General features: G+C 46.3%; 1 protein-coding gene and 1 long non-coding RNA gene across 7 annotated transcripts; both read left to right on the forward strand.

Annotated features, from left to right (window-relative positions):
- Nucleotides 1-6,288: 6,288 nt before the first annotated feature.
- LOC109746117 (protein STICHEL-like 4) lies at nt 6,289-11,529 on the forward strand. Its single transcript, XM_020305231.4, has 6 exons — nt 6,289-8,189; nt 8,577-8,796; nt 8,949-9,467; nt 9,928-10,540; nt 10,708-10,768; nt 11,274-11,529. Exons 1-6 carry the CDS (start codon nt 6,501-6,503, stop codon nt 11,364-11,366), a joined length of 3,195 nt encoding a protein of 1,064 aa, XP_020160820.1. The 5' UTR covers nt 6,289-6,500; the 3' UTR covers nt 11,367-11,529.
- A 4,922-nt stretch (nt 11,530-16,451) lies between these two features.
- On the forward strand, nt 16,452-51,058 carry LOC120964921 (uncharacterized). Of its 6 annotated transcripts, none has more exons than XR_006664094.2 (8): nt 16,452-16,736; nt 16,812-17,012; nt 17,779-17,841; nt 18,089-18,197; nt 18,850-19,241; nt 20,506-20,585; nt 20,689-20,746; nt 20,832-21,266. It is a non-coding gene; the product is annotated as an uncharacterized lncRNA (long non-coding RNA). The 6 variants fall into 6 exon arrangements; XR_012186874.1 differs by having other exon boundaries at nt 18,850-19,039; nt 19,119-20,585; XR_012186873.1 differs by lacking the exons at nt 20,506-20,585; nt 20,689-20,746; nt 20,832-21,266 and adding exons at nt 48,526-49,699; nt 50,276-51,058.
- The last annotated feature ends 21,031 nt before the right edge of the window (nt 51,059-72,089 follow it).

A 72,089-nucleotide genomic window follows, 5' to 3' on the forward strand; every position in this document is an offset into this window, starting at 1 on the left:
TGGTTACCGAATGTTGTTCGAAGTCCCGGATGAGATCCCGGACGTCACGAGGAGTTCCGGAATGGTCCGGAGGTAAAGATTTATATATGGGAAGTCCTGTTTTGGTCATCGGAAAAGTTTCGGGTGCTATCGGTAACGTACCGGGACCACCGGGAGGGTCCCGGGGGTCCACCAGGTGGAGCCACCGGCCCCAGAGGGCTGCGTGGGCCAAGTGTGGGAAGGGACCAGCCCCTAGGTGGGCTGGTGCGCCTCCCACAAGGGTCCCAGGGCGCAGGAAAGGGGGGAAGGGGAAACCCTAGGCTCAGATGGGCCTAAGGCCCACCTAGTGGTGCGCCCCCTCTCTCTTCCCTTGGCCGCCCCCCTAGATGGATCTAGGGCTGGCCGCACCCCTTGGGGGGGGGGGGGAACCCTAGATGGGGGCGCAGCCCCTCCCCCTCCCCTCTCCCTCCTCGTCTCTTGCGGTGCTTGGCGAAGCCCTGCAGGAGTGCCACGCTCCTCCATCACCACCATGTCGTTGTGCTACTGCTGGACGGAGTCTTCCCCAACCTCTCCCTCTCTTCTTGCTGGATCAAGGCGTGGGAGACGTCACCGGGCTGCACGTGTGTTGAACGCGGAGGCGCCGTGGTTCGGCGCTTAGTACGACTCCTTCATCCGCGTTCTTGCAACGCTTCCGCATCGCGATCTACAAGGGTATGTAGATGCACTCCCCTTTCCCTCGTTGCTAGATTACTCCATAGATTGATCTTGGTGATGCGTAGAAAATTTTGAATTTCTGCTACGTTCCCCAACATAACCTGTAAGCAATGAACTCGGACGTGAGTTGTCTGTGTTGTTGGTACACAAGCTCGCCATCCGCATTCTTATGCCGGCACATGTGAGTTGGTAGACAACTCACTATGCGCCAAGTGGGACGTCCTTTCCATGGCCTCGCACGCACAATCCATGGACATCTTGGCACTTCACATTTGACCGTATAACGCACATTGATGTCCGAGTTGGACACTTTATGTGGACGATAATGTGTAACCGAATAGTTGTCAAGCCACATCTTCAATTCCAAGAAGGATTCAAACTCACAACCGGGATATATCCCGTTCTTGCCGTCTTCCAAATCACGGTGAGAACTTGGCCTAGCTCCAAGAGATATGCATTTGCCACCATCCACAACGGCTTCATCCGCGAGACTAAGATCCTTGAACAATGGTGTCTTGTGATCCTTCCCGAATACCTTCTTGAATGCTTGGGCCTCCTTCGGCGTGAACCCCTCCTCATCAACTTCTTCATCGGGACCATCGTCATCCAAGTCCGATGCATATGCACGGGAAAAATGGATGGATTGGTCCATTGTCTCTTGCACATGATATTGGTCGAGATCACCCACATTGTTGTTATGGAGATAAACTTCGTTGTCATCCTCCTCGTACTCATCATTCTCCTCTTCAAAAGCTTCATTTTGGTTGTTTGGAGTCGGGCTCAATGTTGGCCAATCTTGTTGCATGAAATGAGGTTCACTCATTTGATCTTGGTTAATGGGTGGGGGAGTGCTAGCAACCAACGGGGAGGGGTTCCGGTTCAAGTCCAAATTCAAAGTAGACTCAACCTTCTTGGAGGCAAATAACTCAAGAGCCTTGTCTAGAGATTCGGCAACCGTCTCCTTGTATGCAACCCAACGTTGCTCGGAGTTCACACGCATTGTCTTCCAACGGATGTGCATTCCAAAACCAACATTATGCCTTCCCTCGAACTCAACAACGTCACTTGGGTCCATCCAATTCAAATCCTTTCTCACTTGGTCCAAGAGCTCCGCATAGCTAGGACTACTCTCAAACACCATGTCAAGCTCATCCGGGTCCGGCTCAACATTGCCTTTCAAAAAGGCCTCTTTATCCACATGATGAACATAAACACATGTTCTCCCCATCCCTACAATAATCAAAAACACACATATATCAAGTAAGTACTTAACAAAAATATTTGCACAAAATACATATGCCATAACATATATATGAATTAATAACCATAACCCCCACTTAACAATAACCACAATCCTAACCATAGGATAACCCTAACACCAACATCAAACACACATAACCCTAACCCTAGCATACTATGAAAGCCTAAGCATACCAAATTAGCAAAGAAACATAACATCATTCAACACAAATTTGCAAATCCAAGCCAAAGCTAGGGTTTCCCCAAAGTAGCAAGATTTGAGCAAATGTGACAAATCCTATGGATGAAAACGAGTGGATCGGAGGAGATTACCTTAAGGGAGGGGTTGGCTTCGAAATCCACGGTCAAATACTCCGGATTTGCAAGATTTGAGAAGGATTTGAGAGGGGGAGGGGAAGAAAGGAGGGGCGCAAGTCTAAGGGTTGGGTGGGGTAGGGGTGGGAGGGGAGAGAGGGTGGGGCCAGCCTAAGTGGAACACAGACTATGCAGCGCCCACATTACAAGAGTGCTGTCTGTGGGGCCGCAACTGGACCAGGGCTGCCACGCTGGCAGAAGGTGCGGTGCCTAGCTATCGGACGTCACACGAAAGGGTCAGCCGAGTGAATTTTTTCGAAAGCATGTCAGTTTATGATTTGATTTCGCCCTCAGGTCAAATACGTGATTTCTGCCGTTCAGAGTAGCCAAGATCCAGCGATTATCAGTCCAATCAAAGGCTTGCTTGTCTTGTCTCTCCGGGCGGGCGGGTGGGTCAAGCGTACAGGCCGTTGGGCTCCGCGTCGCCCCACGACACGTGGGCTGCCTCTGGTCCGGTCGCGATCCGAGCTCGTCCGGCGCGGCGCGCCAGACCAAATCATTTTGCCACAAGATAGAACGCGGGGCCACTTGGCAGAACAGTGCAGCACGGGAGCAGAGCGCGCGCTGGTTCCACACGCTCGTGTCCGCCCTAGACGTAGGCGGGGAACAAACCTGTGGATGTGGCGCTTCGTGTCGTGTCGCCCGCACGAGGTGACGGTGGTAGGGGCAGCTAATCAGTGGAGCGTAGTGTTTACTTGTACACTTGTACTAGTAGTACAAAGAGAGAGTGCAGGCAGTGCTGTCACCAACATTTGGAAAGAACTCTTGGGTCGGAAAACACATGAGCTCTCGCACCAAGTTTCCGTGCTAAGACCGTGGACCGAAAACCTCCGAGCAAGCCATGATGCTTATTCATTTGGAGACGTCTAAAAATATACGTATCGCCTAATTCTCTCTCTCGCAAAAAAAAACAAAAAAACAAATCGCCTGAATATCACATCACAGTTTCAGTAAACCACACTTTCAACCATCCCTATCTATCATGCGAGGGGGAGTAAGTAATAAATGGGTAAAGGCTACGGAAAAGCGCAGCATGGCCGCATGGGACAAAAAATTCAAGTAGGCAAAGACAAGCAGAGGTGTAGGCCGTGTTTGTAGGTGCAGCATTAATTAGCAAGCACCTCCTTTCTGGGCTGCGTCGAATCCGCTACATGCTTCTTTTTTTTTCGTTTTCAGTGACAAAAAGACAGCGGATGGAAGCAATTTCTGCAAAAAAAAAGGATAAAAGCAATTTCCGCAAGGTGCATGATACAAGAAGAAATGGACGGACACTCAAAAAAAAAAAAAAGGAAATGGACGCGCATGGCATTTGGCATGTCACCTGGAAAGCGAGAGAGGGTTCAAAACCATTGTAATTTGAAATTCCAGTATACTGGTGCATAGGCAATGAATACTTATATTTTCTTACTTCTGATAGGAGTACTGTATAACTTTTTGAATCAAACTGTACTAGTATTCCGTGCACAAAATGATTCCTGGCTACGTGCTGGTGTTGGTAGCTGTAAGCTTGTGTCAGCGCGAGATTAGGCCGGAGGAGACTCGTACTGGTACTACTTGTCTGTAGATCGAATCTAGCAAGTGCAGCAGAACCTAGTATCACACCGTCACTCGTGCCCATATTATTAGACGCCGGGGCGCGAGAAGTCCAAATGAGACAGACGGGTACGAACCACGTAACTATCGATGCCAGGCGCTGCTCCTCATCGCTGACAGCGATTAGCGTGGGGAATTCGCAGAGTGCAGAGCCGGTAACTCTTGTTAGGTTAGGTTTACGCAGGTGTTCACTCCTTGGGCCTTCGCCGCGCAGCTGGTTTTGAGTCACGCGCACGCTTGGAGAGGCTCGACTCCCGGATAACTGACGATACGTGCTGCTGTTCTCTGTCTCTGCACTTTGCACAGTAGTACAGTACGTGCTGTGCTCTAGTACTAGCATGTCTCCCACGTGGATCTCCTCTCCTCTCCTCTCCTGGGCTTTCCGTTTCGAACCGCGGTGGAGGGAGGGAGAACGCACTCTGGCTTCACAGGCGCGCGCGCAGACCGTTCATGCATCTTCGTGATTGCCCGTGACTTCAAATTGCAGCGCTGCTACTGGCACCCAGAGTGCTCTACCCACGAGGAATGCTTCCATGAGCTTTCGGTCGACGAGACACAGTCACGTAGCACTAGGATTATCAATCGGTCCAATCAAAGGTTTCTCTGGGCCACATCGCGCGCGTGTGTGGGTCTAGCGATGTTGGGCGCCAAATAGCCGTTCGGGCCCGTGCCGCCCCCCGACACGTGGGCTTTGCTCTCCGGTCCGGTCGCGATCTCCGGGGCCACGGCCATGGGCAACTAATCAAAACATCAACCAACAGTTAGTTAGTTAAGTTGTGGAGTGTAGTGATCACAAGAGAGCGCGGCAAACCTGTCCGTCACCAAAAAGTGTCTTGTTTCTTTCTTCCCATAAAAAAGAAGAAGTGCCTTCTTTTTCTCTGAATGAAACATCATTATCTCCCCTGCTCTTGCAGGCTTCGAGTAATAAACTAGCATTATATCGGCTGATAAATCGCATCCCGGTTTCAGTAAGCCACGATTTCGACCATCCCTATCATATCATGTCATGCGAGGCGAGTGGTAACGAAGTCTGGCATGGAAAAGTGCCGCATGAGACAGAGTAGAATTGAAGTAGGCGGGGCAAACCATGGTGTAGGCCGTGTTCGTTCGTAGGCTTTGAGGGTTAGCAAGCGCGCGCCACTCCTTTTTGAGGCTGCCTTTGATCAGCACTACAATCCGTTACATGCTTTTTATTTCCGTTTTCATTTCATTGACAACAAGACAAAAAAAAAAGTCACGGATAGAAGCTGGTTCCGCAGGGTCCATGACGCCCTAAATGGAAACGCATGGCATGTCACCTGAAAAGCGAGAGGGGAAAGCACTGTCGACTTGTATGGTAGATATTTTTCACACACACACACAAAAAAAAAACTTGTATGGCAGATCATGCATGCCCCTTGTTAGATCAACTGAGATGGAGGATCTTTGTAGAGCGGATTGTGCCCTGGTTGATTGATGAGTAATACAAAATCTTCCACACACACAAAAAAAAACCCCGATGTTTTACACTTGAAATATCAGGTTTTCCGAACACCATAAAAATAACTAAACATAAGAGTGGAGCCATTTATTATGTCAGGAGGTTGGGCGCCCCTCGATTGTCGATGGCGACAACGACAGAACCTTGGGGCGCAAGCACTTCCCTTGGATGCATTGTCGTGGATCCAAACCTCGTCCTCTTTTGGCCCTCAGTGAAAACCCTAGGTCTGGCTTTGCCAGACTTGAGTGTGGCGCGGTGCTTTCGCTTCATTTCCTTCTTCGAAGCGTCGTCTTTTCAACCTTAGGCCCATGTGGACAGGTCAAGGGCGTGTGCTGGTGGGTGGACGATAATGGTATTCATCAAGGTCTGGTTTTGGCTCCGGTTCAGTTCTCTAACTTGATGTCTCTTTCCATGTAAGGTGTGCAGCGAGGTTTCTATCCGAGCTCTCGTGTTAGCTTTTCCATCGGTCGACAACACGACACCTTTAGACCTACAGTGAGAAGACGACGCGCGGGGGGGGGGGGGGGGGGATGGATGGGACAACATCGTTGTCAACCCTACTGAAGTAGAGAAGAGGTTGATCTAACTCTAGGCCTACGGCCATGTTTCTATGCATCGGAATATTGAAGTTTCAATTTACATCGCATGCTCGCATTATTCTTGAATTTTTTTTAGGTTTCCGAATATGTTCGCTCTAATATTGAAGTCTCAGTGGGATCTGGGGGAGGCGGCTAGGGTTCTTGCGCCCGGGCCGCCCGCGGGGGGACGACACGGGGCCAGGGCACTAGTCTATCGTTTAGCCGCTAGTTTAAGTTGTTGCTATTTCTGTCAATAAAAGTAAATCATGTGGAAATGAGACACGCGAAGGTAGTTGTAGAAAAGAAGTGTCACCGTGCAGCCTGCGCCGATGGCATCACAGTCACAGCCAGTTCCCGCACGCGGCCCGGTGGACGCCGCCTCGCACCAGGCCACACCACCCTCCCCCTCCCGCTCCCAGTCTCCCACGACTCCAGTCAACAGCCGCGAGGCACGAGCCAGCCAGCACCCGAATCTCCCGGGCGGCCGGCCCCGATGATTTAGCCGGAGAGCCCGCCGCGGCCGGATCAGCGCAGCCAGCGCAATGCCGGCCCCGCCGGAAAGCGCGGCGGGCGGCAGCAGCGGGGAGCACCTCCGCGCCCACGCGCACCTCACCAACTGCATCCACCTCCGCCACCACCACGCGCACGGCCACGGCAGCGCGTCCGGCCGGCGGCGCAGCCCCCCCGAGTCCTCCGCGTCGCTCATGCGGGACCTCCTCGCGATGCAGCGCTCCCGCTCGCTCCGGGACCCCTCCACCCGCCGCTCCGTCGACTCCTCCTCCCGCGTCGCCGCCGAGCCCCCCGAGCCGGAGGACCCCCCCGCCCCCGGCCTCAAGACCCTCCTCGACCAGCTCGCGGAGGACCCGCGGCCCAGCCGGCCCGCCTCCCGCCGCCCGCGCCGCCGGTTCAGGCGCGGGGCCGGCCGCCGGGCCCCGCCCGCTGCTGCGGACGCCGGCGGTCCGGATCGCGCCGGCGCCTTCTCCGCCAACTCCAGCTCCCAGGAGGCCGTCTGCGGCAACAGGTACTTCTTCGGCGCCGGCGCGGGCGGCGACGATAGCGGCGGCAGCGAGGGGCTGCAGCAGCGCCCGCGGCCCCAGGCGTCGCAGGACTCGCGCAACGTCTGCGGCATCCCCTGGAACTGGTCGCGCCTCCACCACCGCAGCAAGTCCATCCTCGACATGGCCGGCCGGAGCCTCTCCTGCGGCCTGTCGGACCCCAAGTCGGCGGCCGCGGCGCGGAGGTCCTTGGCCGCCGCCTCCGCGGCCTCCTGCGGCGCCTACGCGGACGGGTCGCGCTCGCACCCGCACTTCCCGGTGACGGCGCGGCTGACGTCCTCCACCAGCTCCGACTCCGACTCACTGCCGCTGCTCGCCGAGGGCGCGCGAAATGGCGGCATCCGTGCCATTTCCAGGAGCTTCTCTGGGGAGCTCGGGATTTTCTCCAACCAGAGCAGCGAGCTGGATTCCGACCTCATGTCCGAGGCGCGCTCGGGGCAGAAGTCCCGGGGCTCGCAGCGTGGCCGGCACCGGAGCCTCACTCAGAAGTATGCACCCAGGACTTTCAAGGACGTTGTTGGGCAGAGCTTGGTTGTGCAGGCGCTGTCCAATGCCATTCTCAAGAGGAAGATCGGCTCCGTTTATGTCTTCTATGGGCCGCACGGCACAGGCAAAACATCGTGTGCTCGGGTGTTCGCCAAGGCGCTGAATTGCCATTCTCCTGAACACCCCAAGCCTTGCGACACATGCGCGTCCTGTATTGCGCACAATCTGGGGAAGAGTAGAAGTTTGGTGGAGATTGGGCCTGTTGGCAACATTGACCTGGACAGCATCGTGGATATCCTTGACAATGTGATGCTTTCGCCGCTGCCGGCGCACCACAGGGTGTTCATCGTGGATGATTGCAACACACTGCCGCCTGACACGTGGAGTGTCATATCGAAGGTTGTCGAGCGTGCGCCTCGGCGTGTGGTTTTTGTTCTCATCAGCCCAAATCTCGATCTCCCACATATAATTATGTCAAGGTGCCAAAAGTTCTTTTTCCCCAAACTGAAGGAATGCGACATTGTCAACACTTTGCAGTGGATTTGTACTAGTGATGGCCTAGATGTCGATAGAGATGCCTTGAAGCTTATTGCTTCCCGGTCAGATGGGTCATTGAGGGATGCAGAGATGACCTTGGATCAATTGAGTTTGCTTGGGCAGAGAATTACAATGCCACTTGTTCAAGAACTTGTAAGTTTTCCAGCAATGAGTCATAAGAATTACTTCTATATTAGGTAATATAGATAATTGAATAATTTTAGGCTAAATAAAAATGGTAAAGAATTCTGTAGCTGGGGAAGTTATTTCTTATATAACTCTGGAATATGTTGTGAAGCTGAATTAACGATATCATTGTCATACACTTCAAATTTCTCTTCCAATGTGTGTTCCCATTTTGGCATACTGCACAGAAGAGTTCAGCAAGTCAAAGTCACAACTGGAAGCACCAAACACCTTTTTAGTAAAATACTTGTGTTTATCTCTCTAAATAACACATTCTTGCATTCTAAGTGTACTGATATGATTGTCGTTTCTTTTTAGGTTGGTTGTCGTTTCTAATACTTTGTTACCTGACAGGCTGGCTTGGTTTCTGATGATAAATTGGTAAATCTGCTTGATTTGGCACTATCTGCTGACACTGCAAACACGGTGAAAGCTTTGCGTGATATTACTGAAACAGGTGTTGAGCCTTTGTCCCTAATGTCTCAACTCGCCACAATAATAACTGACATCCTTGCTGGCACCTACACATTCGCACAGGAAAGAATTCGAAGAAAATTCTTCAAACGTCCAACCTGTAAGCAACAATATTCGTTTTTATCTATTTATTTATTACTTTGAAAGGATTTTACCGTAGGGGATAATTCGCCCTGAACCATGTATTACATGGAAGTCTACTACTGTAAATATTCTGTTTTCACATTGTAATTTTTGTTGCATTGATTACAGTATCAAAGGAGGATATGGAAAAACTGCGCCAGGCCTTGAAAACACTCTCTGAAGCTGAAAAACAGTTGAGGGTCTCTAATGATAAGATGACCTGGCTTACAGCTGCTCTGCTCCAGCTTGCTCCTGATAAACAATATGTACTGCCAAGTTCATCGACAAGTACAAGTTTTAACCAGGGTTTGCCTACATACCCTGATGGGGATATAGCAAGGAACTCTGGTCCACATGGGTTATCAAGAGCATGTGACCAGGAAAATCTGCAATACAGAAATGCTAATCTGGGGATTTGTTCTAGCCATGTCACGGCAAACAATTACCATGGTGGAAGGAGACTCAGGGAACATACACCAGATGGCCATATGCTGTCAACAAGTGCTACCAGAATGAATGAAGGATCTAAATGTAGCAAAACTGATAACGAGATGATTTGGCAAGCTGTTCTAGAAAATGTTCAGTCAGATTCGTTGAGAAAAATGATGGCTAAAGAGGGACGGGTGATCTCTGTTAGCCTTGGCACAGGCAAGATTCTCTCTTATTCCATTTCTGCCTGTATTATTTGTATACTTTGTCAAGATTTTCATTGCAGAATATGCCTATGGAAAACTTTGTTCTTATCATTGTTAATGTGCTAAATAACTATTAGTGTAGAAGTGCAAGCAGTGCTGCATATATAGATAATAATATATTAGAAGTGGTTTGCGTTTATATGTTAGTATTTGGTGACCATGTAATTTAGTGGAATTTGTTATCTTGGTTATGGTCAGATGTATACATTGCTTCTATGCACTGTTAATCTTCCCTAGGCATGGAATATATCATGCTAGTTCTTCAAGATTGCTAACAAGTTTAAAACCGTGTTGAAGTAACTCTGAAATACATATTTTTTTTATAACTAACCAAGCAAACATTAAATTGTGCCATTGTAATGATATTGTTTCAATAATCTTTGTTCTTACATTTTGTTCTTTTCTTCCTGCAGCACCAACTGTGCAGTTAATGTTCAGTTCTCGAGTGAACAAGTCCAAAGCTGAAAAGTCAAGGGGTCAAATTTTGCAAGCATTTGAGTCTGTTCTTTCTTCTGCTATAATACTTGAAATCCGATATGAATCGAAGGATGGCGGAGAAGGTGTTGAGGATGCCTATTCCAACATTGCTTTAACGAGGTCTTTTACGAAACATAGTTCAGTTTCTTCTGGAGGTGAAAATTTAGTTAGCAGGCTCCAGAAAGGCAGAGTTGCCCAGGGTACTAGCTCAAATCAGACAAGATGGATGCAATCTGATCCACACATATTGACTGAAGGTGAGATTATTGAAGTGGGCCCTTCTGAAATGGAATGGTACGGGGAACCAGATACTGGTGCTGTTGCCTCAGATAAAAGAAGAAGTGTATGGGAAGCAGCTTTGTCATCACATGACCAAGAAAATATACGTCCTCCGGGAGGAACAAATGAACATGATCGACAAAAAAATATAGTAAGAGGTAAGGTATCTCTTGCTCATGTTATGAACAAGGCGGAAGCTTGTTCTCAGCAAGGAGGCTGGTCAAGACAAAAAGGGATGTCAATAACAGAAAAGTTAGAGCAAGAGAATTTGTAAGTAATCCCATACTACAACCAATTAAATCTGTTCATACAAATTACTTTAAACTTTAGCATGCAATATTATAACGGAGCCTGGGTTAGATCTTGTAATTTGGTTCAACATGGAGTTCCCTTCTTTGATCCTAGAATATGATTATGGACTGTTTATCTATTTGCAGGAGATTAGAGCCTAGGTCGAGTCTGCTTTGTTGGAAAGCTTCGAGCACTACTAGACGGAAGGTAATAATGACCTGGGATCACACCAACCCAAAACTTCAGTCCTAGAGTAGTTTATATATTTTTCATTCCCCTAAGTAACTTAAGCTTGGGCTCCATATAAGACGCATGGCATGATAGTTATCTGTTGAAAAGTAGTCATTTATGTAAAATATAAGAAACAATTGCCAGTAACCAAGATCACCATTCTTAGTTTCATACCGTTGACTCACTGAAAATAGCAGAATGTATGCTTCCAAAAGACAAAATAAGCGAACTGTGGCTTCAAAGGGAGTATTAAATAGAAACGGTAGAGTTCTTCGCAAAACGATCATCGTCAGCATGAGATCTTAGTTTAATACTGTCCGGAAAGTGGCTGTATGTCACGGGATACATGCCTTTCTCGTTGATCAAAAGGTGATAGAAATTTTTTTTTGAGGGAAGGTGATAGAGTATTTCCACTTCATGTTTATCCTGTCAGCTATACTTTCTCATCCTCGCTGAGCGACATTGTGTCATTTCGCTGCAGCTCTCAGCATTGAAGATAAGGACTCGAAGATCGCGAGCCCTATCAAGACTCGTCTTGTGCGGAAGGTGCATTTCAGTGAAATCTCCAAGATAACATGCCGCTGCCTAGGTCCACCAGATTTTTCATGGAGCTAAATTGATCTCTGTGGTTGATTCTCTGTAATTGTAGCAACCTGTAAGAATGTAGGTCATTCTGTACATCGTTTAACATGTAGAAGAATGAGAAATTTCCACCATGTCCATTATTTTCCCTGAAATTGTCTGAAATGCCAACAGCAAGCCCTTGCCACAGTTTATGGCACAGCTGCAAGGTACTAACGTTATCATGCTAGGCGTTGCGCAGCACCGTCTACGAAAGCACACACTTAACCGTTATTACAGATAAACAAAAGCAAATCACGCGAGGTACTAAATGCATGTTGTCCATTTGTTTGTACCAAATTACATTGACAAATCAACATTTAATCTTTGAGTGATTAGGGGGTATATATGCATCTGAAAATAAAACTTGTTAACATGCACCTGCTAAAGACTGAAGATCTACCACTTGATTCGTTAATTTCTTCTACATCATGGAATGGCTATAGTGCTGATTAAGGTGAGGGTCATGGTTACCCCTATTGATTGCGGTCGAAGGGCCACAAGCACTACATAGCAGTTACCGCATTATATATGAATCCCTAATTATATACAGTATGTGTTATACTCCCTCACCATCTTGATTGTAGCAACCTGTGAGGACTGCTTTAGAGTTCCAAGTTGAGACAAATAGGTGAGGGCCTTAACCATGTGATAACACGGGCTAACAAACTACTCTGCTTCACGAAGAAGATCCACATTAAGGAGGCTAAGGAGATGGGGTTCCTGCATTGCAGGATATGACTTGTGCAGCACATCCTGTCCTGCTGGATCACAGTGACAGAGCAGCCGAGGTGAATCGCAGGGCAATTCTCCTTTGGCACGCACAGCATGGCTAGCTAGGTAGCTTCCGTGCATGGAGCTTCTTCAACTCACCTGGCTACATGCATGCATGCCGCCGTGCCAATGGAGAAGCGCCCTGGGATTCACACGCCGCAACACATGGAGATGGGCCAACTTTTGCTCTCCCTGCCTGCTTGGCTCCAATGTTCTGAAGTTCTTGCGCTCGTTGATGTAAGCATTCTGCTTCTTGGCTTCCCTTATATACTGCACGATGTGCCTTGGGATATGGATCTTCAGACGGCATATGCTCCGAGCCCGATCGACTATTCCGGAGAAGGAGCTGCCTTTCTTGCCGGCAGTGTCGCCATTGTCCCCCCCGGCCCTTTGGAATGTGCGCCAGGAACAGGGTCCTCGTAGCCCAACCTGCCTTTTCGGAAGTATATATGGTGCAACCAACGTTACAGCAGAGAAAACCGATTTTTAGAGCTGAGCAGCACTGAACACACTGAGTATGTCTCGCTGCAGCAGTGAAGCGTCAATTAATTTGATGCCAGATGTGAAGAGATTTTGTTCTGGGCATCTCTACCTTGCTTTGCAACCGAGCTGTTGCTGTTGAATAAACTGACTTATGCGTTCCGTTAGCCCTTGGCGAGCCACGAACTTTTCTCATGGTCTGAGATGGTACATTCCGTTGGATCTTCTCTACTCGGTCAAGCTCGTGCAAGTTGGTCGCTTTTCCTGACTGAAACACAATTGGCGTAAAGGGGTAGAGCTCTCTGGGACCAAACTGTCTGGATGGAGCTACCAGGTTTTGTGCTGGGAATGAAAATGAAATTTTCTACCAAATGAAATGTATTAATCTTTTGAAAGATTGGCATTTGTTTTTATTATTAGACGTCCAGGTTTATATTCAGTCTGAGGCTGAAGCTACAATGTTCTCTGAACCTTGTTTTGACTGCTTTGCACTGTTATCTAAAGTCTAAAAGCTATTGGTCTTCATAATGTAGACCAAGTGGCACAAGACTTGCCTTTCTTTTGTTTTTTGAAGTACTATTACTTAGTTATTACTCCACTTGATGAAACTTATGAAACCATATATTAAAGAAATCCTGCTAGATCACAAAAGAAACAACATCCAACAGCTGAAAGGATGTTGTTGCAGTTTAACATTTGATGCATAGGACAATGTAACACTGCACATCAACTTGGAAACAAGTGTGTCTTCTGTCTTAGCATCATGCTAAGGTTTAGAGAAATCCAGAGATTCAGAGTTCAGGAAAGGTGACAGAGGAGCGAGCACAACACGGCTAGTTAACCGTGCCACACCTCCTGTGCCTGGCGGTCCCCAGCGACGGTCTTCATGGGACTGGGCTTCGAGTTAAAAGCCCGAAGAGCTTCTGTTAACCTCTTTGCAGTCAGCCCGTTGACTACATTTTGTTAGCTGCAATCTTCTTCAGCTTCTGTTACTTCACCCTTCAGGAAGGCCGTGACAGACAACTTGCCAGTCTGCTTTAGGCTAAGTGATTTTACCATCAGTTTGGCAAAGTAGAAACTCCTAGTTTGCAGTTGAAGAAAGATTTGCCGGTTGAATCGTTTTCTCAATGTCTCTCATCCCAAAGGTACTGTCACATTTCCTTTTTCGCTCAAACATGTGAAACTTGGGTGGAAGGGATGGGAAATCCAACAGAAGACGGTGAAAATATGTGGTTTAGTTTGCTAGCATCACTACATGGGCCGCTTATTGCACATTACCCTCTGGATCTTGAGCATATATATATAGAGAAAAAGTACAATACGTCACACAAGTAGTTGTGTCTTTACTCTTTACTCAATGCATGATAATTGTCCTGATAATATATTCACCTTAATTGTCTTGATACCGTGGTGGTAAAGTGAACTAGCTTCGATGGATACATAGATTAATACATATCACAAAGGGCCTGCAGAATACAAAATGTTGCAATCTGATAACAAACTAATAAGATGCACCATGGTTATTTTTGAAACTTAACAAGTGATATACAATGTTCATTAAGATGAAATATGTCTCACAATGAGTGATGAAGTTTTTTCTCATGAAACAAATGAACAATTAAGATATGATTCCATTTATCTGAACAAAATGTCCCTTCAAGAATTCCATGTACTCCACTGGAAGAGAAGACATGAATAAGCTCAAAGAGGCTTCCACGTTCAGATTTTGAAGACTATTTGACCAAAGAGAACTCCACAAACTTGTCACACCCATGGTAGTGGCATATCTTTTTGACGAACGGAGCATGTATATTATTTGTTTCTTTTGACAAAGGCATTATATCAAATTTTAAATTAAGGGAACAACAAAAGGATGGACCAGAAACCAAGTATAGAGAAAACTAGTTTACAAAGACCACTGACGAGAACAATCAAGCAAAACAGAATGGTGCGCACAAAGGCACTCATCGATTGAAGAGATGAATGACCAGGTAGAGGCAAATGCAATGCATTGATGTGGAAGCACTCCCCATATGCTAGAGAAAGAAGCCCTAATATGCTTCCAAAAGATCAATTATTTTTGTAGTACCCTTAGTTCATCGCCAAAGTGGGCCCTCACACCGTGCTCGAAGGGCTCTAACCCATACCCAACATAGAAGCTCACCTAAGAACTCAAATCGGACTTAAGGACTAGACACCACTAAAAAGGAGATTCTGAGCATGATCATTGTCTCGAATCGATACCACATCGAGAGCATCACTATTAGTTTCAATGAAGTAACCAAACGAATAATAGCCAGAGGGACAATAGACTCCCAAGACAATGCCTCCAAGAATGGAACGATGCCATAGAACCATTGCTAGTAGCCTGCCAACTGTTTTTTTTTTCAAAAAGGAGGATTACTCACGTCCTCTGCATCATATGATGCACAAATCCAGTCATTAAGACGAACCAAGTAACAAAGTTCAAATATTCTGTTAAGTTCAATGGGAAGTTACTAAACCAGTTCTCCCCGACACGGGGCCTTCGCCAAGGTGACCCATTGTCCCCTTTCCTATTTTTATTTGTTGCTGATGCTCTTTCAGCTTTTTTGCATAAATCAATTCGAGAGGATGGTTTGGAGGCTTTGAGGATATGTAGAAGGGCCCCGGAGATTTCTCATCTATTGTTTGCAGATGATACACTTTTGTTCTTCAGAGCAAGGTCTGACCAAGCGGCAATTGTCAAGGAGGTGTTGAACACGTATGCTTCAGCGACGGGACAACTCATTAACCCTTCTAAGTGTTCCATCTTAATTCCTAATAGCTGCCCAGAGTTAGTTTCTGCTGAAATCAAAAGTATCTTGCAAATCTCACATGAGGTGTTTGAGCCAAAATATTTGGGGTTACCGGTTCTAGAGGGGCAAATGAGTAAAGGAAAACTCCAACCCTTACAGGCAAAACTGAGTAAACGGCTTGTTGATTGGAGTGAGAAATATGTGTCCATGGCAGGTACGGAAGTTCTTATAAAGGCGGTGGCGCAAGGGATCCCCACATATGTTATGAGTGTCTTCAAGTTACCCATGTCAGTTTATGATGATCTCTCACGGCTCATTCGGCAATATTGGTTGGGAGTAGAAAAAGGAAAGCGAAAAATGGCATGGCTGGCATGGGATAAAATGATACTTCCTAAATCTATGGGGGTATGGGTTTCAGAGATATGAGAGCCTTTAATCAAGCTCTCCTAGCCAAGCAGGCTTGGAGATTAATTGAGCATCCAGAAAGCTTGGTGGCTAGGCTTCTTAGTGCAAAGTACTATCCATCAGGGAAGTTAGTGGATACGGTGTTCACCGGTAACGCTTTGGCAGTTTGGCGTGGTATTGAGCATGGACTGGAACTAGTGAAACGCGGTATGATTTGGAGAGTGGGTAATGGTAATAAAATCAGAACATGGAGAGACCCCCGGATCCCTAGAGGTCCATCATTGAGACCAATCCTGATATAAGTATCTAGGGAGAACATGAGGCTTCTCAGAGCTCAGCGAGTCTCGGCCGTCGGATCGGTTTTTTGATGCGTTCTGGAGCGTCGGTTCTCCCTCCCGGACGATCTGGGCCGCCGGATCGAAAACGGACACTGCTACAATGAATAGTTGCCTCTCGTTTGTGCCACCGCGTGTTAATTCAGTGCCCCGCCGAGGGTATTTTGGTCATTTCGCATGTGGATATAAATTGGCGGCAGCTCCCGTGCTAAAACCTAGCCGCTGCCTCCTCCCTCGCTGCTTCCACTCCTCCCGCAGCCGCCTCCCTCCCTCCCTCCCTCCCTCCCACGCAGCCGCCTCCCTCCCTCACTCGCTCCTCATCCGGCGATCGCTTCCACTCCTCCCGCAGCCGCCTCCCTCCCTCACTCGCTCCTCATTCGGTGACGGCGGCAGCGGTCACAGAGGAGGGCGGCGGATCAATGGCGTCGGCGATGGCGTCCGTGGCGGCGGTGGACGGCGCGGCCGCGGCGCTCCGTTCGGTGATGTCGCGCGCGCGGCAGGTGGCGGCGCGGTCGGGGCGGGCGCCGGAGCAATTTGGGCTTCTATCCTGATGTAAGCAGTCACTATCCCCTTCTCGGCTTCGATTCAAACTCACCTGGTGGCTAAGATTATTTGGGTTGTCAGCAGTTAATCCTTTGCCTCCTCTTGCTCGTACGCCAACATTTGAGAACTAGGAGAAAGGGGTGGAGGCCATGGAGGTCACGGGGCAAGGAAGAAGAGGAGGCCATGGAGGTCGTGGGGGAGATCCGGAGAGGAACAGGAGGCCACGATGTCGCCCCCATCTTCCCACTCCTTGAAGAATAGCACCCCTTCGAGCCCCATGTTGTGGTCAGTACTCCAATTACCTACTGCTTCTTAGATTATTAATTAGAGAGACAAGATCAATTGACTTCGTAGTATACTTTGAGTTTGTTCTACTGCCTGGAGAAAGAACGGGAGCCCTTTCTCACAGTGGCGTTCACGTGGATGACCAAACTGAGTCTTCTTCTTTTTTATATCTCCAAGTACAAATATGGTTTGATTTGATAGAATAGCATAGTCTAAAATGTTGAGATTGTGAGTCTACAAAGACAGTTACATATACGATCAGTTAATAGCTCACGTGAAAAATACTGTTTGTTCCTCTCTTTTTACTGTAAAACGCAAGCAAAAAGGATGATATGGTAGTCAAGTTCTTCCTGGAAATCTTGCCTTGGTTGATCTTGCGGGCAGGTAATAGCTATTCTTTTTGGGCTGCTGTTTTCTTTTCACTCTGTAAAATTATGTTCGTGGGCAGGTAATAGCTATTCTTGATCCTATGTTTCTACTGGTTATTGATTCTGTGTTTTCCCAGCAAACTAACTTGAATTTTAAAGGACGGTCAGTATCACCAGCTGGTAATTCTATAGTATGTGGATCACGCTAACGAGATAAAAACACATCTCCATGTAAGGGGTCATTTATTTTGGTCGAGTGCACACGCAAGGAAATGTTATTTCTGTTGATTTGACTTTTGTCCACACAACAGAACCAGTTACTTTTTGGGATCATAATCATATACATGCTAAAGTAGCCAGGTCTATAATTTTCATGTTTGTTCTTTCTTCCCGTATAGGAAAATATTGGAACAATCCACAATCATGTTGAAGACCAACATAGGATGATAGAGAATCTGCAGGTTTGCCACACAATGCTCTTGTCTTTGTACTGATTTTAGGTGTGCAAGAGGTAGTAAGATTTTGAAATTTCTAAGATTTTTGGCGATGGTCTTGGAGTAGATATTGCGTTAGGTAATGAACTAATTGTTCTTGCTAGCTTTACTACTGGTTATTGCCTTAGAAACTAATTTGGTTCAAATATGATCTCCAATTGCAGGTTTATTGATTAGAAACTAATTTAGTTTAAAATATGATCTCCAATTGCAGGTTCAAGGAATTGTTCTCAGCTTCATCCAATGGAGGAAAGATAATGCAGAGGGGGTGGAAGTAAATTGTTGTGTCGCTAATAGCACCAACTGCCATTTATGGATCCAGGGTAAGATATTTAGTCTTCTAAAATGATATGCATCATTGTTAGATGTCAAAATTAGGCAGTCCAACAAGAAACTTGATGGCAACATGCCTCCTAGGAATAATTGTTTCTTCTGGTTTACTGTTACTTATTATAGGTTCAGGCGCAACTAAATCATTCATGGAAGGCCATAATAAACCTTTTATTTCTTAATACAAAAGGATAAAAAAGGTTCACCATTATGCACAAAACAGTCTATCTTAAGGAGTGACAACTAGGATGTGCAAGCATACTGAACCATGGTACCTTGCTGAATGAAAAATATTATTTTGGACTCCTGGTAATATATGCTTCCTTGCATTTGTTGCAATTTTGCTCATTTGTGCCTTTCATTTAGTGATTTCCTCCCTATGGTGCACATTGTTGTTGCTGCTGTATGATGCATTTGTGGCTTAGGACAACGAATGATCGATTCTACTTCCTTTGTTGTTGTTGCTTCCTGATTTTTCTTACCATGGGTTGTCATCTAAAGTCAATTTTTAGAGGAATTAGGACATGTTCTTTTTTCTTCCCACAGTTTGTCATCTAAACTGAATTTTTAGAGGAACAAGTAACTGCTTCTTGATTTGATTTTGTCCTCTTTGTCGATGATCCTTTTCTTCCTATGGTTATGCAGGCCCGAGTCTTAGTTTGATCTTGCCGTTTCGCGGCTCAATGTCGATGACTACCATGAGGCACTGCACAGTTAAACTCCTCTGGTAATCAGCACCAACAATTGCCTTAAAAGTCCGCATTCTGCATTGTAATGCACTTTACTGGTTAGGCAAAGTTTCAGAATTCAGTGACCAGGCTGATATTTACTAGAGGTATTTTCTACACCTTTGTGTAATGGGTGGAACCTATCCTACACAATGCCCAATGAGCCATGTTTTTTCCTACGGGTAGAAAATGCTCTGTTTTCAAGTGGCATCATACGGCAAAGCAGGGGATCTGGATCAGGGGTCGTAATGGTTCTTGTGACGACATGTCTAGCGCTTCCGCTCCCTGCACTCTGGCTTCTACTTGCAAGTAAGCTTCTCTTGCTCTTCTACCACTCCCCCTCCTCTTCTGTGAGGATCTCTGGTTGGATTTGGGTAACCAGAGCCCAGGAGATGAATCCTATTTGAAGATGAACTGTGTATGCTAGCTTGATTTAGTTTATGTGAGTAGATATTTATATATGAAATTATGAACCATGTATGCTGGCTTGATGGTGATACACAGTAATTTAACCAATGACTTTAGATTGGGAGTAACAAGTAAGAGGATTATATCTGTGAAAAGTGTATTCTTCACAAGCCATGTAAGAAACCCAAAGGGATACATGTGTAGTTAATATCATCTTAACGTTTAGTGGCTGAATTATAATTAGTTTCCATCATACTTAATATTCTCTTTCGCCCAAAGGTATTGTATTATAGGTTTTCAAATTGGTTTTAGTATAAGATTGGCATTTATTACTGTACACTACATTGCAAAATACTCACTGCGTATGCTCTTTTTTGTTAGTTTTCTGTTTTTGTTTTTGTTTTGGGCCAGGAGGCCTAGAAAGGTCCTTTCTGGCGTGAGGTGTTCGGGCTGTAGGGTGATTCCTATAGAACAAAATCGTTTGTTCGGGAAAAGTTCGACACCGAACCTTTTGTTCGGTCTGGGAAGCTCTCAGACTGAAAGTTAGGTGGATACCAGCGTCCTTCTTTGAATTCCTAGAGCCATTTACCATTGAAGGATGTATCACAGAACACAGTCATTGCCACTATGCTTATCTATACTTCTGTCCAGAGCATTGGGATATGTATTTTGTACTCTCTGGCTACACTAGTAGAAAATAGGGCTTTTGTTCGGGCATAGCAAGCCCATTAGTCCCGGTTCAGTCACGAACCGGGACCCATGGGGCATTCGTCCCGGTTCGTGAGCCCAGGGGGCCGGCCGGGGCCTCGTGGGCATTGGTCCCGGTTCGTATGGAACCATTTGTCCCGGTTCGAGGCACGAATCGGGACTAATGGGCCTCGCTCCTGGCCCACAACCATTGGTCCCGGTTCGTGGCATGAACCGGGACAGATCCCGGTTCATGCCACGAACCGGGACCAATGAGGTGCCTATATATACCCCTCGCCCGCGAGCAGAGCACTCCAGTGCTCTGTTTTTCTCTGGCCGGCGAGGGGAGGGCTTTGTGGTGCTCTAGCTCACCTCCTATGCACATGAGGTGTTCGATGAAATGCCCGAGCCACACTAGTTAAGCTTTCTCCTCTCGAAGCTCGACCTCAAAGCTCCATTTTCCTCGAGATTTGTCTAGGTTTAGCGGCCCGTCACGTCCCATTCCCGTCTTCACCGCCGTCGACCGCCCGCGCCGATCTCGTCGCCGGCACCACCGTGGTGAGCCTCTTGTTCTTATCTTCTTTCTGAAAGAAAAAAAATTCTTACTTTAGATAGATACTTGTCTAATTTTCTTACTATTTTATTGCTTGTTATTATATAGTGCGATGGTTTTGGTATCCGCCCCCGTCGGCCCTCGTCCTGTCTACGATTCGGATGTGGTATATATTATCTTTATAACTATTGGTTCATTTATTGTTTATGAAAATTATGCCGACCAACGTGACATAGATTTTATTTATCTAGGAGGTATGTGAACCGGAAATTCCAACCGACCCTATTGTCGAGAGGTTAAATTTAGTTGAAGAAGAAAACAATTTCTTGAAGGAAAAAATAAAAAAAATTGAGGAGGAGAAGATGATATTGGAGTTGCATGTTGCGGATGTCGTCGATGATCACAAGATCAAGATGGATGCAATGCGCTTGAAGATTAGAAAGATTAGAAAATATGCCATTCATACCGAGGCTTGGTATCATTATGCCGTTGGATCAATTGTTACCTTGGTTGCGATTATGATCGCATTTGTTTTCGCATTGAAATGTTTTACATAGTTTCAATGTATGGTTTAATTAATTAGATGCTCTGGAGAGCTATATATATGTTGTTAGATGAGAACTATGTATGTACTTTGGTTCTAATGTGATGATGAAATTCTATTAATTTGGTCACTTAATTATCTATTCATGATGTTCTGTAATGGTTTTTGACACACTTAATTATATATAATGCACGCAGATGAACCGGCAATGGATGTACGGTGACAGACACACCTCGGAGTACATTAAGGGCGTGCATGATTTTCTCGAAGTGGCTGAGGCAAACAAGCAGAATGGTTTTATGTGTTGTCCATGCCATACATGTGGGAATACGAAGTCTTACTCTGACCGGAAAATCCTTCACACCCACCTGCTTTACAAGGGTTTCATGCCACACTATAATGTTTGGACGAGGCACGGAGAAATAGGGGTTATGATGGAAGACGACGAAGAAGAAGAGGACGATGACAACTATGTGCCCCCTGAATACGGTGATGCTGCAACGGGGGAAGCTGCTGAAGATCAAGAGGAACCAGACGATGTGCCCAATGATGCTGCAACGGGGGAAGCTGCTGAAGATCAAGAGGAACTAGTGCCCGATGATGATGATCTCCGCCGGGTCATTGTCGATGCAAGGATGCAATGCGAAAGTCAAAAGGAGAAGCTGAAGTTCGATCGCATGTTAAGAGGATCACAAAAAAGGGTTGTACCCCAATTGCGAAGATGGCAACACAAAGCTTGGTACCATACTGGAATTGCTGCAGTGGAAGGCAGAGAATGCTGTGCCTGACAAAGAATTTGAGAAGCTATTGAAAATATTGAAGAAGAAGCTTCCAAAGGATAACGAATTGCCCGACAGTACATACGCAGCAAAGAAGGTCGTATGCCCTCTAGGATTGGAGGTGCAGAAGATACATGCATGCCCTAATGACCGCATCCTCTACCGCGGTGCGTACAAGGATCTGAACGCATGCCCGGTATGCGGTGCATTGCGGTATACGATTAGACGAGATGACCTTGGTGATGTTGACGACGAGCCCCCCAGGAAGAGGGTTCCTGCGAAGGTGATGTGGTATGCTCCTATAATACCACGGTTGAAACGTCTGTTCAGAAACAAAGAGCATGCCAAGTTGATGCGATGGCACAGTGAGGACCGTAAGAAAGACGGGAAGTTGAGAGCACCCGCTGACGAGTCGCAGTGGAGAAAAATCGAGAGAAAGTACTGGGCTGAGTTTGCAGCTGACCCAAGGAACGTATGGTTTGGTTTAAGCGCGGATGGCATTAATCCTTTCGGGGAGCAGAGCAGCAATCACAGCACCTGGCCCGTGACTCTATGTATGTATAACCTTCCTCCTTGGATGTGCATGAAGCGGAAGTTCATTATGATGCCAGTTCTCATCCAAGGTCCTAAGCAACCCGGCAACGACATTGATGTGTACCTAAGGCCATTAGTTGAAGAACTTTTACAGTTGTGGAATAGAAACGGTGTACGTACGTGGGATGAGCACAAATAGGAGGAATTTAACCTGCACGCGTTGCTGTTTGTAACCATCAATGATTGGCCCGCTCTCAGTAACCTTTCAGGACAGACAAACAAGGGATACCACGCATGCACGCACTGTTTAGATGACACTGCAAGTATATACCTGGACAAATGCAGGAAGAATGTGTACCTGGGCCATCGTCGATTTCTTCCGACCAACCATCAATGTCGAAAGAAAGGCAAGCATTTGAAAGGCGAGGCAGATCACCGGAAGAAGCCCGCCATGCGTACCGGTGATCACGTACTTGCTATGGTCAATGATTTACACGTAATCTTTGGAAAGGGTCCCGGCGGACTAGCTGTTCCGAATGACGCTGAGGGACACGCACCCATGTGGAAGAAGAAATCTATATTTTGGGACCTACCCTACTGGAAAGACCTAGAGGTCTGCTCTTCAATCGACGTGATGCACGTGACGAAGAACCTTTGCGTGAACCTGCTAGGCTTCTTGGGCGTGTAGGGGAAGACAAAAGATACACCTGAGGCACGGGAGGACCTGCAATGTTTGCATGAAAAAGACGGCATGCCTCCGAAGCAGTATGAAGGTCCTGCCAGCTACGCTCTTACGAAAGAAGAGAAAGAAATCTTCTTTGAATGCCTGCTCAGTATGAAGGTCCCAACTGGCTTCTCGTCGAATATAAAGGGAATAATAAATATGCCAGAGAAAAAGTTCCAGAACCTAAAGTCTCATGACTGCCACGTGATTATGACGCAACTGCTTCCGGTTGCATTGAGGGGGCTTCTACCGGAAAACGTCCGATTAGCCATTGTGAAGCTATGTGCATTCCTCAATGCAATCTCTCAGAAGGTGATCGATCCAGAAATCATACCAAGGCTAAGGAGTGATGTGGCGCACATCCTAGTCCATATGTCTTGTCAGTTTCGAGCTGGTGTTCTACCATCCTTCTTCAATATCATGACGCACGTCCTAGTTCATCTAGTCGACGAGATTGTCATTCTGGGGCCCGTATTTCTACACAATATGTTCCCCTTTGAGAGGTTCATGGGAGTCCTAAAGAAATATGTCCGTAACCGCGCTAGGCCAGAAGGAAGCATCTCCATGGGCCATCAAACAGAGGATGTCATTGGGTTTTGTGTTGACTTCATTCCTGGCCTTAAGAAGATAGGTCTCCCTAAATCACGGTATGAGGGGAGACTGACTGGAAAAGGCACGCTAGGAGCAGACTCAATAATATGCAGGGACGGGCATTCTTGGTCTCAAGCACACTACACAGTTCTACAGAACTCTACCTTGGTGACCCCGTATGTCGATGAACACAAGAACAGTCTGCGCTCCAAACACCCGGAGCAGTCTGATGACTGGATTACATGTGAATACATCAGGACTTTCAGCAGTTGGTTGGAAACACGTCTCAGAGGTGACACCACTGTTTGTGATGAGTTGTACTCGTTGTCCAGGGGACCATGTTCGACTGTATTAACTTACAAAGGATACGAGATAAATGGGAATACATTTTACACGATCGCCCAAGATCAAAAGAGCACCAACCAAAACAGCGGTGTCCGCTTTGATGCAGCAACCGAGAGGGGAAAGGAAACATATTATGGTTAAATAATGGACATATGGGAACTTGACTACGGACATGATTTTAAGGTCCCTTTGTTTAAGTGCAAATGGGTCAATCTGTCAGGAGGCGGGGTACAGGTAGACCCACAGTACGGAATGACAACAGTGGATCTGAACAATTTTGGGTACACTGACGAACCGTTCGTCCTAGCGAATGATGTGGCACAGGTTATCTATGTGAAGGACATGTCTACCAGACTGAGAAAAAGAAAAGATAAGGAAGCGAATACATCATACGATGAGCCAAAGCGCCCCATAGTTCTTTCAGGAAAAAGGGACATTGTGGGAGTGGAGGGCAAGACAGACATGTGTGAAGATTATGAAAAGTTTCATGAAATTCCTCCCTTCAAAGTCAAGGCTGACCCAAGCATCCTGATAAACGATGAAGATTATCCATGGTTACGGCGCAATAAGCAAATGACACAAGCGAAGAAAAAGTGAAGACTTTCTCCCGCAACTATTATGATGATACCATGCCAACTTTGTAACAGACGAGTATGATACCATTGTCCGTTTTGTACACGAAGTGCATCTAGTTTTTGCCGTAACCCTCTTAACTTTCTTGCACATGCTATGTGGATGAAATGATGATACCATGCCAACTTTCAACCTTTTCAGAGTTCATTTGAAATGCTTTTCAATTGTAGGGTCTTATAGCTCAAAATAATTAGTAAATGCATGAAAAATAACAAATGAAGTCAGAAAGGGTTGAAAATTGATGATGTGGCTTTGAATGGTGAATTTTGAACACACAAAAAGTCAGGAGTTCAAATAAGTTTAAAAAAATGAAATCCCTTTGTAACAGACGAGTTTCCGTATGAAATCCTGATACTTCGAAAGAGATTGTCCGTTTTGTACACGAAGTGCATCCAGTTTTTGCCGTAACCCTCTCAACTTTCTTGCACATGCTATGTGGATGAAATGATGATACCATGCCAACTTTCAACCTTTTCAGAGTTAATTTGAAATGCTTTTCAATTTTAGGGTCTTATAGCTCAAAATAATCAGTAAATGCATGAAAAATGGTGCATGAAAAATAACAAATAAAATAAATAAGTAATTAGAAACAAAATAATATAAACTTTAATAAAATATATAAGTAGAAACAAAATAAAATAAACTTTAATAACAAAAATAAAATTTATGAAACTAAAATTATCAAAATATTTTCTGTTCAAAACATTATAAGCAACCTCTAGTATTATTGAAACTAAAATTATATAAAATTGATGCAACTAAAATTATCAAAGTATTTTCTGTTCAAAATCATTGAAAGCAAAAATAATTTTCATAAAGAACTTTTTTTGTTAGAAACTTTAATAGCAAAAAGAATTATCATAAAGTAAAATAAATAAGTAATTAGAAACAAAATAAAATAAAATAAATAAGTTTTTTGTTGTAAGTAGAAACAAAACAAAATAAATAAAGCAAAAAAGAAAAAAAAACAGGTAAAAAATAAAAATTATGCCACCTACTGGGCCACCACAGCCTGAATACGACTAGAAACCCATCCATGGGCCAGGATTCAGGCCCAGTAGGCCCACATGCATGTACAGAGAGGTTAGGCCCGTAAGCCTGCTTTAGAGAGGAGCTCGACAGCTCAGGCGCACCGCACCTTATAAACAGGTGCGGCTCTCTCTCAGCTAGCGAGGTGGGACTAAACTCCCACCACCACGCCGCTGTGCAAGGCCATTGGTCCCGGTTGGTGGCACGAACCGGGACCAATGCCACCCTTTGGTCCCGGTTCGTGGCACCAACCGGGACCAATGCCCCCCTTTAGTCCCGGTTGGTGCCACCAACCAGGACCAAAGGCCGCCGCTTCTCGCCCTTTGGGCTGCTGAAAAGAGGCCTTTGGTCCCGGTTGGTGACACCAACTGGGACTAAAGGGGGCATTAGTCCCGGTTGGTGGCACCAACCGAGACTAATGCTTGGACTATATAACAAACACTTGTGAATTTTTTTAATTTTCATCGCCTGTTGCCTCCCCCCCGCCGTCAGGCTGCTCCACCTCGCCGTCTACGCCGCCGCCAACGCCGTCGCCTCCCCGAGCCCGCGCCGTCCTCGTCGCCGGCATCCCTGAGCCCGCCGTCCTCGTCGTCCCCGTCGCCGCGTGCCTCCCCGAGCCCACCCCTCCTCGTCCCTATCGCCGCCTGCCGTCCCAAGACCACCGTCCCCGTCACCGCGTGCCGCCCCGAGCCCGCCGTCCTCGTCGCCGGACTCCTGCCATCGCCGCCTCCCTCGAAGTGAGCCCCCCCTTTCCCATGGTCCCGATCGAGCGCCGCTCTTGTGCCCGAGTGCCCCTTGCTCTCTGCCCCTGCTCCATGGTCGCCGCCGGCCCCGACGCATTGAAGAGCAGAAGGAGAGGAGAAGGAGAGGAGAGGAGAAGGAGTGGAGCAGCAGCAAGACGCCGTCCAATTTTCTAAATTTTCTGATTTTTTTTACAGATATGAACAGTGCATATAGAGGGTGTTTGATCAAATGCTAGATGGCTTTGGGCATTTTTAGAATTTATGATATTTTTTGTGGTGAGGTACTGATGCAAGACAAAGGTGATGGCAAAATTTCAGAATTTTTGGATTGGTTTAGAATAGGTTTTCAGCAAGGAATTTGAATCTGGTTCAAATTTCATTTGAATGAAATTTGAAAATTTTGAACTATGGATCAGAATGTTTTTGGTGAAATGGAGTGTGGGTACTGTCATGAAGTTGGAGTAATTTTTGTGGTTGTAAAAGAGTTAGGAAAATTTAGAATGTGCGAAATATGTCAAAAAATGTTTTTTGTTAATATACAGAAAGTTTTTATATATGACTATGGATATATGAGCAATGATGATCCATGGATGTATGCATTGATATATATGAGAAACGATGTTCATAGAATATTTACCAAGTATATATGTATTTTTGTTCATAGCATTTTTTTCCATTTATATATGTATGTGGCTATAGATGGATATATATGAGAAATGATGATCCATGGAAAAGTTTTATATATGCAAAAGTTACATTTTTAGAAAAGTTTTATATATCTAGCTAGGAAAGGAAGAAGAAGAAATAGAAGGAGAGGAAAAACGAAAATAAGAAGAGGAAGAAAGGAGAAGAAGAGGAGAGGAAGAAGAGGAGAAATAAAAAAGAAGAGGAAAAAATAAGAAAAAGAAGAGGAGAAGAAGAAAGGAATAGAGGAGAAGAAGAAAAAATAGATTCTATTTTTTCTTCTTCTCCTCTATTCCTTTCTTCTTCTCCTCTTTTTTTTCTTCTTTTTTTCTTCGATCTTCTCCTCTATTACTTTCTTCTTCTCCTCTTTTTTTTTCTTTTTTTCTTCAATCTTCTCCTCTATTAATATCTTCTTCTCCTCTTTTTATTTCTTCTTTGTCTTCTTATTTTTTATCGGATATGTCGTTGTCGATATACCCCGTGTCCCGATAACTTCAACACGAGGGGGGGGGTCGACCTACCCCCTCCCCGATAACATTATTTTCCCATGTATGTATGTCGTCGTTGTCGATATAACCCCCTCCCGGATAACTTCGACCGTGATAACTTATACCACGGGAGCATCCCCCGGCCCTCTCGCTCGACCAAAACTCTCGAGGACACCCAAACCCTAGAAAAAAACGATGTCGGTCTCCTACCCCCTCCCGCCGCGCCCCTACCCTTGAAGCGTTGCCGAGGCCACCCCAAACCCGGAATAAGCCAGGTCTACGTTTGCACTAATATATCCACCTGCTGTCATGTTTGTGTAATAATTGCCATGTTGTAATATTTGCAGAAACAATGGAGCACGGACGAGACGAGGAAGCAGAAGAGGTGTTGGGGGACATAATCTTAGCCGAAGGTGATATCTTGTCGTATCTTAACGACAATGATGGTCTGGAAGAACAGGGTGAAGAAGCAGGCTACGGTGATCGAAGAGTGGAGGAGGAAAGACATGATTATGATGGCTCCGGTGACCCAATGCTGGTGCAAGAAGGAGCCCGTGGTGACGGCTCCGGTGACCGAACAGAGTCCGGCCAGGTAAATATATTAGTTAAGCCTGTGCTGACTAGCTAATTGATGCATTCATTGTTTTGGTATGTACACATATGAATTAACTCTCGTCTTTCTTCTTTTTTCTAGCCCTCCGGATCGAGCACAACTTCGGTAAAGAGACGAGGCCCGAAGAGAAAGTTGCGCTCGGATGAAAGGTTTGAGATCACAGCAATCACGCGCGGCGGCCAACCGATTGAACCCATCCAGACAAAGGAAGCATTTGCTGCTCAGTGCGGGGTTCTTGTTACGGAAAAGATCCCGATCAGCATCCACCAATGGTATAAGCCTAAGAAGGAAGACCCTGAGGTGTCTTATGTCAATGATATGTAGAAAGATGATCTTTGGACTGAGCTGAAGGCAAATTTCACCCTACCGCCAGAGGAGGATCCGGTGAAGCCAGTTAAAGAGAAATTAATCAAGTCTCATGCTCTTAAGAAGATGGCAGACCTATTCAGGAGGTGGAAGAATGAGCTGAAAACGTTTGTCGACAAAGAAGAGACACTAGAATTCATCGGCCGGTATGAGAAGATCAGAGATCACTGGCCCGCATTTGTGGCCCACAAGACATCGGAAAAGAGTAAGAAGATCTCAGCGACAAACAAGAAGAATGCTGCGAAGAAGAAGCTTCACCATCACACGGGGTCAGGTGGCTACCTCAAAGCCCGACCTAAGTGGGCCAAGGCTGAGAATGATCTGCTTGATAAAGGGATCGAACCAGAGACAATGAACTGGCCAGACCGTTGCCCGACTTGGTTCTTCGGGGCTGGCGGAAAATTGGACCCTATATCAGGGAGGTGCGTTTGGACAGACGAGGAAATGAGAATACCAGTCAAGAGGCTTCAACACTATATCGATGCAGCGCAGCAAGGGACGTTCGTGCCAGACAGAGAGAACGACGAGCTCACAATGGCCCTCGGGAATCCTGAGCACCCTGGACAGACACAAGGCACGCCAGGCTCCGTTCCGTGGAAGGCTGGTTTTCCGGACGCAGGCGGTTAGAAAAGCCAGGAGAGGAGGAAAAAAGTGGAGCAGACCCAAATTCAGAAGCTGCACGAAAGGGTTCAAGCGCTAGAGGAACGAGACGCTAATCGACATGACGAAACTACCCCCGAAGCTACCCCGCCATCTCAGCGGAGAAGCAGCGTGGCTTCCACCGAGTTGCTTCAGCCGGAGCATGTCTTGACGGCTCCTGCTAGCTACCCCATGGATGCTATCATGTAGTCTCAACATTGCCACCTTATGACGCAATGGCAGAACTTCAAAGTCAAGGCGGCTGTTGGCTCTGTTTTACCTCCTGAACCCAGCGCAACCTACCACTGCCGGCCGATTCCAGAAGGATATGCTAGGGTGATGGTGGATGCAATAACGGAGGGATTTGAGGACCTCCGGCTTGACCACCCTACCGGTGAAGGGGAGACTCGGCTGGGTTCTGCTCTGAAGACTCCATGCCTATGGCGGAAGGAGCTCATCAACCTTCCGAACTGGACACCTCCGGCGAGTAAGGGCACTACGCCTCCTCCTCCGGCGAGTGATCAGGGCACTCAGCCTCCTTCTCCGGCACGTGGCGGCACTCCGCCTCCTCCTCCGCCTCCTCCTCCGGCGAGTGATCAGGGCACTCAGCCTCCTTCTCCGGCACGTGGCGGCACTCCGCCTCCTTCTCCGCCTGCGCCGGCGTGCCAGAGCAGCCAGCCTCTTCCTTCTCCGCCTCGTCAGCAAGGGCGGAAGAGACCCGCCGCCGCTCCGGCTGCTCCGACGCGTCGTAGTCCTTCTCCTCCGCCTCGTAAGCAAGGAAAGAAGACAGCCGCATCCGCTCCGTCCGCTCTGCCGGCGTCTAGCAGTACAACTAGAGGCGGGAGGCAATACAGATTCAGTCCTTCTCTGAAGACTCCAGAGAAGTTACCATACGAGAGGACCGAGGAGGAAACCAGGAAGATCGTGCGAGCCGAAGTGAAAAACTTCTTTGAAGGGGTGAAAGCAAATAAACATCCACCTCAGGAGGAGAAGGTAGATCCGGTGAAAGCGAAGCGCACTCTGGCTGCCCTAAAAAAACCACCAAAGTCTTCGCCGAAAGGCAACTATGAGCGCATTATTGCAAAGACATTTGCTGAAGCGGAGCGGTCGGGAAGTACTGTCAGTGATCAAAGGTTAAAAGAATGACGAGCTGGGAAAAAAATGTTGGAAATATGCCCTAGAGGCAATAATAAATTGGTTATTATTATATTTCCTTGTTCATGATAATCGTTTATTATCCATGCTAGAATTGTATTGATAGGAAACTCAGATACATGTGTGGATACATAGACAACACCATGTCCCTAGTAAGCCTCTAGTTGACTAGCTCGTTGATCAATAGATGGTTACGGTTTCCTGACCATGGACATTGGATGTCGTTGATAACGGGATCACATCATTAGGAGAATGATGTGATGGACAAGACCCAATCCTAAGCATAGCACAAAAGATCGTGTAGTTCGTTTGCTAAAGCTTTTCCAATGTCAAGTATCATTTCCTTAGACCATGAGATCGTGCAACTCCCGGATACCGTAGGAGTGCTTTGGGTGTACCAAACGTCACAACGTAACTAGGTGACTATAAAGGTGCACTACGGGTATCTCCGAAAGTGTCTGTTCGGTTGGCACGGATCGAGACTGGGATTTGTCACGCCGTATGATGGAGAGGTATCTCTGGGCCCACTCGGTAATGCATCATCATAATGAGCTCAATGTGACTAAGGAGTTAGCCACGGGATCATGCATTACGGTACAAGTAAAGTGACTTGCCGGTAACGAGATTGAACAAGGTATTGGGATACCGACGATCGAATCTCGGGCAAGTAACGTACCGATTGACAAAGGGAATTGTATACATGATTGATTGAATCCTCGACATCGTGGTTCATCCGATGAGATCATCGTGGAACATGTGGGAGCCAACATGGGTATCCAGATCCCGCTGTTGGTTATTGACCGGAGAGGCGTCTCGGTCATGTCTTCATGTCTGCCGAACCCGTAGGGTCTACACACTTAAGGTTCGGTGACGCTAGGGTTGTAGAGATATTAGTATGCGGAAACCCGAAAGTTGTTCGGAGTCCCGGATGAGATCCCGGATGTCATGAGGAGTTCCGGAATGGTCCAGAGGTGAAGAATTATATATAGGAAGTCAAGTTTCGGCCACCGGGAAAGTTTCGGGGGTCACCGGTATTGTACCGGGACCACCGGAAGGGTCCCGGGGGTCCACCGGGTGGGGCCACCTATCCCGGAGGGCCCCATGGGCTGAAGTGGGAAGGGAACCAGCCCCTAGTGGGCTGGGGCGCCCCCCATGGGCCCCCCCTGCGCCTAGGGTTGGAAACCCTAGGGGTGGGGGCGCCCCACCTAACTTGGGGGGCAAGTTTCCCCCCTGGCCGCCGCCCCCCTTGTAGATGGGATCTAGGGCCGACGCCCCCCAGGGGGCCTATATATAGTGGGGGGGGGGGGGGGAGGGAGGGCAGCAGCATGACAGCCCCTGGCGCCTCCCTCCCCCCCTGCAACACCTCTCCCTCTCGCAGAAGCTTGGCGAAGCCCTGCCGAGATCCCCGCTACTTCCACCACCACGCCGTCGTGCTGCTGGATCTCCATCAACCTCTCCTTCCCCCTTGCTGGATCAAGAAGGAGGAGACGTCGCTGCTCCGTACGTGTGTTGAACGCGGAGGTGCCGTCCGTTCGGCACTCGGTCATCGGTGATTTGGATAAAGGCGAGTACGACTCCATCAACCCCGTTCATTGGAACACTTCCGCTCGCGATCTACAAGGGTATGTAGATGCACTCCTTTCCCCTCGTTGCTAGTACACTCCATAGATGGATCTTGGTGATGCGTAGAGAATTTTAAAATTCTGCTACAATCCCCAACAGTGGCATCATGAGCCAGGCCTATGCGTAGTTACTATGCACGAGTAGAACACAAAGCAGTTGTGGGCGTAGATGTTGCCAATTCTTCTTGCCGCTACTAGTCTTATCTTGTTTCAACGGTATTGTGGGATGAAGCGGCCCGGACCGACCTTACACGTACACTTACGTGAGACAGGTTCCACCGACTGACATGCACTAGTTGCATAAGGTGGCTAGCGGGTGTCTGTCTCTCCCACTTTAGTCGGAACGGATTCGATGAAAAGGGTCCTTATGAAGGGTAAATAGAAATTGGCATATCACGTTGTGGTTTTGCGTAGGTAAGAAACGTTCTTGCTAGAAACCCATAGCAGCCACGTAAAACATGCAACAACAATTAGAGGACGTCTAACTTGTTTTTGCAGGGTATGCTATGTGATGTGATATGGCCAAAAAAGGATGTGATGAATGATATATGTGATGTATGAGATTGATCATGTTCTTGTAATAGGAATCACGACTTGCATGTTGATGAGTATGACAACCGGCAGGAGCCATAGGAGTTGCCTTTATTTTTGTATGACCTGCGTGTCATTGAATAACGCCATGTAAATTACTTTACTTTATTGCTAAACGCGTTAGCCATAGAAGTAGAAGTAATCGTTGGCGTGACAACTTCATGAAGACACAATGATGGAGATCATGGTGTCATGCCGGTGACGAAGATGATCATGGTGCCCCGAAGATGGAGATCAAAGGAGCAAAATGATAATGGCCATATCATGTCACTATTTGATTGCATGTGATGTTTATCATGTTTTGCATCTTATTTGCTTAGAACGACGGTAGTAAATAAGATGACCCCTCACTAAAATTTCAAGAGACGTGTTCCCCCTAACTATGCACCGTTGCGAAGGTTCGTTGTTTCGAAGCACCACGTGATGATCGGGTGTGATAGATTCTAACGTTCGAATACAACGGGTGTTGACGAGCCTAGCATGTACAGACATGGCCCCGGAACACATGCGAAACACTTAGGTTGACTTGACGAGCCTAGCATGTACAGACATGGCCTCGGAACACAAGAGACCGAAAGGTCGAACATGAGTCGTATAGCAGATACGATCAACATGGAGATGTTCACCGATGATGACTAGTCCGTCTCACGTGATGATCGGACACGGCCTAGTTTGACTCGGATCATGTATCACTTAGATGACTAGAGGGATGTCTATCTGAGTGGGAGTTCATTAATCAGATGAACTTCATTATCATGAACATAGTCAAAAGGTCTTTGCAAATTATGTCATAGCTTACGCTTTAGCTCTACTGTTTAAGATATGTTCCTAGAGAAAATTTAGTTGAAAGTTGATAGTAGCAATTATGCAGACTGGGTCCGTAAACTGAGGATTGTCCTAATTGCTGCACAGAAGGCTTATGTCCTTAATGCACCGCTCGGTATGCTGAACCTCAGCATCGTCTGTAGATGTTGCGGAACATCTGCCATACACGTTTTGATGACTACGTGATAGTTCAGTGCGTAATGCTAACGGTTTAGGATTGTGGCACCAAAGACGGTTTTGAAACGTCGCAGAACATATGAGATGTTCCGAAGAATGAAATTGGGATTTCAGACTAGTGCCCACGTCAAGAGGTATGAGACCTCTGACAAGTTTCTTAAGCCTACAAACTAAGGGAGAAAAGCTCAATCGTTGAGCATGTGCTCAGATTGTCTGAGTACTGCAATCGCTTGAATCGAGTGGGAGTTAATCTTCCAGATGAGATAGTGATGGTTCTCCATAGTCACTGCCACCAAGCTATTAGAGCTTCGTGATGAACTATAACATATCAGGGATAGATGATGATCCTTGAGCAACTCCCGATGTTTGACACCGCGAAAGTAGAAATCAAGAAGGAGCATCAATTGTTGATGGTTAGTAAAACCACTAGTTTCTAAAAGGGCAAGGGCAAGAAGGGATACTTCATGAAACAACAAATCATTTGCTGCTCTAGCGAAGAATCCCAAGGTTAAACCCAAACCCGAGACTAAGTGCTCCTGTAATGAGGGGAACGGTCACTGAAGCAGAACTACCCTAGATTCTTGGTAGATGAGAAGGCAGGCAAGGTCGACAGAAGTATATTGGATATACATTAAATGAATGTGTACTTTACTAGTACTCCTAGCAGCACCAGGGTATTATATACCGGTTCGGTTGCTAAGTGTTAGTAACTCGAAATAAAAGCTGCTGAATAAACGGAGACTAGCTAAAGGTGAGATGACGATATGTGTTGGAAGTGTTTCCAAGGTTGATGTGATCAAGCATCGCATGCTCCCTCTACCATCGAGATTGGTGTTAAACCTAAATAATTGTTATTTGGCGTTTGGCGTTTGCATAAACATGATTGGATTATGTTTATCGCAATACGGTTATTCATTTAAGGAGAATAATGGTTACTCTGTTTATTTGAATAAAACCTTCAATGGTCTTGCACCTAAAATAAATCTCGATCGTAGTGATACACATGTTCGTGCCAAAAAGATATAAAATAGTAATGATAGTACCACATACTTGTGGCACTGCCATTTGAGTCATATTGGTATAGAACGCATGAAGAAGCTCCATGTAGATGGATCTTTGGACTCACTCGTTTTTGAAAAGATTGAGACATGAGAACCATGTCTATTGGTATATATGCATGAAGAAACTCCATGCAGATGGATCGTTTGGACTCACTTGATTTTGAATCACTTGAGACATGCAGATCATACCACATGGGCAAGATGACTGAAAGGCCTCGTTTTCAGTAAGATGGAACAAGAGAGCAACTTGTTGGAAGTAATACATTTGATGTGTGCAGTCCAATGAGTGCTGAGGCACGCAGTGGATATCGATCTGTTCTTACTTCACAGATGATTTGAGTAGATGCTGAGAATATTTACTTGATGAAACACAAGTCTGAATTATTGAAAGGTTCAAGTAATTTCAGAGTGAAGTTGAAGATCGTCGTGACAAGAGGATAAAATGTCTATGATATGATCATAGAGATATCTGAGTTACGAGTTTGGCACACAATTAAGACATTGTGGAAAGTGTTTCACAATTAATACCGCCTGGAACACCACACTGTGATGGTGTGTCCGGACATCATAACTGCACCCTATTGGATATGGTGCATACCATGATGTCTCTTATCAAATTACAACTATCGTTTATGGGTTAGGCATTAGAGATAACCACAATCACTTTAAAAGGGGCACCACACAATTCCGTTGAGACGACACCGTTTAGAGAAACCTAAATTGTCGTTTCTTAAAAGTTTGGGGCTGCGATGCTTATGTGAAAAGGTTTCAGGCTGATAAGCTCGAACCCAAAGCGGATAAATGCATCTTCATAGAATACCCAAAACAGTTGGGTATACCTCCTATTTCAGATCTGGAAGCAAAAGTGATTGTTTCTAGAAACGAGTCCTTTCTCGAGGAAAAGTTTCTCTCGAAAGAATTGAGTGGGAGGATGGTGGAGACATGATAAGGTTATTGAACCGTCACTTCAACTAGTGTGTAGCAGGGCACAGGAAGTTGTTCCTGTGGCACCTACACCAATTGAAGTGGAAGCTTATGATAGTGATCATGAAACTTCGGATCAAGTCACTACCAAACCTCGTAGGTCGACAAGGATATGTACTACTCCTGAGTGGTACGGTAATCCTGTCTTAGATATCAAGTTGTTAGACAACAATGAACCTACGAGCTATGGAGAAGCGATGGTGGGCCCATATTCCGACAAATGGTTAGAAGCCATGAAATCCGAGATAGGATCCACGTATCAGAACAAAGCATGGACTTTGGTGAACTTGCCCGATGATCGGCAAGCCATTAAGATAAATGGATCTTTAAGAAGAAGACGGACGTGGACGGTAAGATTACCGTCTATGAAGCTCGACTTGTGGCAAAGAGTGTTTTCACAAGTTCAAGGAGTTGACTACGATGAGATTCTCTCATCCGTAGCGATGCTTAAGTCCGTCGGAATCATGATAGCATTAGCTGCATTTATGAAATCTGGCAGATGGATGTCAAAAACAAGTTTCCTTACCAGTTTTCGTAAGGAAAGGTTGTATGTGATACAATCAGAAAGGTTTTGTCGATCCTAAGGATGCTAAAAGGTATGCCAGCTCCAGTGATCCTTCCATGGACTAGAGCAAGCATCTCGGAGTCAGAATATACGCTTTGATGGAGTGATCAAAGTTTTTGGGTTTATACAATGTTTGTTAGAAACTTGTATTTACAATAAAGTGAGTGGGAGCGCTACAACATTTCTGATAAGTATATGTGAATGACATATTGTTGATCCGAAATGATGTAAAATTTCTGGAAAGCATAAAGGGTTGTTTGGAAGGAGTTTTTCAAAGGAAGACCTGGATAAAGCTGCTTACATATTGGGCATCAAGATCTATAGAGATAGATCAAGACGCCTGATGATACTTTCAAAGAACGCACACCTTGACATGATTTTTAAAGAGTTCAAAATAGATCAGCAAAGAAGGAGTTCTTGGCTGTGTTACAAGGTGTGCATAGAAATATCATAGATAGAATAGATATATAGAATTTTTGGTCGGCAAATTCGAAGACTCAAGACCTGACCACAGCAGAAGAGAGAGAAAGGACGACGGTCGTCCCCTATGCTTTAGACGTAGGCTCTACAGTATGCTATGCTATGTACCGCACATGTAGTGTGCCTTGCCATGAGTTGGTCAAGGGGTACAATAGTGATCCGGGAATGGATCACATGACAGCGGTCGAACTTATCCTTAGTATCTAGTGGACTAAGGAATTTTCTCGATTATGGAGGTGAAAAGGAGTTCGTCGTAAAGGGTTACGCCGATGCGAACTTTGACACTAATCCGGATGACTCTGAGTAGTAAACCGGATTCGTATAGTAGAGCAGTTATTTGAAATGGCTCCAAGTAGCGCGTGGTAGCATCCACAAGATGACATACATATTCGTAAAGCACACACGGATTTGAAAGGTTCAGACCCGTTGACTAATAACCTCTCTCACAAGCATAACATGATCAAACCAGAACTCATTGAGTGGTAATCACATAGTTATGTGAACTAGATTGTTGACTCTAGTAAACTCTTTGGATGTTGGTCACATGGTGATGTGACCTGTGAGTGTTAATCACATGGTGATGTGAACTAGATTATTGACTCTAGTGCAAGTGGGAGACTGTTGGAAATATGCCCTAGAGGCAATAATAAATTGGTTATTATTATATTTCCTTGTTCATGATAATCGTTTATTATCCATGCTAGAATTGTATTGATAGGAAACTCAGATACATGTGTGGATACATAGACAACACCATGTCCCTAGTAAGCCTCTAGTTGACTAGCTCGTTGATCAATAGATGGTTACGGTTTCCTGACCATGGACATTGGATGTCGTTGATAACGGGATCACATCATTAGGAGAATGATGTGATGGACAAGACCCAATCCTAAGCATAGCACAAAAGATCGTGTAGTTCGTTTGCTAAAGCTTTTCCAATGTCAAGTATCATTTCCTTAGACCATGAGATCGTGCAACTCCCGGATACCGTAGGAGTGCTTTGGGTGTACCAAACGTCACAACGTAACTGGGTGACTATAAAGGTGCACTACGGGTATCTCCGAAAGTGTCTGTTCGGTTGGCACGGATCGAGACTGGGATTTGTCACGCCGTATGATGGAGAGGTATCTCTGGGCCCACTCGGTAATGCATCATCATAATGAGCTCAATGTGACTAAGGAGTTAGCCACGGGATCATGCATTACGGTACAAGTAAAGTGACTTGCCGGTAACGAGATTGAACAAGGTATTGGGATACCGACGATCGAATCTCGGGCAAGTAACGTACCGATTGACAAAGGGAATTGTATACATGATTGATTGAATCCTCGACATCGTGGTTCATCCGATGAGATCATCGTGGAACATGTGGGAGCCAACATGGGTATCCAGATCCCGCTGTTGGTTATTGACCGGAGAGGCGTCTCGGTCATGTCTTCATGTCTGCCGAACCCGTAGGGTCTACACACTTAAGGTTCGGTGACGCTAGGATTGTAGAGATATTAGTATGCGGAAACCCGAAAGTTGTTCGGAGTCCCGGATGAGATCCCGGACGTCATGAGGAGTTCCGGAATGGTCCGGAGGTGAAGAATTATATATAGGAAGTCAAGTTTCGGCCACCGGGAAAGTTTCGGGGGTCACCGGTATTGTACCGGGACCACCGGAAGGGTCCCGGGGGTCCACCGGGTGGGGCCACCTATCCCGGAGGGCCCCATGGGCTGAAGTGGGAAGGGAACCAGCCCCTAGTGGGCTGGGGCGCCCCCCATGGGCCTCACCCTGCGCCTAGGGTTGGAAACCCTAGGGGTGGGGGCGCCCCACCTAACTTGGGGGGCAAGTTTCCCCCCTGGCCGCCGCCCCCCCTTGTAGATGGGATCTAGGGCTGGCGCCCCCCCAGGGGGCCTATATATAGTGGGGGGGAGGGAGGGCAGCAGCATGACAGCCCCTGGCGCCTCCCTATCCCCCTGCAACACCTCTCCCTCTCGCAGAAGCTTGGCGAAGCCCTGCCGAGATCCCCGCTACTTCCACCACCACGCCGTCGTGCTGCTGGATCTCCATCAACCTCTCCTTCCCTCTTGCTGGATCAAGAAGGAGGTGACGTCGCTGCTCCGTACGTGTGTTGAACGCGGAGGTGCCGTCCGTTCGGCACTCGGTCATCGGTGATTTGGATCACGGCGAGTACGACTCCATCAACCCCGTTCATTGGAACGCTTCCGCTCGCGATCTACAAGGGTATGTAGATGCACTCCTTTCCCCTCGTGTCTAGTACACTCCATAGATGGATCTTGGTGATGCGTAGAAAAATTTAAAATTCTGCTACGATCCCCAACAGTGGCATCATGAGCCAGGCCTATGCGTAGTTACTATGCACGAGTAGAGCACAAAGCAGTTGTGGGCGTAGATGTTGCCAATTCTTCTTGCCGCTACTAGTCTTATCTTGTTTCGACGGTATTGTGGGATGAAGCGGCCCGGACCGACCTTACACGTACACTTACGTGAGACAGGTTCCACCGACTGACATGCACTAGTTGCATAAGGTGGCTAGCGGGTGTCTGTCTCTCCCACTTTAGTCGGAACGGATTCGATGAAAAGGGTCCTTATGAAGGGTAAATAGAAATTGGCATATCACGTTGTGGTTTTGCGTAGGTAAGAAAGGTTCTTGCTAGAAACCCATAGCAGCCACGTAAAACATGCAACAACAATTAGAGGACGTCTAACTTGTTTTTGCAGGGTATGCTATGTGATGTGATATGGCCAAAAAAGGATGTGATGAATGATATATGTGATGTATGAGATTGATCATGTTCTTGTAATAGGAATCACGACTTGCATGTCGATAAGTATGACAACCGGCAGGAGCCATAGGAGTTGCCTTTATTTTTGTATGACCTGCGTGTCATTGAATAACGCCATGTAAATTACTTTACTTTATTGCTAAACGCGTTAGCCATAGAAGTAGAAGTAATCGTTGGCATGACAACTTCATGAAGACACAATGATGGAGATCATGGTGTCATGCCGGTGACGAAGATGATCATGGTGCACCGAAGATGGAGATCAAAGGAGGAAAATGATAATGGCCATATCATGTCACTATTTGATTGCATGTGATGTTTATCATGTTTTGCATCTTATTTGCTTAGAACGACGGTAGTAAATAAGATGACCCCTCACTAAAATTTCAAGAGACGTGTTCCCCCTAACTGTGCACCGTTGCGAAGGTTCGTTGTTTCGAAGCACCACGTGATGATCGGGTGTGATAGATTCTAACGTTCGAATACAACGGGTGTTGACGAGCCTAGCATGTACAGACATGGCCTCGGAACACATGCGAAACACTTAGGTTGACTTGACGAGCCTAGCATGTACAGACATGGCCTCGGAACACAAGAGACCGAAAGGTCAAACATGAGTCGTATAGCAGGTACAATCAACATGGAGATGTTCACCGATGATGACTAGTCCGTCTCACATGATGATCGGACACGGCCTAGTTTGACTCGGATCATGTATCACTTAGATGACTAGAGGGATGTCTATCTGAGTGGGAGTTCATTAATCAGATGAACTTCATTATCATGAACATAGTCAAAAGGTCTTTGCAAATTATGTCATAGCTTACGCTTTAGCTCTACTGTTTAAGATATGTTCCTAGAGAAAATTTAGTTGAAAGTTGATAGTAGCAATTATGCGGACTGGGTCCGTAAACTGAGGATTGTCCTAATTGCTGCACAGAAGGCTTATGTCCTTAATGCACCGCTCGGTATGCTGAACCTCAGCGTCGTCTGTAGATGTTGCGGAACATCTGACATACACGTTTTGATGACTACGTGATAGTTCAGTGCGTAATGCTAACGGTTTAGGATTGTGGCACCAAAGACGGTTTTGAAACGTCGCAGAACATATGAGATGTTCCGAAGAATGAAATTGGGATTTCAGACTAGTGCCCACGTCAAGAGGTATGAGACCTCTGACAAGTTTCTTAAGCCTACAAACTAAGGGAGAAAAGCTCAATCGTTGAGCATGTGCTCAGATTGTCTGAGTACTGCAATCGCTTGAATCGAGTGGGAGTTAATCTTCCAGATGAGATAGTGATGGTTCTCCATAGTCACTGCCACCAAGCTATTAGAGCTTCGTGATGAACTATAACATATCAGGGATAGATGATGATCCTTGAGCAACTCCCGATGTTTGACACCGCGAAAGTAGAAATCAAGAAGGAGCATCAATTGTTGATGGTTAGCAAAACCACTAGTTTCTAAAAGGGCAAGGGCAAGAAGGGATACTTCATGAAACAACAAATCATTTGCTGCTCTAGCGAAGAATCCCAAGGTTAAACCCAAACCCGAGACTAAGTGCTCCTGTAATGAGGGGAACGGTCACTGAAGCAGAACTACCCTAGATTCTTGGTAGATGAGAAGGCAGGCAAGGTCGACAGAAGTATATTGGATATACATTAAATGAATGTGTACTTTACTAGTACTCCTAGCAGCACCAGGGTATTAGATACCGGTTCGGTTGCTAAGTGTTAGTAACTCGAAATAAAAGCTGCGGAATAAACGGAGACTAGCTAAAGGTGAGATGACGATATGTGTTGGAAGTGTTTCCAAGGTTGATGTGATCAAGCATCGCATGCTCCCTCTACCATCGAGATTGGTGTTAAACCTAAATAATTGTTATTTGGCGTTTGGCGTTTGCATAAACATGATTGGATTATGTTTATCGCAATACGGTTATTCATTTAAGGAGAATAATGGTTACTCTGTTTATTTGAATAAAACCTTCAATGGTCTTGCACCTAAAATAAATCTCGATCGTAGTGATACACATGTTCGTGCCAAAAAGATATAAAATAGTAATGATAGTACCACATACTTGTGGCACTGCCATTTGAGTCATATTGGTATAGAATGCATGAAGAAGCTCCATGTAGATGGATCTTTGGACTCACTCGTTTTTGAAAAGATTGAGACATGAGAACCATGTCTATTGGTATATATGCATGAAGAAACTCCATGCAGATGGATCGTTTGGACTCACTTGATTTTGAATCACTTGAGACATGCAAATCATACCACATGGGCAAGATGACTGAAAGGCCTCGTTTTCAGTAAGATGGAACAAGAGAGCAACTTGTTGGAAGTAATACATTTGATGTGTGCAGTCCAATGAGTGCTGAGGCACGCAGTGCATATCGATATGTTCTTACTTCACAGATGATTTGAGTAGATGCTGAGAATATTTACTTGATGAAACACAAGTCTGAATTATTGAAAGGTTCAAGTAATTTCAGAGTGAAGTTGAAGATCGTCGTGACAAGAGGATAAAATGTCTATGATATGATCATAGAGATATCTGAGTTACGAGTTTGACACACAATTAAGACATTGTGGAAAGTGTTTCACAATTAATACCGCCTGGAACACCACAGTGTGATGGTGTGTCCGGACATCATAACTGCACCCTATTGGATATGGTGCATACCATGATGTCTCTTATCAAATTACAACTATCGTTTATGGGTTAGGCATTAGAGATAACCGCATTCACTTTAAAAGGGGCACCACACAATTCCGTTGAGACGACACCGTTTAGAGAAACCTAAGTTGTCGTTTCTTAAAAGTTTGGGGCTGCGACGCTTATGTGAAAAGGTTTTAGGCTGATAAGCTCGAACCCAAAGCGGATAAATGCATCTTCATAGAATACCCAAAACAGTTGGGTATACCTCCTATTTCAGATCTGGAAGCAAAAGTGATTGTTTCTAGAAACGAGTCCTTTCTCGAGGAAAAGTTTCTTCGAAAGAATTGAGTGGGAGGATGGTGGAGACTTGATAAGGTTATTGAACCGTCACTTCAACTAGTGTGTAGCAGGGCACAGGAAGTTGTTCCTGTGGCACCTACACCAATTGAAGTGGAAGCTTATGATAGTGATCATGAAACTTCGGATCAAGTCACTACCAAACCTCGTAGGTCGACAAGGATATGTACTACTCCTGAGTGGTACGGTAATCCTGTCTTAGATATCATGTTGTTAGACAACAATGAACCTACGAGCTATGGAGAAGCGATGGTGGGCCCATATTCCGACAAATGGTTAGAAGCCATGAAATCCGAGATAGGATCCACATATCAGAACAAAGCATGGACTTTGGTGAACTTGCCCGATGATCGGCAAGCCATTAAGATAAATGGATCTTTAAGAAGAAGACGGACGTGGACGGTAAGATTACCGTCTATGAAGCTCGACTTGTGGCAAAGAGTGTTTTCACAAGTTCAAGGAGTTGACTACGATGAGATTCTCTCATCTGTAGCGATGCTTAAGTCCGTCGGAATCATGATAGCATTAGCTGCATTTATGAAATCTGGCAGATGGATGTCAAAAACAAGTTTCCTTACCAGTTTTCGTAAGGAAAGGTTGTATGTGATACAATCAGAAAGGTTTTGTCGATCCTAAGGATGCTAAAAGGTATGCTAGCTCCAGCGATCCTTCCATGGACTACAACAAGCATCTCGGAGTCAGAATATACGCTTTGATGGAGTGATCAAAGTTTTTGGGTTTATACAAAGTTTGTTAGAAACTTGTATTTACAATAAAGTGAGTGGGAGCGCTACAACATTTCTGATAAGTATATGTGAATGACATATTGTTGATCCGAAATGATGTAAAATTTCTGGAAAGCATAAAGGGTTGTTTGAAAGGAGTTTTTCAAAGGAAGACCTGGATAAAGCTGCTTACATATTGGGCATCAAGATCTATAGAGATAGATCAATACGCCTGATGATACTTTCAAAGAACGCACACCTTGACATGATTTTGAAAGAGTTCAAAATAGATCAGCAAAGAATGAGTTCTTGGCTGTGTTACAAGGTGTGAGTATTGAGTAAGACTCAAGACCTGACCACAGCAGAAGAGAGAGAAAGGACGAAGGTCGTCCCCTATGCTTTAGACGTAGGCTCTACAGTATGCTATGCTATGTACCGCACATGTAGTGTGCCTTGCCATGAGTTGGTCAAGGGGTACAATAGTGATCCGGGAATGGATCACATGACAGCGGTCGAACTTATCCTTAGTATCTAGTGGACTAAGGAATTTTCTCGATTATGGAGGTGAAAAGGAGTTCGTCGTAAAGGGTTACGTCGATGCGAACTTTGACACTAATCCGGATGACTCTGAGTAGTAAACCGGATTCGTATAGTAGAGCAGTTATTTGAAATGGCTCCAAGTAGCGCGTGGTAGCATCCACAAGATGACATAGATATTCGTAAAGCACACACGGATCTGAAAGGTTCAGACCCGTTGACTAATAACCTCTCTCACAAGCATAACATGATCAAACCAGAACTCATTGAGTGGTAATCACATAGTTATGTGAACTAGATTGTTGACTCTAGTAAACTCTTTGGATGTTGGTCACATGGTGATGTGACCTGTGAGTGTTAATCACATGGTGATGTGAACTAGATTATTGACTCTAGTGCAAGTGGGAGACTGTTGGAAATATGCCCTAGAGGCAATAATAAATTGGTTATTATTATATTTCCTTGTTCATGATAATCGTTTATTATCCATGCTAGAATTGTATTGATAGGAAGCTCAGATACATGTGTGGATACATAGACAACACCATGTCCCTAGTAAGCCTCTAGTTGACTAGCTCGTTGATCAATAGATGGTTACGGTTTCCTGACCATGGACATTGGATGTCGTTGATAACGGGATCACATCATTAGGAGAATGATGTGATGGACAAGACCCAATCCTAAGCATAGCACAAAAGATCGTGTAGTTCGTTTGCTAAAGCTTTTCCAATCTCAAGTATCATTTCCTTAGACCATGAGATCGTGCAACTCCCGGATACCGTAGGAGTGCTTTGGGTGTACCAAACGTCACAACGTAACTGGGTGACTATAAAGGTGCACTACAGGTATCTCCGAAAGTGTCTGTTGGGTTGGCACGGATCGAGACTGGGATTTGTCACTCCGTATGACGGAGAGGTATCTCTGGGCCCACTCGGTAATGCATCATCATAATGAGCTCAATGTGACTAAGGAGTTAGCCACGGGATCATGCATTACGGTACGAGTAAAGTGACTTGCCGGTAACGAGATTGAACAAGGTATTGGGATACCGACGATCGAATCTCGGGCAAGTAACGTACCGATTGACAAAGGGAATTGTATACGGGATTGATTGAATCCTCGACATCGTGGTTCATCCGATGAGATCATCGTGAAACATGTGGGAGCCAACATGGGTATCCAGATCCCGCTGTTGGTTATTGACCAGAGAGGCGTCTCGGTCATGTCTGCATGTCTCCCGAACCCGTAGGGTCTACACACTTAAGGTTCGGTGACGCTAGGGTTGTAGAGATATTAGTATGCGGAAACCCGAAAGTTGTTCGGAGTCCCGGATGAGATCCCGGACGTCACGAGGAGTTCCGGAATGGTCCGGAGGTGAAGAATTATATATAGGAAGTCATGTTTCGGCCACCGGGAAAGTTTCGGGGGTCACCGGTATTGTACCGGGACCACCGGAAGGGTCCCGGGGGTCCACCGGGTGGGGCCACCTATCCCGGAGGGCCCCATGGGCTGAAGTGGGAAGGGAACCAGCCCCTAGTGGGCTGGGGCGCCCCCATGGGCCTCCCCCTGCGCCTAGGGTTGGAAACCCTAGGGGTGGGGGCGCCCCACCTGACTTGGGGGGCAAGTTTCCCCCCTGGCCGCCGCCCCCCCTTGTAGATGGGATCTAGGGCCAGCGCCCCCCCAGGGGGCCTATATATAGTGGGGGGGAGGGAGGGCAGCAGCATGACAGCCCCTGGTGCCTCCCTCTCCCCCTGCAACACCTCTCCCTCTCGCAGAAGCTTGGCGAAGCCCTGCCGAGATCCCCGCTACTTCCACCACCACGCCGTCGTGCTGCTGGATCTCCATCAACCTCTCCTTCCCCCTTGCTGGATCAAGAAGGAGGAGACGTCGCTGCTCCGTACGTGTGTTGAACGCGGAGGTGCCGTCCGTTCGGCACTCGGTCATCGGTGATTTGGATCACGGCGAGTACGACTCCATCAACCCGTTCATTGGAACACTTCCGCTCGCGATCTACAAGGGTATGTAGATGCACTCCTTTCCCCTCATTGCTAGTACACTCCATAGATGGATCTTGGTGATGCATAGAAAATTTTAAAATTCTGCTACGATCCCCAACAAAAATTGCCCAGCTCGGCGAACAAGCGAACCAATCGTGCCCCCCGCTCAAGGTGTCTAGCGACATCGTCGCTAATGATCCGAGGATGGTGCCCGTTTATAGCAATCTTGGAGATTACCTGCCCGACGATGTACAATATGATATCTTGGAGGTGGACGAACACAAATACCATTACGGGAAGCCTCTCGTCAAAGATGAAAGATCTCTAACAACGATGATGCGAAGATTACATGATTGGTACATGAAAACCTGCAGAGAGTCTGGGGGGAGGGATACTTTGACGCTGAGAGTTAAACCGGAGCATGACCTCGTTGGAATTGAACTGTTGAATGTTCCATTTGAGGAGTTCTTCGAGTTTTTCAATCAAAAGGCCCTCGATAAATCAACGGTCACTTGCTACTGTCTGTAAGTAGTACTACTTCTGTTATTAAGTCTCTCTATATAGGTCAGCTCTTTCATTGCATGTATTTATAATTACCCTCACTATATTATGCAGATTGAAGATCGCCGAATTGAAGAAAAGACAAATCGGTGATATTGGGTTCATTAACACAAATCTCATAGATGCAACTGAGGTTAAATATCATGCCGAAAATACCGAGGCCAACTTGCTACGATCGTTGGTAATAAATGAAAACAAAGATATAATACTCTTTCCTTACAACTTCAAGTGAGTATTACTGTCTTGTGCATATTCGGTTTCCCTTATTAGTCCAGGTTATAGTAATGTAATTGATGACTTATGCATGCGTGCGCAGCTTCCACTGTATTCTCCTAGAGATTAAGCTTGAGCAGGGAGTAGTAACCGTCTTAGACTCGAGACGAAAAGATCCCCAGGACTATGCGGACATGACTCAAATGCTCGAGAAGTAAGTTAAATCGATCATTATCCACCATATCAGCAACTTTGTTCATTTCCTGATATCAAGTAATTGTTTTCTTTGTCTGGCAGGGTTGGGAGAAAATTCACCAAAAAAGCTCCGGGACTGCCGAAGAAGCTGCAATTTAACCACCCAAAAGTAAGTACTATAGTAGCATGTTCCGCGCATCTCCTAGTGATTCAAGCGCTAGTTTCATCAATACCATTTAGCATGCTTGCTTATCAGTTTGATTGACCTCTATTTCTTGTAAATTGGTTGTGGCAGGAACCCGGGAATAATTACTGTGGATACTACGTTTGCGAGTCCATCCGCTACACGACCTGTGAGCGGGGCTACTCTGACGAACAATATGAAGTGCATAAGCAATAATATTCACAATTTTTTTATTACCATCATTTGTGTTGATTTTTATTTATTCATATATATATGTATTGACCCCCTTCTTCAAATTAGATGTTTCGGAAGTGGGATGAACTCCTAGCACCGGATCGTATGCGAGCAATTCAAGAGGAATTGGCGGCATTCTTCCTTGACCACGTGATCGCTGAAAACGAAGAATACTATGTGGACCCTGTGTTCTTACAATTTAATTAGGAGATTATATTGTAAGAGATAATTATTGTATATATGTAGCCGGTAGTGTCAGATAGATATACGAGAACTTGTTGTTTGACCAATCTCTCGGAGAAGGAGAGGTGGTCGATATCACTTCTCTCTGTATGCATATGTTCATGACGATCTTCTGTTTCCTTCATTTGATTACTAGCTAGCGTGTCTAGTCCTCTCCATACGTATATAGTACGTAGCGTCGACCAAGCACGGAGATAAGAGAGGACACTTCTCTCTATTAATTAGCTAGCTAACACAATATATGAAACACCTATATTGACCCCCCAAAACCCCCAACCCCCCCCCCCCCCCCCTTTCAAAAATAAAATAAAAACCCCAGCCACTGAAATGCTGACGCGTGGATGCCTATTGGTCCCGGTTAGTGCCACCAACCGGGACCAAAGGCCCTCCTGCCCGGGCTCGCCGCACCGGCCACGTGGAGGCCCATCTGTCCCGGTTCGTGTAAGAACCGGGACTAAAGGGTTAGGGCATTAGTAACGACCCTTTAGTCCCGGTTCAAAAACCGGGACAAAAGGCCCTTACCAACCGGGACAATAGGCCCTTTTTCTACTAGTGCTACTCTCTAATGCATTACTCAAGCCTCCGGTCTCTATCTATACACATGACTTGATCTAATTATTATGGAAGACCTGTGGGGCATGTTGTTTTCTATATAAATGACTTGCTCTAATTCTTATCTATCAAACTGCGTGACTTTTGGCCTATTCCTTTTTGCAAAATTTGATATGTCGAGATGTGAGCTACAATACTATTTTGGATCTTGCGCTTGGGCCGGGCAATGCATATCAAGGGATACATGTGTGGCTAAATCATGCTTCAGTGTATTCTTCATGAGCGAAGCAAGAAACCCAAGGGACACATGTGTAGTTAATATCATTTTAAGGTTTAGTGGCTGAATTATAATTAGTTGCCATCATACTTAATATTCTCATTTGCCCAATATGGTATGTAAGGATGTTTCTTAGCAGTATGTGTTTGAATGCATGAGCTGTTGAATCAGTGATGTAAAGCTGCACCATGTGTACTTTTCGTGTATTCAGTGATGTAAAGCTGCACTGTTTTTTTTACAGAATAAGTTCAAGACAAGTCTGACCTAATAACTACTATCGCCTTCTACCCAATGTCGAGCCTTCAACGGGGGCATCGGAGGGGACACCGTCGCACGAAAGGTTGGTGCCTCAAGCCACACTTATTTCTTGTGATTCTTTTCTCTTGCCACCGAATTCGATTCCTCTGATTGCATGCAGCCCAGGAGAAGCCTAAACTGAAAATAACTAGCTTTAAGTACTTTTCATTCATATGCATTCCCTACTCAGGGAATAAATGTCTTGCGTATGTGTGTGTGTACTGAAATTGTAACTCACTATAGTAATTCATAATTTGTTCCATTTTTTTACTTTGATGCTGCAAATATAGGGAGGAAATATTGTGCAAGTCAATATCTCAAAATGAACAAGGGGAAACCTTTTAAGTTACCTAAGGGATCCAGAGGAAGGGCTAAAAACTGCATAAGCATAGCCAGTGAGCACGTAGAAAAAGCATTGCAGTATTCTTACAGGGACCAGCGTAACAAGAAAAAGTGACAGACCGTATCTCTGGAATTGACTCCATTGGGTATCCATTAACGTCTGAGATTTCACAAGGAAATGAGTTTCTTTCATTCTCATGTTGAAAAGAATTATAAAGAAACCAAGCAGAATATGATGTCAAACTTTTAAGTTATTATTGGGTGGCCACCTATCAAGGTTTGCTGAAAGTTATGAACTTGCTTTTCAAAAGGCTTTGTATTCTGCATCTTTATTTGTGCAAGAAATCCAATTGGAATTGGTCTGTTGTCCTGTGCATGTACTTTCTTTTGTTGCTTATATATTTCAACCACTTATTTATGTTGTCCTGTGCATGTACTTATTTATGTACTTCTGTCTGGGATACTGCATGGCTACCCTCTAATGCACTGCTCAGCCTTCAGTCTCTTTCTGTACAATTGACTTAGGGAAAAACCCACTGTTTCCTATCCTTTTCTGAGCAGCGAGATCTAATTATTATGAAAGACATCAGTAGTGTGTTGCTTTCTATATAAATGACTTGCTCTAATTCTGATTTATCAGACCGTGTGGCTTCTGTTCTAATCCTTTTTGCCAAACTTGATGCGTCGAGTTTTGAGCTACTATACCACTTTGGATCTTGTGCTTGGGCCGGGCAACTACTGAAATGGAAATGTGTTGGAGCGATTATGTGTTGCAGGTAAAGAAACAAATTTTCATTTTTTCGGCTTGCTATTAATTGTCACTTGCAGACACATGATTAGGTTGGTCACGGATTTGTGCAGCTAGCTAGCATTGCTAATATTATGTGCTGCTCTAGAAATAGATCAAGTGATACATTATTTTTTGTTCATCTAATGATTTTTTTGTTATTTCCTTTTGAATGCTTAGCCATGCTGTGTCTCACTCGTGTGAAACTCAAGATTTGATAGTAGCACATAACTCCCTGATTTGACAAACAGTTAAATTCCTATATTTTAGTATATCTTGTTATCTTTCTTATTTCTGTTCCTGAACTGAACTTCGCCCTTTTCTACAAAATTATAAGAGCAATGGTGGTTTGGACAAATGATTATGGTTGCTTATTTATTTTCTTGGTGTTAGATTACTAATGTAGAGAAATATAATTATATGATTTTACCATTATTATTATATGAGGAAGTGATAGGTTCAGAAAATGACAATAGTTTAAAAGAAGTATTATGGTGTAGTGCAGTAATAATTTTAATTTAAAATTGCAGACCTTGCATCATATTTTTGTGGTGTATGTGGGCAGTGTGTTCAAGTTGATCTGGAACAAATTGAAGTGTTTCCTCGACACAAAATCTTCAGCCAAGGTTTCTTAAGCACCTGTATAGAAGTTTAAAATTGTAATTGTTTCAGGTTCTTCGCCACATTATGTATGCTTTGTTATTTTTTTTAATAATTGGACCTATTTGCTATGTGGAACATGTAGCATTTACTTGATCATAATATAATTCAATATTTGACCACGGTCTTTTGGCTCTTGCTTTCAACATATGCAGTATCGGTTAGTCATTTTCTTGACACAACACTTTAGGCAACGGCTCAGACTTCTTGAGCCAGTCTCTATTTATTGTCGATACATCTTTCAAAATAAACGAACAATGTTTCCTCCATATATGAATGACACAATGACTCTATGCATTTTTTCCAGTCAACTGATCATTCTAAGCCTCATCCTGTATTCAATACATTTATGTTCCATTGCTAACTAACGTTCGTTTGTGATGTCTTTCTCGGGATGGAAATGTTCCTCGGCACCATGACGAACATCAACGGAGGAACAACCTTTTTATTTTATTTTCTGTTGCCTCTACTATATTGTTGCTGCCACAAAGATTTACCTGGACATGGAGCCATCATGATGTGTTTAAAAATGATTACATTATCCTTTTCTAACCTGATGGTGTTAGAAACATCTTAGCATTCGAGCAGGTTTAGTTCATTGTTTATTAATTCCTATTATGTAAAAAAATCACTGATCATCACTTGACAGAAAATATTTTGATATGCAATCATTTGCATGGGCGAAGAACCTGGATGTTATTTACAAGTTTTGGATCATGGATGATTGTTTTGAATGAAAAAATATCAGATAAAAGAAAGCATGTAATCTTTCTAATCCAGCAAAGCCTTGAAATGCTTCTAAATTTGTGTGAGCTAAATGATAATTTTTGCAACACCCAGAACTATACGTTGCCTTATAGTTTCATGACGATGTTGAACTTAACGGTGCTTTGCTCCAATTACATGTGAATGTTTCATCTTCCTTTTATTTTGTTATATCCTATTTGAATACGTACGCTAAACTTGATTTCCTACTAAATTGAGCATTCACTACTTGGCCACAGCGTTAGTGACCGGCACCCTCGCGCCAAGGCGCGTTTCTGATCTAGTTTCTGATAAAGGCCGCTGCAGGCTTAACAAAGTTTCTGATTTCCTAGGCCACAACGGGACTTGGAACATGGATTTGCTTAATGCTCACTTTATGCCGGCTGATGTCCATATTATCTGAGGTATACGTACCTCACCGAGCCAGCAGGATGATTTTATTTCTTGGTTCCCGGGCAAGTTTGGTCAGTTCTCTGTAAAGAGGGCCTATCAGTACAGGAGCATGTACAATAACATAATGCAGGCGCGAGTAGTTCGAATCCCAATGGAGATCGTTCCCGCTGGAACCTGGTTTGGATGGCAAATGTACTGCACAAAATGAGAATGCATGCATGGAAGGTTGCTGTTAATGCATTGTCCACTGTTGAGTATATGTGTTATGTGCATATTATGTATTGGGTCCGCCTCCTAGTTTCTTGTATAGTTAAAGTCTATGGCCCATCTTTATACATCATATATATACGTGCCTATGCACAAAGAGCAATACATCGAACAATCATTACATCCAACATGGTATCAGTTTCCGGGTTCTAACTCTAGCGTTCCGCCGCCGCCGCCGCGCGTCTCCTCCGCGCCGCTGCCACCTAGCCGCCGCCGTTCGCGCGCCCTCCGCGCCGGCCGCCGCTTAGCCTTCCGTCCTGCCGCTACCACCCGGCCGTTGCCGTTCGCGCGCTCTCCGCGCCGGCCGCCGCTCCCGCCTCTTCCTATCGCGCGCGATCCAGCCGCCCCCGTTCCCGCCGCCGATGTATCCCTCTGCAGCCGCCGCAGCCTCCCGATCCCAACCCGACGATCGCTAGCCTGCTGCCTCCCGCGTCGATACTACGGACGATACGTGCTTGTGGTGATCCAGATCGATTCTTGTGTGCTGCTGTGTACGAGAGCTAGTTTGATTGATTAGTTCAATCCAGGCTAGAAGTGCTCCTACGTTCAAAGTACTAGTACACGTGAAAGGAAGATTTGATCAGGAGTAGCTAGCCCCGCGTCGCTAGCCTGTTGCCATCGCCACGCCGCTGCGATCGCCCAGCCGCTTCCCGCCGCTCGCATCGCCAACCCGCCTCGCCAACTCTCGCGTCGCTAGTGCAACCCAGGCGCCAGCAAACTCCTGCCCGCTAGCCGTCTCCACGCCCGATCCTGCCGCCGCCACACCCGAGTCGCCCGACCCGGGCCTGCCGTCAGCCGCTAGCCGCCCGATGGCGTCCACTGGCCCATCCGCCGCCGCCTCTGCCATCCCGCTGACGGCGCCCTCTGGTGTAGCTCCGCCGCCAGTGTTCTACGGCGCGGTCCCGCCGCCGCTGGCGCTCTCCGGCCAGTCCTGCTACGGGCCCTCTGGCGCAGCTCCGCCGCCGGCATCCTACGGCTCGGCACCGCCACTGCCGGCACTCTCCGGCCAGTCCGTCGTCGCACCGCTGCCGGCGCCGCCTCTGCCCGTCGACTCGTTGCTATTGCGTGGGGCGTTTGACGCGCCCGCTCCCACGTACGGGAATCCTACGTACGGGGCTCCACCCGTGTACAGTTCTCCCGGGTACTGGTGGGGTTGTCATCGGGCCAGTAGGTTTTTCTGGCGGGCCATCCAGCCTACTCTGCACCGCAGTCGCAGCCGCGGCTGCTACCCATACCGTATGGAGAGTATCCACCGCCGCAACCGAGCGGCGGCTACGGCCTCCCCATGGCGTCTCCGTCCCCCTCGCCAGCGCTGCCGCCGGCGCCCAGGGATCCGGTGCTCCTCCCCGTACTGCATGTCGCTCCTACACCGAATAACTACACTGGAGGTGGTGATTGGTACATGGACACCGGTGCTACGACTCATATGTTTGCTCATCCTGATATCCTTGCCTCCTTCACTCCTGTCTTCACCGACCGCCGCATCATTGTCGGCGACGGTTCCACACTTCCTATCACACACATTGGGCACACTTCTTTTCCTTCTAATTCTACTCCATTATCTTTGTCTAACATACTTGTGTCACCTCATCTTATTAAGAATCTCATTTCTGTTCGTTGTTTCACTCGTGAAAATCTTGTTACCTTTGAATTTGACGAGCTTGATTTTTGTGTCAAAGACGCTCGAACCAGGATGGTACTTCACCGATGTGATAGCCCTGACGAGCTCTATCCGGTGCACTCGCCTTCATCCACCACCACCGCACCGGTTGCTCTCTCCGCTGGAGTCGATCTCTGGCACGCTCGCTTGGGTCATCCCAACCCCGTCACACTTCGTCATATTCTTAGGAGTTTCAGTTTCAGTTGCAATAAGATCTAGGATCACACTTGTCATGCTTGTCGAGTCGGCAAACATGTTCGTCTGTCGTTTAATAATTCCACCACCATTGCGTCTTTTCCTTTCAGTTGATTCATAGCGATGTGTGGACTTCTCCAGTTCCCAGTAACTCGGGCTATTTATATTATCTAGTCATTTTTGATGATTATTCTCATTATGTGTGGACTTTTCCTTTGCACAGAAAGTCGGATGCACTCTCCACCTTGACGGCTTTTTACTCCTATGTCCGCACGCAGTTTGGGCGTCCCATCCTTGCGCTTCAAACGGACAATGGAAAAGAGTTCGACAACCTCGCTTTCCGCACTTTTTTGTCGCATCACGGTACAGTTTTCCGCCTCACATGCCCGTACACTTCACAGCAAAACGGTCGAGCCGAACGCGTCCTTCGCACTCTGAATGACTACGTTCGCACGCTCCTGTTTCATGCCAACGTGCCACCTCATTTCTGGCCGGACGCACTCGCCACTGCATCACTTCTTCTTAACATTAGACCCTGCCGCCCATTATGGAACTATGCACCTCACCACCTTCTCTTTGGTACACCCCCGTCTTATGATGACTTGCGTATTTTGGGTGCCTTTGCTATCCCAGCATTGCCGACACTGCTTCTCACAAGCATGCACCTCGATCTGTCGCTTGCATCTTCATCGGCTACCCCTCTAACTCCAAGGGATATCGGTGCTATGATCCCGTCTCCCACCTTGCGTTCACTACCCAGCACGTTTAATTTGATGAGCATGTGTTTCCGTTTCACCAGGTACCCCCGGCTGTTCCTCCCGCCACCGGTGACGTGGGCTCCTCGAAGCCTCTCCCAGGGCGCTCGCGCGCCTCTCTTGGCCTGCCCCTGGCTTTGTGGCGCCCCCCTCCTCCCGCATGCGGCGCCTCCTGCAGCCGCGGCGCTGGCGCCCCCGGCGCCCCTGACGTTGGCGCCTGCGGCGCCCCCGGCCCCCGCGGCCCCCTCAGCGCCCGCGGCGCCCCCGGCCCCCTCGGCGCCCCCGGCCCCCTCGGCGCCCCTGGTGCCCGCGGCCCCCCTGGCGCCTGTGGCCGGTCCGGTCACCCGCGCCCGTACGGGCGTTTTTCGCCCGAGCTCGCGCTACACCTCGTATGACTACGTCCATGCGGCGTCCACCTCTGAGCCGTCGCCGTTGACGTCCTCCACTCGAGCCGCTCTTCGTGACCCGCTCTGGATGGTTGCGATGCAAGAGGAGTTTGACACCCTGTTGCGCAACCGGACGTGGCAGCTTGTTCCCCGTCCCCGGCACGTCAATGTGATTACCGGGAAGTGGGTCTTTAAACACAAGCTCCGTCCTGATGGTACCCTTGATCGCTACAAAGCGCGTTGGGTCGTTCGTGGCTTCCGACAGCGTGCTGGCATCGACTTCATCGACACCTTCGCTCCGGTCGTCAAGCCCGACACGATACGCACGGTTCTCCACCTTGCGGTCTCCCGTGCTTGGCCGGTGCACCAGATGGACGTCTCTAATGCCTTCCTCCATGGTCACCTCGAGGAGCAGGTCTTCTGCTAGCAGCCCACCGGGTTTGTTGACCCGGCGCTTCCCGACCACGTGTGCCTGCTTTCGCGGTCCTTGTACGGACGCAAGCAGGCTCCATGCGCTTGGTACCAGCGCATCGCGGCGTTTCTCCACCAGCTTGGGTTCCGCTCTACCCGCTCGGACGCCTCGCTCTTCGTCTATCATCTGGGCTCCGACACGGCCTACTAGCTGCTCTATGTCAACGACATCATCCTGACGGCATGTACGGCTGGTCTCCTCAGTCAGCTCACGGCTCGTCTTCGCGCTGAGTTCGCCATGAAGGACTTGGGTCCTTTGCACTACTTCCTTGGTGTCGAGGTGGTGCGTCGTCCCGATGGCTTCTTCCTTCATCAGCGGAAGTACGCTCATGAGCTCCTGGAGCGCGCTAGCATGCTTAACTGCAAGCCCGCCGCTACGCCTGTTGATACGAAGGCCAAGCTTTCTGCCACGGATGGTTCTCCTGCTTCGGATGCTGCTTTCTATCGGTCTATCGTTCGCGCTCTTCAGTACCTCACTCTGACTCGATCGGAGATCCAATATGCCGTGCAGCAGGTGTGTCTTCATATGCATGCTCTTCAAGACGTTCACTGGGCTACGGTCAAGCGGATTCTCCGCTATGTCTGTGTCACTATGGATCTTGGCGTCACGCTTCATGCCTCCGCCGACCCCGCCCTTACCGCGTACTCTGATGCAGACTGGGCGGGCTGCCCTGACACTCGTCACTCCACCTCGGGCTGTTGTGTCTACCTTGGACCCTCACTTATCTCGTGGTCATCCAAGCGGCAGCCTACGCGGTCTCTCGTTCCAGTGCTGAGGCTGAGTATCGCGCGGTGGCCAACGCCGTCGCCGAGTGTTCGTGGCTTCGCCAGCTACTTCAGGAGCTTTCTTGCCCTGTTGACCGTGCCACGATGGTCTACTGCGACAACGTCTCGGCGGTCTACCTCTCCGCTAACCCGGTGCATCATCGACGGACCAAGCATATTGAGTTGGATATTCATTTTATTCGGGAATAGGTGGCCCTTGGCCATATTCGTGCTTTACACGTCCCTACTTCCCAACAATTTGCAGATATCATGACCAAGGGCTTGCCTACGGCATCATTTGAGGAGTTCCGGTCCAGTCTTTGCGTCAGCCGCGGTGCCGCTTCGACTGCAGGGGGGTGTTGAGTATATATGTTATGTGCATATTGTGTATTGGGCCCGCCTCCTAGTTCCTTGTATAGTTGAGGTCCGTGGCCCACCTTTGTACATCATATATACATGCCTATGCACAAAGAGCAATACATCATGCAATCATCACATCTAACACCCACAAATGCATGTAAACCACTGAAAAAGATAGCGAGCTATAGCCGCTAATAGCACACTATAGCATTATGAGAATTGTCTCGCTAAATAAATCAGCGTACAATATCTCGCTAATAGCACACTATAGCGCGATATAGCACACTAATAGCATATTTTAGGGCCGGCGCTATTTTGCTATACCACTATTTTTTTCCTTGATGTAAACTGAAGCATCATATCGATGTACAGGAAGGACGTCTACTCTGCGGTGCCAACAAGGAAGATTCCTTCCATACTCTTATTTTATGCCCGCATGCAGTGGCTCTGTGGGGAGAGATGAGACATGTCTGGCCATTACCTACGAATGATCTACTGCTCGAGGACAAAATTACTGTTCTGACCTATGTGGCAAAGAAAATCCCGATTTGACCTCGGTTTAATATTTTTTTGATTCTGACCTCTTTGGGTGACGCCAACATCCCTGTCATTTGGGTTGCGAAGCAGACGCCATGAACCCTGTCGTCTGGCCCCTGGCCCGCACTGCCCGCCTGCCCGTTGACCTGCTGACGTGGCAAAGGGGCCAGACACCAAGGACCCTGGCGTCTGGCCCTGGTAACTGGATAACCCCATCGGGAGAGTGTGTGGGTCCCACCCCACACACTTTCCCCAATCCAGCCCGAGCTTGAAGAAGATTTGCTGCCCCCCACTCTCTCTCACCCCTCAAGCTCCCCCCTCAAATCCTCTCCAAAAGGTGCTTCCCTTAGGTGGATCTTTCCATCACTTTGTTGCTTGTGGTAAGCTCCCTCAAATCACCCAATTTTTTTGGTTAAATCTTGTTATTTTGGTTGCATTTTTTTCATGTTGGTGGAACCCTAGTTCATGTTTTCTCCCTTATGTTAGTGTGAATGGCTTGGTTAAATTTGATAATATAGTGATATGCATGGTGTGTAGTAGGAATATATGCTTGTTGAGTAGAAAGATTGGGGGTTAGGGTTAGTTAGTGATTAGGGTTAACTTTGCTTAGTGTGTGTTAATTAGTGAAACTTTTGTGGACATCACCAATAATTTAGTGTTGATATGATTTAGATATAATGAGATGTATTTGGATAAACACCAATTCTCATTGAAGTCTTAAATGCTTTCATGTTGTTTTTAGATGCAGAGACTTGTTAATGTTCATTACATGGACAAGGAGGCATTCTTGAGTAAAAATGCCGACACGGGTGAGGAACCATTGGTTTTTTATACAAGCCCTAGCTATGAGGATGTTGTTGCAAAAGTGAGACAAGTCTTAAAGTGGATGGACACCAATGTTGATGTTAAGTTAATAGGAAGGTATGATGTTGGAGTTGGAGCCAAATCTCGCTTGAAAAGTATGCCTATCACCTCGGATTTGCATTGGGATGTATACAAGGAAAAAGTTTCCCAATCGGAAGACATGTCACTTGAATTGTTTGCCACCAAGGTTGAATCTCCTCGGTTTACACTTGATTTGAACCGGCATGTCTCTTCCCCAATGGATGACATGAGCGAGAGGACAATGGTGCCACTTGTTGAGCATAGGGTTGTGGTTGATGCCCCCAATGCTTATCGCCAACCACGTCCCCGTGTACCATCTATTGAAGCAAATGAGGTTGAGTTGTATGCCCCCAATGCTTCTAGCCAACCACCAACTAGCCCATCAAATGAAGTTGAGGCGATTGCTAGTGACGAAGTAATTCAAGAGGATGAAGATGCTTATGATGACAACGAAGAGCAAGAGGAAGGGTTTCATGGTAATGATGTTGGTGACTTGGATGCGTACATAGCGCAAAAAGGCATGGATCGTGAGTTGCCTTTTAGGCGTCAATATGTGTATGACTCGGATGACGAGGGTCCAGTTGAACAGTTGGACGAGGATGGATTCACAAAGGAGGAAAACCAAATCCACTTTGAGCTGACGGGCTTAGAAAAAAGAACTCACTTGTTTAAAGATCTCAGCCTTGCCCATAAAGTTGTTGTTGACGGTGGAATGAGAATGACGGCGATTGAGCCAACACCATGCCCGGATCTAGGAGAACCAAGGGTGGAGAATGAGGACGAGAATGCTTATTTGAAGAAAGGAGTGAAGTTTCTGAGCTTGCCTATGCTAAAGTTTTGGTTGTCTGACTATGCCATTCGGAACCATAGGCCAATTTATGTTGAGCACTCCGACATGAAGTTGCGTTACACCGTGAAGTGTGAGCAAGAAGGATGCCCATGGAAGGTTCGTGCAAGAAAGCTTAAAGAAACCAAAGAATGGGTGTTAAGAAGTTGTGTTGCCACTCATAGGTGCAAACCTCCATCTAGACGACTTCGAATGACACACCGTCAACTCACATCTGAGTATCTCGGATACAAATGGATGAAAGACATAGGCTTTGATCCCACTTGGAAAGTGAGGTTTCTCATGCGGACGGTGAAAAACAATTTGGTTATGAAGTCAAGTATGGGAAGGCATGGAAGGCAAAGGAAATGCTATTAGGATGTTGTATGGTGGTTATGAAGAAGCATACAAGCAGCTCCCAAGGTTGTTGGACGCAATTGCACATAAGAACCCGGGCATGTTTCATGTGGTCGAGGATCACGAGGGAGTGTTCCACCTTGCCTTCTGGAGTTATGGACAATGTGTGGAGGCGTTTCAGCATTGTCGTCCGGTCTTGTCTATAGATGGCACGTTCTTGACCAGTAGATACAAGGGCACACTAATGGTAGCAATGGCGCACTCATCAAACGACAACGTGTTGCCAGTTGCATTTGCTTTGGTGCCTTCCGAGCACCAAGACAACTGGGAGTGGTTCATGGGTCATGTTAGGCACAACGTAATTGGGGCTAGGGAGGTATGCATCATATCGGACCGGCACCATGGCATACTCAAGGCAATGGACATTGTTATTCCAGGATTTCCAAAGCTTCACCACAGATGGTGCATGAGGCATTTCGTGGCCAACTTCTACCGGGCATGTAAGAGCAAGGAGCTCAGCAAAGACCTTACCCATGTATGTGTGGCCTTCACCACCGAAGGTTTCGATGCTCGGTACAACAAACTCTTTGCAGCGGTGAACGAAGGGGGAAAAGAGTTCTTAACTAGGAATTTAAGCGAGAAGCACAAGTGGGCACGCGCTCATGACGATGGTTGTAGGAGATATGGCGACATGACGAGCAATCTGGTATAATGTTTCAACAATGTGCTGAAGGGTGCTCGTGCATTGCCGGTGACTGCAATAGTGGAGTACACCTTCTTCAAGCTTAATGAGTACTTTCAGAGGCATTTTGAAGAGACTGCAAAATGGATAGGTGAAAAAAAGGATTATCTGGAAAAGGTTGATGAATGGTTGCAGTTACAAGCAAGCAAGTCTTCACGGCAACAAGTTATCATATTCGACAGAATTGAAATGATCTATCAAATTGATGAGCCAGGTGGCACAACACGAGACAGTTTTCAATATGGTGGTGCTGCATTTGAGGTGCGTCTGAAGACTCGGTGGTGCCAGTGCGAGAGGCCTAGTAAGTATCATTGGCCATGCTTGCATTTGATAACAGCGACGAAGGCGAGAAACATACATGTTTGTGATGGAAAAACCGTGCGGATGCAAGAGTTCCATGTGGAAGCTACTAGGTTGACATGGGCGCCAAGATTTCACCCTTTCTTGGACCAATCATAGTGGCCTGAGTACCATGGCCCTCATATTAAGCCAGACCCTCTTCTGAAGGTGGAGACCAAGGGTAGAAGGAGAACTAATAGGTTCAGGGGTGATATGGACGACCTCAATGAGCGGTGTGGTGTGCGGTGAAGGGCGACACAATGAGCGGACATGCAAGAAAAGAAAAACCTCGAAGGGTGGCATTCCTAGCACTAGCCGTGGAGGAAAGACAAGTCGTGGAGGTGGCACCGATGGTGAACGAGGTGGAAGAGGTGACGGTGGTGGTGGTGGTCATAGAGGGAGCACAAGTGCTAGAGGTGCTAGTGTTCGTAGAGGGAGTACAAGTTCTAGAGGTGGTGGTCGAGCAAGCACAAGTGCTAGAGGTGGTGGTGGTCGGAGAGGAAGCACAAGTGCTAGAGGTGGTGGTGGTCGGAGAGGAAGCACAAGTGATAGAGGTGGTGGTGGTCGTAGAGGAAGCACAAGTGCTAGAGGTGGTGGTGGTCGTAGAGGAATGGTTGATAATGGATCGGCCTTCAGTTATTTGCTTAATCCAGATGGTTGATCTAATAATAATGGTATATTATTTTTCATACAATTCCTAGCATTTATGGATTTACTGTATTTACACATTTACTCTCTTTGTGTCTTGTGTTAACAATTGTTCTTTTTGTAGGCATGGCTTCATCCGGTTCCAGGACGAGGCCGGCGTGCGCGGACCAAGAGGACATGCCGAAGACGTGGATGGAGGCCAGGTTGGACAAGGAGAAGGAGAAGGATGTGCCCACACCACCATGTTGGTGTGGTGATGTTTGCAAGCTGAAGGTGTCCACTGACCGCAAGAAGTCATGGATAGAAGGTAGAAGGTTTTTCGTGTGTCCCAACTATGCACATGATCGTCGAAGGCCAACTAACGCATATGACCTACCACCGGTATGTTAGGTGTACATACAAAAAACCTCAACAAGTTTGAACTCATATTACTAACAAAAGCATGATTTTTATGTAGTTGCCTCCTCCACTTTGCAAGTACTTCACTTGGATAGATCACGAGGTACCAAAAGATGTCCAAGAGGACCAACATCGACATTACTTATGGAGGCAGCGCCTGTTCGAGGAGTCCTTTGCATGGGGATTGGAGCATGAGCGTCATGAGAAGGAGAAGAACGAGCGCAAGAAGCGTGAGGAAGAGAGGGCACGCAAAGAGAAGGTGGCTCGTCAAGAAGAGAGGGCAAGAAAACTTGCAAGGGCTCGCGATGCACGAGAGGAGGACGAGGCACGTGACAAGAAGGGAAAGTGGCCCCGTACTACGCAGTAGAAAAATGGAAAGGCACCGGCATCGATGATGGACTGCCGAGACTTTGTTTAATGTATGAACTTGTCATTCGAGACCTTGTGTGTTCATGAACTTGTCATTCGAGACCTTGTGTGGTCATGAACTTGTCATTCGAGACCTTGTGTGGTCATGAACTACTTATGTCATTCGAGACATCGTGTGTGAACTTGTCATTCGAGACCTTGTGTGGCCATGAACTACTTATGTGCAAACTATTTGAGATTATGTGCAAACTATGCTTTGTTCATATTTTTGGTTGATTTCCAATGTTTAAAAGTGTGTGCAACAAGTTGCCAAGCAAAAACATTAACAAAAGAAAGAACTCTGGGCCAGACGCCATAGACCCTGGCGTCTGGGTCTCTATCCAGAGAGCATTTTTGGAATTTGGCTATGATGCACACCCAGACACCAAGGTCCCTAGTGTCTGGGTGCTATCTAGAGAGCATTTTTGATATTTGCTATTGTGCACACCCAGACGCCAAGGTCCCTAGCGTCTGGGTGCTATCCATAGAGCATTTTTGCAAGTTGCAATTGTGCACACCCAGACGCCAAGGTCCCTGGCGTCTGGGTCCCTATCCAGAGAGCATTTTTGCAAGTTGCAATTGTGCACACCCAGACGCCAGGGTCCCTGGCGTCTGGGTCCCAATCCAGAGAGCATTTTTGCAAGTTGCAATTGTGCACACCCAGACGCCAAGGTCCCTGGCATCTGGGTGCTATCCAGAGAGCATTTTTTATGTTTGCAATTGTGCACACCCAGACGCCAAGGTCCCTGGCGTCTGGGAGCTATCCAGAGAGCAAATTTCTACTGGATAAGATTCTTTGGGCCCACCTCTATCCCTCTCATCCATTCATCGCCACCTCTACCCCTCTCATTCCATTCATCTCCACTCACTCTCACCTCTAGCCCTGCCAACGTCACTCCCTCTCCAGCACCCTAACCCCCCTCAAATCTCTCACGAATCGGTCCGGTTTCACCGTTGGATCTTCAGGATTTCCAAACAAGAAGGTAAATCAACTCCACCCCCATTTTTGGTAGGTTTAATGTATCATAGTTTTGTGCAAACCCTAGTTTATTTTCCTCGTGGTTTAATGTATCGTAGGTTAGGTACTCAGCGATTTGTGTGTTGTAGATGGCTAAGGGTACTCAGTGGGTGCTTAGCCCTGTTGTTCATGTCCAAGGCTTGTCTCCATGTGTTATGCAAGTTAGTGAAGTGGACCTCACTTTTGATTGGTTGAAGACTAAATTCATGTTGAAGCAAGGGTTGAAGGAAGACGATTTTGTGAACTACGTCAGCAGGAAGCAGTCAGATGGTCCCGGGGAAAGAAAATTGATTGACATAACTGATGATGGCAAGATTCAAGAAATGCTGCAAGAATGGGAATGGAAAATGGCTGTAGGCTTGCATTGCTACAGGAAACCGAGTTATATGTGATGTTCATGTCGTTTCAACTATCGTGGACCATCGTGGTCATGAACTAGTTATGTCATTTGAGACATTGTATGTGATGAACTTGTCATTCGAGACTATTTGTGTAATTTGAGATTATGTGATAACTATGTTTGTCATTTGCTATTATGTGAACACTAATGTTTGTCATTCGATACTATGGGTGTTTGCTAGAACAAAATATCTATGTGATAACTTTGTTTGTCATTCGATACTATGCTATGAAAAAATATGAACAAAATGAAAAAAGTACTACACCAGGGCCAGACGCCATGGACCCTGGCGTCTGGCTGCCCTGTTTCTGCTGTCCAGGACTCTGCTTTTGCTTCCAGTCGACCACCAGACCCCAGAGACCATGGCGTCTGGTCCCCTGACTTGAAACCAGACGCCAAGGACCCTGGCGTCTGGGCCCCTGTACATTATTTTCAACTTGCTGTTTGACACAAGTATCAACAGGTTCATAGCAAGTTATACATTCATATCACAGGTTCATACAACACAGAAGATAGCACATATATGAACATTTCACAGAATTTTCACCACGACAAATTCTTGCATACAAACGACACCAAGTTCATAGATTTTTCACCACGACAAATTCATGCATACATAAGACACCAATTTCAAGACAACCTAAAAAGTTTTGACCAAGACACCAAGTTCATGCATACAAACGACACCTAGTTCATGCACTTCCAAACAAGACATTTCTAGCTCACTTCCTCCTTCCTCTCTTTACGAGAGTTGCAAGTGTAGGCTCCTCCTCTTCGCTAGCCTCCTCCTCCTCTTCGTTGTATGCCTCCTCCTCCGCATCATTGGTGGGCTTGTATATTTGCATTCCTGTGGGTATAAGCTTATGAGGATACTCCGGACTATGGAATTTACTGTTCCATGTCTTCTTTCTACCTTTCTTGGCTGGTGTCTTAGCTATGGCTTTGCCTTTCCTAGAGCGAGCATTGCCTTGTGTCGATTGTGTAACCTGTGATGGTTGTGGAGCATCAACATCATACTCATGATCCTCTTGATGTGTTGCATCATACTCATGCTCCTCATGATGTGTTGGCTCCTCTTGATGTGATGGCTCCTCTTCATGGACCTCCTCCTCTATGTCCTCTTCGTTCTAGAGATAACGCCGTCTATTAGCTCTGGCGGCGCGGCTACCAGGTGCATACACATCACTGGACTGAGCACCATGGCAAGAAAGCATAGCTGCCATCTTATGGAACCGCTTCTTGAACTTCTGCACAACACAAAATATGCTATGATCTGAGATGCAAATAACTAATCTGTGAAAAGAAACTTTTATATTATATTGCTCACACCTCCATCGTGCTCCTAAGAGTCCTCTCAGATAATCCACCACCAGGTGGATGACTCAGTGCAACATTGGCATCGTTGACGCACAGAAGCAACTCTCTGCCCTGCAATTCATGAACACACCAAACTTATGTATTTGAAGGAAGACAATATGATGCAAGTATGTTAGAATAGGTTCATTAGACTACCATTTCGTCATGCATCGGTGCATAGTCAGCGTGAGCCCCTCTGGTGTCTCTCACAGCCGTGTTGAAGGTATGATAACCTTCTGCAGTCTCCGGGTCTTCAGAAACCAACTCCGACCACTCCTCGTGAGTCCAACCAGGCTTTAGCTTTAACCGGTAACGATCCACATAGCACACTTGATACTTCTGATATGCTGACTGATTGTGAGGTCTATTCTCCGATTGCACTAACGTGTCTCTTTGATCCCAAATTTGTATCCACGCACGGTGTTTGTTTGCCCAATCCGATATATCTTGATTGTTCCTTCGATCGAACCTACAAATGATGCACGGTACAAAGCATTAGCAAACATAGACTTATTCAATGTTCTACTACATACTCAAGGACATGCTTGCTCACCGATGCAGAGATAGTGTTTCCTCCTTGCTCTCCTCAATTGGAATACCTTGTCTTCTTCCAAATTGTCTTGCCACACGGTCTACAAAATGCCACTCGACTGCGAAGAAGCATATCATTGGGCACCTCGCCCGCCAAAGATGGCTATCACGCGTGCACATCTCATTAAGATCAAAGCCACGATCTTCCACATAAGGCAACCAATGTACCTGCAAAACAAAGAGATACATTGTTAGATACAAGTTTCATTCTCGACTAAATTTTGTCTCATCGAACTTCTCAATACCTGCTCAGCAGTCAAGGTGTCCAGCTCGTTCATATAGCACTTGTATCGCACATGCGAGCTTCCTGTGTACACTGTCACTTGTTCGCAATAGTACGCAAGCGTAGGGCGCCGATATGGATCATCATCATGCACCCCGTCATGATTACCCCGTGGGTCTGGCATGTTGGGGTTCTTGAAATCGGGCCTTCCAACCGGGATCCGCTCCCACATCCACACGGATAGGCTACAAACAAACCCAGCCAATGAGGATGTATCTCCCTTCCTGCGACACGCCAAGTCAAGCTGCAATCAAACAAACATGTTAGATATGGAGGCACATGACAAATGCAAGATAAATGGTTGCAAATATCTCTTACCTGACGATACAAATATGCTAGTGCGGCCGAACCCCAGCTATACTGGGTATCCCAGTTATTGAGTAGCTCCAGGAACATCTAGAGGGCTGAATTCCCGGTTGCATCTGAGAAGACTACCTTGGTTAGTACATACCAAAGATAGGCCCGTGCGTACTGCTGCACAACCACGTCATTGGCACCCTCAGGGCACGGATTGGTGTCTCCTCTGACTAGTTTTAGCCAATAATGCCTCACTTTCACGGTATCGGCCTTGGCTTCCCGAGGGCCGTCGGGCTGAACACCAATTAAAATGCCAGTCCGTTCTCGCCAATTAACGGCGCTGACACGACCGGTAACAGCTTGTCCGTTGATAGGAAGGCCGCTTATCATAGCCATGTCCTCTAGGGTCATCGTCATCTCCCCACATGGAAGGTGGAACGAGTGATTCTCGGGCCTCCAACGATCCACAAGTGCGGTCAGCGCCGCGTGGTTCACCGGCGGAGCGCGTCGCTTAAACTGCAACACGAATGGGAGAAGACCCAATCTCCGAATGTACGGCTCGTACCGGGGGTCATAAGTAAAGTCATCAGCGGAATGACCCCTCATGCGCATAACAACTACAAGCTGCAAATAAAGTGATGTTTTGATCAATACAAGAACACAAATGAGAAACAACGAAAATTGATAAGTCTTGCTTCTTACCTTTCCGTTCTCAATGGCACGAGCACGATGCTCCTTATCCCACTCATCGATTAATCCATCATACCAAGTTCCATCATCATCCGCCATCCTACAAAACAAATCATAAACATCTATGAATACATGAACAATATCAAACAATACAATTTCCTTCTCCAAGTTATGCCATATAAACACACCATTCTTCTCAAACATAACCACATCATTTCTTTCTTCTATATATGCACACATATCATCTAGAGTACCAAATTTCACCATCAAATAAATTTCATAATCATCATCCGCCATTCTATTGAACAAATCATGTCACACACAATCATCAAATTTCATCATCTCTTTTGCAAAAAAATTATGCCATCTATATATTCAACTATATTGTCATACCACTTCACACATATAATATTTTTTCTAAATATATTTGCTTGCCAAAGTAGTCTTCTCAGATTCAAACAAATATTATGCCATCTATATATTCAACATATATCTAATTTACTAGCACATGCATACATCATCTATAATCCAAAAAAAAATTCACAAACTATGTCTATTGGTGGACAACTACAAACATCTACCAACTACACTACCTACCAAATCATCTATCAACTACAAACTATTTCCTAAAACAAAGAAACCATCTACTAATCTAACATCACCTAATGTGAAATAATGCATCCAACAAGAGAGGGGAAAACCAAAACAAATTGGAGGGAATGGGGGAGAATACCTCAAAGAAGCTTGGGGGGGGGGGGGGGTCAGATCTACGAGTTTGAGCGGAGGATGGAGTAGATCAGGGGGGTGGTGGTGTGAGGGAGAGGAGGGGCGACGAACAGAGCCCCTCTGTTCATGAGGCGCCGCCAGGAGAAGTTGAGATGGGGATGGGTGGGCTGGCCCGCGTGGTTATCCAGTTACCAGGGCCAGACGCCATGGTTCCTGGCGTATGGCCCCTTTGCCACATCAGCAGGTCAACGGGCAGGCGGGCAGTGCAGGCCAGGGGCCAGATGCCAGGGTTCCTGGCGTCTGCTTCGTAACCCAGACGCCAGGGATGTTGGCGTCACCCAAAGGGGTCAGAATCAAATTTTTTTTTTGAAACAAGGTCAAATCGGGATTTTGTTAGCCACATAGGTCAGAACAGTAATTTTGTCCAGTGCTCGATACAGGGCCTGAGTGGCTATTCAGTCTGTTGTCTGCCAAGGGTACAACTATTTTTCAGTCCGATCCCCTCCACGACACAGCACGAGTAGTTAACCGTGCCACACCTCCTATGCCTGGCTGTTCTCAGCGACGTTCTTCATGGGCCTGGAGCACAATACGCACATAAGTAGAGAGAGAGAGAAGATGCACAATACGTCACATAAGTAGGTGTGTCTTTATTCACTGCATGAAAATTGTCCGGATACTGTGGTGGCAAAGAGAAGTAGCTTGGATGGATAGATAGATTAATAGATATCACAAAGGGCTTGCAGAATACAAAATGTTGCAATCTCACAACAAATTCACCATGGTTATCTTTAAAACTTGACAAGTGATATATCATGATGATATATAAAGATGAAATATGTCTCCCATTGAGTGATAAGTTTTTGCTCATTAAACAAATTAACAATTAAGATCTAATTCCATTTATCTGGACAAAATGTCCCTTCAGGAATTCCATGTACCCCACTGGAAGAGGACGACATGCATAGGTTGAAAGAGGCTTCCAAGGTTAGATTTCAAAGACTACTTGACCACAGAGAAATTCACAAAACTGTCACACCCATGGTAGTGGCATATCTTCTTGACTGACTATGAATGTATATTATTTGTTTCTTTTGCCAAAGGCATTATACCAAACTTTAAATTAAGAGAACAACAGATGGATGAATATGTTCTAAAAAAACAAAACAAATGGATGAACGAGAAACCAGGTGTAGAGAAAACCAGTTTACAAAGACCACTAACAGAGGCAAATGCAATGCCTTGATTTGGACGGACGATCGAAACATGCAGCATGGCCAATTTTGTAGTCTTTTCTTCGGCCCAGGAAAATGTTAATCATGGAGTGTGCAATTACTTTTTTTATAAAGAGTGGATTTTATTGACTCGAAATGAAGCATCAAGATGACACAAACACAACGATCACGCCCTAGCCTCCGCATAGCTAGGATGCACACAACCAACACCAACACACACGTAAAAAACTGGCCGACAAATAGCAAAGACATATACGACCAAAGCTATGCCCAAAGCGGGGAAAAAGAAAAACCCTCAAGAGGTCAAATATGCTATCGACAAACTACGACAATGACCATATCCGCACCAACCATCTCATGACACCACGAGGACAACAAGGTTCTTCAACAACAACGCCTTCAAGAAGGGACCGACGCATCACAGGATCCAACTACCAAAGGCCAGAATCTAGGTTTTCCCTTATAAGAACCAGTCCGAGCATATCCGAGCAATGCCTCCAACACGGTAACTGTCGTTGTTTTGTTACGGCAGATGTCCTAGAGAAAGGACTTAGTCGTGGAGCCATCGCTACGGGTTAGCTTAGAGGGGTTAAAGCGGAGAAGGGACGCAAGAGAGTTTTATACTAGTTCGGCCCCTTACGATGAAGGTAAAAGCCTACGTCTAGTTGTGATGAAATTGATGGGGTTTCGATGACCAGGGAGCGAATACGCTTTGTCTGAGTCTCGAGTTGTTGTCTGTTGTCCCTGAACCGCCGCCGGGTCGTCCCCTTATATACATGGGTTGACGCCCGTCGGTTTACAGATTCCGAGGCCGGCTCATAATCGTGTCCGGCTCGGTCTCTGCTACCTCTATCTTACAACACAAATTTACATATCAATGCCGGTTTGAGTCTACAGGCCTTAAACCGGCTTTGGGCCCTGGGCCTTCATGAAGCGTCACCGTCTGTCTTCATAGGCTTCAGATACAGATGAACTACTTATGGGGTTAACCCGGCCTCTCCTGGCCGGTTTACGCCCAGTGGTAATATCTCCAACATTAGGCCCCAGATTGATTTGAACTGGTTCATGTCAATCCTCAATACTTAAGAAATTTGCTTCTTCAACATCTTCATATAATCTTGTAAACCGTCATGACGTCATCTTCTAGGATCATGGTAAACCGCCGTGACGTCACCTGCGATTTAAAACTCTGTATAATCCTCCTTCATTAATGAGCCTCCGACAATTGAGGCGACAGCTCCGCCTCAAAAAATTCGGCTCCTCGATTTTCGCGCCTGTCGTTTATCTCCCTTATAAATAGGGCCAGGGGGTCTTTCCATTTTCCCCCTCGTATCTCTTCGCATCATCGTCATCCTCGCGACGCCCGAGCCTTCGACCTCAGCCGCCGCAGTCGACCTTCGACTGCTGCACCAACCTTGGCCGCTGCATCGACCTGAACGTACCAGAGCTCCTCCGCGCGCCATCGTAAGTCTCCCCTTCTCTTACCATAGATCTGTACTTAGGGTTTCTGTCGTTCATCAGTGTTCTTCGCCCGAACCTTCTTTATCCTTACTTATATCCATGGATTAGATCCAAGAACCACACAGATCTCGCGCGGTGGTAGTTTTAGCACCTGTTTGATATCTAACTCATCTCGTTTAAGTAGAAAATCCCATCTGAATCTTCATCAGCTGCTTCGGTACCAATATTTAGGTCTGAATATATTTTCATTTTCTGACATGCGGTCGATCCAAAATTACAATGCCAACTTGTGAAACCTGTTTTTCCCTTCACTTTTACATCCTTAACACCAGATTGGCCGGTTTAACTTTATATACAAAATGATGACCCAGTAGATACCATTAGTCCCCTGTTGAACCGCCAATGCATTACACTGTTTCCATTGTCAGACTCCGGTTTACGAATAACCAAATCCGGTTTGTCAATATGCTTGTATCCTCATACCGTTGTATGGTTGTCCACTGTAATTCTTAAACCGGCAATAATCATGTTTCAGATTTCCCTTTTCATGGCCAAGCAAGTCTATGAATGCAATTGGGCTCCCTCTCGAGTAACCGAGGAGCAGTTAAGCAACCTTGTAAAAACGGGCGCTTTAGCTAAAAAAGATGTCATCCACTGGAGGGTCCCTGGCCCGGAAAATCCTCCTACACCCAAGGATGGAGAGGTAGTCGTATTCGCTGATCATCTCGGACGAGGTTTTAGCCCTCCTGGTTCAAAAATTTTCCGGGATGTACTGGCCAATTTTCAGCTGCGCCCTCAAGACATCGGTCCCAATTCTGTGACCAACATCTGCCACTTCCAAGTCTTTTGTGAGGTTTATCTGCAAGAGGAACCTTCAGTCGAACTGTTTAGGGATTTCTTTCACTTAAACCGTCGCACAGAATTCTCAGATGGACCCAATACGGAATTGGGCGAAATGGCGGTTCAAAAAAGGAAGGAAGTCACCTTCCCTCATCCCAAACTCCACAGTCACCCCAAAGAGTGGAACCAGACTTGGTTTTACTGCATGGATACATCTCCATCTGATGAGAACCCCCTACCGGGTTAACGCCCTGAACGCCTTAGCAACACACATCCTTTTCCTCAAAGGTTGACAGCAAGAGAAAGGGCCAACTATGCTCCCCAATTATCAAAACTCAGAGCCTTCATGGCGAACGGTTTGACAGGAGTGGATCTTGCTCGTTGCTGGATAAGCTGGAGTATTCTGCCCTTAAGCCGGCGCCTCGGTTTGATGTGTGAGTACACGGGAGTTTGAAGGATGCTCAGCAGCACATTGACATTCAGCTTACAGATGCAGAAGTCACTGAAGCTGTAAAAAATATACTGAACGAACCGGAGGCTGTCTGTGCCCAAACCGGACTACTCCCTTTCTGCACCTTCAACAAACCGCCAGCTGTAAGAATCATATAATCTTTTTATCTGACGTTGCTTCTGTCCAAATATTTTCTGAAAGTGTGATTATTTTCTGACAGGGTGACGATCCGTTCTGGAACAAGAAACCGTCACAAGACAAACCGGCGAAGCCGCAAGACAAACCGGTCAAGCCAGTTCGTCCAAAGACCAAGGTTATTAAAAAACCTGCCAAGAGAAGGACTACTGCATCCTCCGATCCACCAGCTGATGATGATGTGGGTAATCCGGAACCAGAGGTAGAACTTGACTCTCTTGGTTCATTTTTCGTACATCTCATTGATAATGATTATTATCAGGACGACGCTGAAGGCAGTCATGCTGAGGACGTAGAGGTAACCATTCTTTCCTCCGATTCAGATCCTCTGCCAACATCAAAAATCCGTCAAGCAAACTGGAAAGTAAAATTTTCTCACCCTCTTGCTTATTTGGACCCAAACTTTCTTTTGAATACGCAACAGCACGAGGCTTGCCGTACAACCCGGCACATCGGCTAGGTAGTTACCTCTGCCAGTTTACCGAATAGTCCGGTTCGGAAACGCCGATCAGAGGTGTCTTATCCCATTGATACTTCATGCCCAAAAGCAGGTTGTTTTCGCCATCCTCTTAACCCGTCTGATTCAAATTATCAGGGTACTTCTCACTCATCCTCTGGCGAGTCATCAGCCACACAGCTTCCATCCCTCAAAACAGTTCCTGGGTGAGTTATGCACATGTCTTTATTCTTGATGTGTTATCTTTACATACTGTACTGATCCTTATGTCTATCTTTTCTCAGTGCCAAGCCAAGACCCAGCAAGAAGGCTCGGTTAAACAAACCGGCTGATGATAATGTAGCTGCTGAACCGGATGCAACTCCAGATCTGGAAGAACCGAAGTTGACGACATGCTTAATGATCCGTCGCCTCAAGACCATGACTTCCTTGCCGAACAAGTGCAAGTTGACACTACCAGCCATGCAGACCGGCCCACCAGCCCTGTCCAAACTGATGACAAACCGGCCAGCCCGGTTAAAGGTACTGAGAAACCGCCAACTCCAGCAAAGGCTGCTGATG

The sequence above is a fragment of the Aegilops tauschii genome, chromosome 1 (genome assembly GCF_002575655.3).
Source record: "Aegilops tauschii subsp. strangulata cultivar AL8/78 chromosome 1, Aet v6.0, whole genome shotgun sequence".
Taxonomy (NCBI): domain Eukaryota; kingdom Viridiplantae; phylum Streptophyta; class Magnoliopsida; order Poales; family Poaceae; genus Aegilops; species Aegilops tauschii.

Bases quoted from the DNA above. Each gene is read 5' to 3' on its own strand.
- LOC109746117 (XM_020305231.4), top strand. From the start codon at position 6,501: ATGCCGGCCCCGCCGGAAAGCGCGGCGGGCGGCAGCAGCGGGGAGCAC. The intron at 8,190-8,576 runs GTAAGTTTTCCA...GTTACCTGACAG, and splicing joins TGCCACTTGTTCAAGAACTT to GCTGGCTTGGTTTCTGATGA. The intron at 10,769-11,273 runs GTAATAATGACC...ATTTCGCTGCAG, and splicing joins CGAGCACTACTAGACGGAAG to CTCTCAGCATTGAAGATAAG.